General features: G+C 35.6%; 2 protein-coding genes across 2 annotated transcripts; one reads left to right on the top strand and one right to left on the bottom strand.

Annotated features, from left to right (window-relative positions):
• Positions 1–43,470: 43,470 nt before the first annotated feature.
• On the bottom strand, positions 43,471–48,193 carry LOC140004701 (uncharacterized). Its single transcript, XM_072044841.1, has 9 exons — positions 47,920–48,193; positions 47,260–47,834; positions 46,108–47,112; positions 45,796–45,895; positions 45,401–45,708; positions 45,105–45,194; positions 44,897–44,993; positions 44,556–44,752; positions 43,471–44,073 (listed from the first exon to the last, which is right to left on the bottom strand). The coding sequence occupies exons 1-9, from the start codon at positions 48,191–48,193 to the stop codon at positions 43,471–43,473; spliced, it is 3,249 nt and encodes a 1,082-aa protein (XP_071900942.1).
• Positions 48,194–51,912: 3,719 nt separating this feature from the next.
• LOC113739425 (cysteine proteinase inhibitor 8-like) lies at positions 51,913–52,970 on the top strand. The gene is made up of 3 exons (XM_027266635.2): positions 51,913–52,028; positions 52,144–52,211; positions 52,503–52,970. The coding sequence occupies exons 1-3, from the start codon at positions 51,977–51,979 to the stop codon at positions 52,785–52,787; spliced, it is 405 nt and encodes a 134-aa protein (XP_027122436.1). The 5' UTR covers positions 51,913–51,976; the 3' UTR covers positions 52,788–52,970.
• Positions 52,971–72,089: the final 19,119 nt, after the last annotated feature.

Below are 72,089 nucleotides of genomic sequence, written 5' to 3'. Positions count from 1 at the left end.
TTATGGTTTAGAAAAGATGTATTTATTGATTTTAGAAATAGAAAAAAATGAGTTTTTTTATTTTTAGACAATAAATGAAGAAAAAGGAAGGGCCTAAAATGGGATTTAAAAAGTTTGTTGGTTTAGATCCAAAATAATAGTTTTAAAGGGGTTTTAAAGAAAAAATAGAAGTCTACTTGGTATTGAGTTAAGGTGTACTAAGTCACCCAAAATATGTTTTTAAATGAAAAACAAATAGGACCCTTTTTAGACAACTCCAGATTTCGAAAAACAAGAGATAAGAATTCCAAAGTCATGATTGAAAAAAGGGAAGGTAAAAATCTGATCTAAGGCACCCTTTCAATCTAACCAAAACTAGTTGCGTGATTTAGTCGAACATTTTCTTAGTGTAACTTACAAAACTTATCACATTTGGATGTTTCTACATGGATGCAAATCTAGACCTAAAGAATATCAAAGAGTGCAAATTTAATTGGTACAAATTACATTAATTGTGATACGCAAAATGATTCTTAAAAGAGATCACGAATATGAAAAATGGGAGACTCAAAGAAAAAAAGAATTATAATATAAATATACATGACTTAAAGGAGAGGAATGCAACATAACGGATACGGGGACTAAGATTCGTGACTTCAATTTTCCTTTTAATAAAGAGAATAAGAGCGTGCTAAGATTAAGAAGCCACACTCGTTTGTTTCCCATATTTGAAGGGTGACTCTCCTAACTTAATCAAACAAATGAATTAGCCCATTTCTTTTTTTCTAAGGGTGTGTTTGGTTCCCACAGAATTGGAGGCTTAGAATTAGAATTGGAGCACCAATTCCAAATCTTCGGTTTGGACGCTACCAGTGCGAGAGAATTAGAATTCAATTCGAATTCTATGGGCCATCAATTCCACAAATTCAATTCTTTGGCAAGACCTAAGAATTACAATTCCAATTCCATACTTTCACCTCCTATTCGGGTTAGTACGCGGCCTAGATGGATTAAATCAGTAAATTTACGGGTCTCCATATAATGAACAAAAGCAAAACTGAAATGAAAGTCTCTCTCTCTCGTCACAGACCAACCACCGTTTCTTGTGCAGCTCTTTCTCCTCCGCATCTTCCTTCTCCGCCTCCTCCCATACTTCCTCCTCTGCCTCCACCTATACTTCCATCGCACCGTTCCTGTTTTCGTGCGCTGATGCGTTGGAAATTGACGGGCGTGACTTCAAGATGGCGGAAGTTTGTGGGGCCACGACTGCTAGCCGGGCCGTGGGGCTGAGGTCAACGGATGGGAGAAAGAAGATGGGGGGCATTGGTGGTGGGGTGGCCATGAGCAATCCAACGGCTGCAGCTATCACTCACGTGCTGAATAACAAGCAAGAATTCTGCAAGGGAGTGGAGGATTTAATAATGGTGTCTTTGGGCAATGGTGAAATGGATTGCGCTGTCGGAAATCACTGGAATTCTTCCCCGGCGGAGTATTCTTAGGAATGCTTTAGCACCAGCAATGTTTATTGACTATCAAATTAGACAAGACCATCATGAAGTTGAAATTTGATAGGAACCTATTCGGATTTAATTTAATATTAGAATGGCCATTTATTAAAAAATAGTAGTAATGTAAAATTGTGCTTTTCTTTCTCTTTTTTCTTTTGGCTAAAATCACTTTGTTTGCATATTCATCTATTAAAATTCCTTGTAAGATACAAAGTTCAAACATTTATAATAGGTACAAGTTATGACTTTCCTTCCTTATTCATATCATAGAGTAGTCATTTGATTTTCTAAAATTTAAAGTTCTTAACTTTAAAAAAAGTATCAAGGTTTTAACTTGATAAATATTAACTACATTTTAAGTTAGAATATACAATTATTTTTTATTTAATATAATTTAATTAAGAAAAAAACAAGAATAATTTTTTTTTGCAGAGAAGGAACTAATTTGTTTTTTTTCTTTAAAGCTTTAGTAACAATTAGTTAAATGCAAGAAAAAATAAATTATTAAAGGCACTAATTGGCTTTTTCCTTAAAGCTTTAGTAACAATTAGCTAAATGTTAAAAAATTATTATATAGTAAAAAAAAAGAATTTTTTTATGTAAGAAAATGTTAGTTGGAAACAATTCTAATTTTTAATGAATTCTTCTCCCATCCAAACAAAGAATTTGGAATTCCAAATGAATTATGTATCAATTCTATGCATTACCCAAACAAAAGAATTCCAATGTTTTGGAATTCCAATTCATAGAATTCTAATTCTATAGAATTCCAATTCCAATTCAATTCCAATTCTGTAGAACCAAACGCACCCTAAATGGAATGCAAGTCTAAATGTCATGTTTTGTACACAAAGAGATAAGGGAGCTAATATATAACGGAAAAATCTTGCAAGATGATAAAAGATCCTAAAAATGAAAAGTATGCGTGAAATGCAATGAATGTCAAGCAAAGTATGAATTCTAGCGCGAAAACGGGTTAAAAGGCCTGGTGTTGGACTAGTCCATTTCTATAAGTCTTCACTAGTGTTAAACTAGTGAGAAATCAGGGAGAAATGCCACAACTAGCGTGATGACGTCATGCATTTATTATAACTAAATAATTCCTATAAAGCATAATTAAAGTAAGTAAACACATAATGCAAATAGAACACATAATACATGGGCATAATTTATAGATGCAAAACCCTAGTGAAATAAGCATGCAAGCACACAAGCAAATAAGTGCAAATAAGAGCCTAAATATTACATTCGGGGTCCTAACTACAATCTTAAGGGAAATGTTCAAAAAGAACAATAACCTAACTATTACATTAATCTAACTAATTACATTTTTGACAAAATTAAAATCTATCTATTACATAGTCTAACTAAATACATGTCTTGAACATCTATCTATTACAACTTGGCATTTAAATGCCTCTCGAATAATCATCAAATAAAATAAAATAAATAAAACTTAAGATGAATAAAGTGAATAAATACAAGGAAAAACACACAAAGCATGCACTTACACATAAAAAACACATAGGAGCATAGAAAAGGATTTAAAATAATAAAAGAAGATGCCTCCCTCGAAGTAGTGACTAAATGAGGTTGGATTTGTCATATTTATACTCCAAAATCAACAAAATGGTCAACACACCAATTTAATTATGAAGAAATACAAATAATCATTAAATCTACCAATTAAAGCGCTTAAATAAAGTACAATTAACAATTAAAGAAGGAAAGCAACTTATATTTAAGAAATTAAAACTATTAGAGACCTAATTGCAAAAATTAAGAAAGTTATTGGAGCCAAATGATAATTATTACAAGAAAGTCCAAGAAAAACAAGTAGGCCAGCCTATCTTTTGTTCCAATCAAGCCCAAGCAATAATATATGGGCTTAAATTCCCAAGCCTAGGTCAGAAACACAAAAGAGATAAACCAAAACCCAGTTGCCAAACCCAACCAAACTAACTTTAAACCAAAAAACTCACTTTCTAACAAAATCATTAAGCTTTATTTATGCCTTGAAACCTAGAAATATTCTGACAAAAAAAAAAACTTCTTAAAACATTAAAAAAGAGGAATAAAACTTAATAGGGGCAAAATTGGTTCAAATTTCAGATTTTAGGCCTTAGTGCAATTAGGCAAAAGTTTGGGGGTCAAAATGAAAAATCCAAAATTATCGTGCAAAGCTTCGAAGGTTTCTGCAACTGGAAGCTCTCTGCAACTCCTGGGTTCATCAAATGCACTCATCTTTTCATCAAAATGCAACTAATATCTCAAGCAATCAAAATTTGGACCAACGTAGCAAAATCATAAAAGCCTTCTTTTTCACTTTTTAACATAAAAACTTTGACTTCTAAACACAAAGATTCAGAATAAGAGCATCTCGAGCAGGACCCGAAACAGCAGAGAAGAGAATAATCTTGCATTGCCGAGGGAAGAACGACTCTAGTCAAGACATTCTCAGGTTATATCCTCCTCTTTATGACAAAGGTAACAACACAGCCACAATGCAAAAATCATGGCACCAATCCACACCCCCCTCCCCAAGATTCACGAATAGAAGAGAGCAAAAAGGAAGAAAACCACCAACTAATTCAGCAACAAATTTTCAACAATTTTGATGCAACAATCAATGACATATGAACGGAAAAAGATGAAGAAAGACTATCTTTGGCCTTTTAAAAGGCAAAACATAGCATGAGATGGTCAAAGAAATAGATCCTTGCGCAAACAATTGTGGGTAAAGTTCAATTCTTTGTTACAAAATTCCTTCACGGGCTGATGATTTCGCGACTTCAGGCTCAAATTTGACGAACTTGGAGCTGTTTTTTCTAAATTATTTCTGAACAAAAGATGCTATATTTCACCTCGAGAAAGTGCAGAAAACAAGAAATAGTCCTAAACGCTCGAGGTTCAGTCGAAATTTGTTAAGAAAATGGGCTGGTCGCTCCACCTATTCATCAGGATTTTTTCCCAAAATTTCTTTTCTCTGTTTCTTCCTTTTTTTTCCTCTTTTTTTTTCTCTCTTTTCTCTTGTTCCGCCGCCTCTCCCTTTGTTCTTTCTTACCCTAAGGCTGCGTTTTTGGAGCCTTTTTATAGGAACCAAAAAATCCCCAAAACCCTCACCTCAAAGGTGAGGATGAAGGTTGGGTTTTTTCCAAAATTTTGACCCATTGGATGGCTTGATTCCAGAAGATTCTTGATGTTTTCAACTAAGATAAGTTGGCATTATACCGAGGGGCTTGAAGCGAAAGAAAAATTGCAAAAAAAAAGGGTGGAAATTGGATGAAAAATAAAGCTACAATTTCTGTACTGTGGCCTCATCCATGGCCATGTACTGCTAGAGAGCACGCACACGTGACTAATGATTTTTCCTTTTTTTTTTGCAAAGTTACATTTGATTTTTGTTTCCGTTTCTTTTCTTTTTTCGATTTTTCTACAATGATTTGCCTCAAGAAATAGAAATGAGACAAAATAAATTTAAATAAATAAAATTTAAATAAAATGAACAAAAATAGGAATAAAATGAAGAAAAATAAAATGATAAAATTTTGGTATCAACAACTTGCCCTTTTTTGTTTGGATTTCGAAGAAACTCGAGAAAAAAAACGTAGACACCAAATTAGTCACCTATCTGACTCAACTATAATCGAAATAGCTCGCAAAACTTAATGAATTAAAAAACTTAAATCTAGAAAATAAAAGGAATGGTGGAACAAAACTCAAATCCAATCAAAGTGAATTGTTGGTAGAATAAAATTCAAACCCAACAAAATAAACGATCTGAGGGAATAAAATCCAAACTCGATATGGTTGGTAGGATAAAATTCAAATCCAACAAAATAAAGGTTGGTGGGATAAAATTTAAATTCAACAAAAAAAACAATTGGTGGGATAAAATTCAAACCCGACACGGTTGGTGGGAAAAAATTCAAACCCAACAAAACAAACAATCGGTGGGATAAAATCTAATTTCGACACGATTGATAGGATAAAATCCAAACCCAACACGATCGGTGGAACAAAATCTAAATCCAACAAAATAAAAGTTGATAGGATAAAATTAAAACCTAACAAAATGAAATTTGGTGGGATAAAATCCAAATCCAACAAAACAAATGATGGATGGGATAAAATCCAAATCTAACAAAATAAATTATCGGTGGGATAAAATCCAAACCCGATACGACTGACGGGATAAAGCTAAAACTCAACAAAATAAAGGTTGGTGGGATAAAATGTAAACCCAACAAAATAAACGATCGACGTTATAAACCTAAACCTGACACGGTTGGTAGAATAAAATCAAAACTCAATAAAATAAAGGTTGGTGGGATAAAATTTAAACCCAACAAAATAAACGATTGGTGTTATAAACCCAAATCCGACATGGTTGGTGGCATAAAATCTAAACCCAACAAAATAAAGATTTGTGGAATAAAATCTAAACCCAACAAAATAAATGATCGGTGAAATAAAATTCAAACCCGACACGGTCAGTGGAATAAAATTCAAACCTAATAAAATAAAGGTTGGTAGGACAAAACCCAAATCCAATAAAATAAACGATCGGTGGGATAAAATCCAATCTCGAGGTCGATGGAATAAAATCTAAAGCCAACAAAATAAAAGTTTGTAAGATAAAATTCAAATCCAACAAAATAAATAATCGGTGGGATAAAATTTAAACCCGATATAGTTGGTGGGATAAAATTCAAACCCAACAAAATAAAGGTTGATGGGATAAAATCCAAATCTAACAAAATAAATGATCGGTGGGATAATATTCAATCCCAATACAATTGATGGGATAAAATTCAAATCCAACAAAATAAAGGTTGGTGGGATAAAATCCAAATCCAACAAAATAAACGATCGGTGGGACAAAATTCAAACCCAAAGCGGTTAGTGAGATAAAATTCAAATTTAATAAAATAAAGGTTGGTGAGATAAAATTCAAACCCAACAAAATAAATGATCGGTGGGATAAAATTCAAACCCTACACGGTTGGTGGGATAAAATCCAAACCTAATAAAATAAAAGATCAGTATGATAAAACCCAAATCCGACACTGTTGGTGAAATAAAACCCAAATCCAACAAAATAAAGGTTAGTGGGATAAAATTCGAACCTAACAAAATAAACAATCGGTAGGATAAAATCCAAATCCGAAACAGTTGGTGGAATAAAACTCAAACCCAACAAAATAAATGTTGGTAAGATAAAATCCAAATCTAACAAAATAAAAGTTGGTGGAATAAAATCGAAACCTAGCGCGGTTTGAAATAGCTTCTATTTTTTTTAAATTGGCCCAGTGTAGGTTTTTTTTTGCCGTGATTGACCTTCAAATTCGCAAGATTCTGACTTGCGCTTTTTCATCGACTTCAATCATAAACACCTGCACAGAAGGGAATTTACCAAAGTACAACATGCACTTGAATTTTGATAAAAAAATTCTCGCTTTATTCTAAAAAATAATGCAGTTACTATGCTTGAAAGGAACGGTCTTATCAAAGTCAAATTTTGACTAATAGATTCGAAAGTATATTACTTAAATCTTGGGCGAAATCCCAAAAACTCACCCCAATTTTGAACCTATTTGGCGAAATCTTACAAATGTATTATAAAAATTTACTCCAATTTGAGCCTATTTAGCGAAATCTCACAAATATATTATAAAAATTTACCCCAATGTGGACCTATTTAGTTGCCAAAAATTTTGTTCGGATGGCTCTCATTTATTTGAACAAAATAAGAAACTATGTTTTCTAAAATTTAGAAAATAATCACATACTAACATGCAATGTGAATAGAAATTGCATTTTTAAATGAATAAGTTTAAATGTCGTGTAGAAGATTTCATGATAAATCTCTCATAACAAAATCAAATTGCAAAAGATCTCTTCCTCATTTTAGGATCAACGTTTAGGGAAAATGAACACTTTTCTCGTTAGTTCATTCTTTAGGACCAAACAAGCGGGTATTATTCTGATTTTGAAGTGGTTAAGAAAAATGACATGTCAAGATCTATTTTGCTTTTGTGCCCATATTGTATCTAACCCATTCAATATCACATTTTAGTGAAAATAAATAGTTTATCACTCCTATTTCTTAAGAGAACTTAGTCAACATATAAGTTCTATAGGTTTGTAATATATAGGTAGAAATAGCTAAACATATAAAATAGGTTATAATCCTGTGATCACAAGTGATTGGTAGATTCTTTAGAGGAATGATTCTTATTTCAAATTGTCATGAAAGATAAGTCAGCAATGGACTTTATGAGCTTGTAATGCGGTTTGAAAACGATAGTTAAAGAAATAAGATTTTCAAGAAAATTACACTTAAGATCGCATTTCTTCCCAAAATTGTCTCAGTTTTGAATTCAAAGACCCTGGACTCCATTTTGACTTTTATCATCAATCACTAAGGGATTCAGCATTGAATCTCTTTGCTTTCTTTTTGTGCATTTTTGTCATTTTCTTCTCTCTCTTTTACTTCACATTTTTCCCCTTTTCTTTTTCTTCTTCTTTTTTTTGCCAATACCAAAATACCATATATTAATGATAGAATTGAGAATTTCCTAACTTTTTAGAGTATAGATGCCCCCTTTTTTTTTCAAAATTGGAGTCCAAATATTAATGGTAGATTCAAATTCCCCCAACTTGTAGTTTCTTTCTCTTCTTTCCCCACTCTAAAATTTGTCAACCAATGTGACTAATTTTGAAGACTTGATAGAAGCGGGCAAAATATAGATAGTAAAAATAAAAGGGAAAAAGATATCGTAGTTGGTGTTTTGAAACAAACGAACCAGTTTGAGTGACCTCTTTTGATTTCGAGCGCTCTCATTCAATAGTCTGGACCACAAATCTAGTATATGCAAAGATTTTAGAAAATTAAACATACAATTGTGAATTTTCAGGCAAAAGGTTGAAAAATCTCAACTTAATCTTATTTCTTAAAGTCCATTATTACATCTCAGAATAAGCAAATAAAGAATGAAATGTACATGAATATACAAAATAATAATTGTCTAGATGAAAAACTTTATTATTACAAATGTTTGAAACGAAATTTTTTACTCAACTATAATACAATTCAGACAAGAAAAATCTCTAAAAAACATGCTTTCATATATATATATATATACACACTTTTCTTTTCTTTTTCTTTTGGGACAAAATGTGTTAACAAATCAAATTAAAAAAAAGGATTTTTTTTACAAACAATTATGAAATCTCTTAGATGCTTTAGACTAGCGCTTCCATATGGATTTTTTATATTTTTACATTGCACGGTCTGTCCAAAAATCAAGTAAAACTTGTTATTTTTTAAAAATTATCAAACCCAAATTTTTATCAGATATAGAAAAAAAATTTTACCTTATTAAAACATCTTTTATAAATGCAGGGGAGGGGAAAAATAAAAGAAAAATACCCAAAGTTAGTAAGTAAAACTGTAAAATCGGTATGCATGTCTTATGGGAATTCTTTTATGCCAATGGTTGGCCTAGCATGAAAAATGTAATCCTATAGGGTAGGCACCATACAATACCTAATGGATCCAGTCAATTTATTGATATTCGAGTGAAAAGTAATTTGACAAATTTGACAAATTGGAATAACATGAGGCGTTTGATCTAATAGGATGAGAACAAAGTCCGAAAGAATTGATTGTTTTGATCGACGCATAAAGTGATGGTAAAAGTCAATTTAGTATGAAGAATGCTACTTTTCAAAAGATTGCAATGTTTCGACTAGTTTTTATAGTGATCTATAGATCGAAACCCTAAAATAAAATAAACTGGTCAAATGGATCGAATGAAATTGTTGGTTTATTCAAAAATTGATTGGGTTGTCCTAAAAGTGAATAAAAGGGGCAAATGAATTGAATGAAATTGACAATTTATTCGAAAATTGACAGGACTATCCGCCCATTTGTAGCCTCAAATTTCACAAAATTCATTGCAATGCATTAGTCTATGAGTCTTCTAAAATCAAAATTTGATCTCGATGTATTTATTATCTCAATAATGAGGAATCATTTGTGAATTTCTTCAACGTAATATCCTTTATGCAAGGGAATTTTATCAACTCTGATAAAATGGCCAAATGACGATTATTAGATACTCATATTCTAACGTGCACAAATTTTTCTGTTATTTTCAATGCCAATGTCATCATGGAAGGGACCAGATCCTACCTTACCTTATGTACTACCCCTTTGAATGGTACAAAATACAAACGTGCAAGTCTCATTGGATTATATATCTGAGACGAAAGGTAGTTTATTCCTAACACGGGATCCCCTATGTGGCATTCCCTTTATGGTTGATGCATGATGACAGTTTATTAAAGCAAGTAAATATACAATGCGATAATTGGAATATGACCTAAAAGTGCCCCAATTAAATTTCGGGATAAACCTAAAATGATGTGTGATATACGTATTATTAATGCAATAACTAGAATTTAAACGTACTTTTTACAAAAAGCAATTTTTTCTCAAATGAGTACTATGCCAGGACTCTTACTTTCTAAGGTTTGTTGATGCAGAAGAAAACAAGGAAAGGTTAGTTTAAATAACACATAAAACGTTGGAACAATAAATAATATATAAAAGTGAAAAATAAAGAAAGTGGGATAGAACCCCTCCCCTCATGTCTAGTGTTTCTAGTTAGGTAAGATTGATTCTATCCTAGATAATTTCTAATATGGATGTATGAGGTTGGGTTCATTAATGTATCTAGATTTGATAAGGTTTCAGACTCCTAAACTTTCAGACCAAGAGGTGAAGGGTCATCAATCCCAAGACCTCTAGTCAGTGATTCGAATAATCCCTCGAATATTGCTACGCACACGTCGTGCCATGATCACACGACCACATAATCCTAATAGGGAGGAGTGGTGTGACAACCATTAAAAAGAAAATAAGATGAGAGGTTATAAGGAAATAATGTATACACGTATCAAGTGCTCCTTTGAGGGGAGAGATTAAATATCATCAAATGTGGGTGAAGACTCTAGGGTAGGTAGCTATACCCCCCTCCCCAAGATGCAAAGCACAATAAATATAAATAAATGAAAGTAAATAAATAAATTATTCATCAGATACACGGATATCGAGAGATGATTATGTGTGTGAAATGCAAAAGATTCTAAAAAAGGGAAAATAAAAAGAAAAAGAAATATGCAACTTAAAACATCCCAATGTGATATGTAGAAGGGTTAGATAAAGAAAAGAATTGATTAAACCAAATGTTTGGACTCTGTAAAAGTTCCCAGTGGAGTCGCTAGCTGTTGCGCCTTATTTTTGAAAATTATTTATGATTTAGAAAAGATGTATTTATTGATTTTTGAAATAGAAAAAATGATTTTTTGATTTTTAGAGAATAAATAATGAAAAAGGAAGGGCCTAAAATGGTACTTAAAAAGTGTGACGGTTTAGACCCAAAAGGAAGGGCCTAAGAATCGCCACTTGATATTCAGTTAAGGTGTACCAAGTCACCCAAATTATGTTTTTAAATGAAAAATAAATAGGATACTTTTTAGACGACTCCAGGTCTTCGAAAAACAAGAGATAAGAGTTCAGAAGTCACGATTGAAGAAAGAGAAGGCAAAGATCTGATGTAAGACACCTTTTCAACCTAATCAAAACTAGTTGCGTGATTTAGTCGAAAATTTTCTTAGTCTAACCTATAAACTTATCACATTTGGATGTTTCCATATAGATGCAAATCTAGACATAAAAGATATCGAGAGGGTCGAAATATCTCTTCAAAGTTTAATTGGTGTAAATCACATTAATTGTAATGTCCAAAATGATTTTTAGAAGAGGTCACGAATATGAAAAAGATGAGACTCGAAGAAAAGATAAATTATAATATATAAATATATGTGACCTAAAGAAGAGGAATGCAACATAACGGGTACAGGGAACTAAGATTCGTGATTTCAATTTTCCTTTTTATAGAAAGAACGAGAGTATGCTAAGGCTAAGAAGCCATACTCGTTCATTTTCCATATTTGAAAGGTGACTCTCCTAACCTAATCAAGCAAAATAAGAGAGATAAGAGAGATAATAAATAACGGGAAAATCATACAAGATAAGAAAATATCCTAAAAATGAAAAGTATGCATGAAATGCAATGAATGTTAAGCAAAGTATGAAATCTAATGCGAAAACGGCCTAAAGGATCTAGCATTAGACCAGTCCATTTTTACAAGTCTTCACTAGCATTGAACTAGTGAGAAATCGGGGAGAAAGGCCACAACTAGTATTGAACTAGTGTGGTGGCGTCATGCATTTATTATTCCTAAATAAATCCTATAAAGTATAATTAAAGCAAGTAAACACATAATACGCATAGAACACATAATACATAGGCATAATTTCTACATGCAAAATTCTAGTGAAAGCGAATAAACACTTAAGCACATAAGCATGCAAGCACACAAGCAAATAAATGCAAATAAAAGGCTAACTATTACATTCGGAGTCTTAACTACAATTTTAAGGGGAAATTTTAAAAAGAATAATAACCTAACTATTACATTAATCTAACTAATTACATTTTTTGCAAAATTAAAATCTATCTATTACATAGCCTAACTAAATACATGTCTTGAGCATCTATCTATTAGAATTTGGCATTTAAATGCCTCTCAAATAATCATCAAATTAAATAAAATAAATGAAACTTAAGATGAATAAAATGAATAAATACAAGGAAAAACACAAAAAACATGCAATTATACATAAAAAACACATAGGAACATATAAGAGGATTTAAAATAATAAAAGAAGGTACCTCCCTTGAAGTAGTGACTAAATGAGATTGGATTTGTCCTGTTTATACTCCAAAATCAACAAAATGATCAATGTACTAATTTAATTATGAAGAAATGCAAATAATCATGAAATCTCCTAATTAAAGCACTTAAATAAAGTACAATTAACAATTAAAGAAGTAAAGCAACTTATATTTAAGAAATCAAAACAGTTAGGGACCTAATTGCAGAATATAAGAAAGTTTTTGAGCTAATTATAATTATTACAAAATTAGGGGTCAAAATCCAAGAAAAAATAAAGTTTAGGAATCAAATTACAATTAAATTAGGGATCTAATTGAAATAAATAAAAATATTTAGGGCCAAAGTATAATTACTCAAAAAGCTAGGGGACAATCTACAATTTGCATTACCAGATTGCATGATAAAAAGGCCAATGGGCCATTTCTATTAATTTCTTTGGGCCAAGAATTTCTAAGCCCAACAGGAAGTCCAAGAAAAATAAGTAGGCTAGCCTATCTTTTGTAGCAATCAAACCCAAGCACTAATATATGGGCTCAAATTCCCAAGCCCAAGTCAGACACCCAAGAGAAATATACCAAGACCCATTTGTCAAATCTAACCAAACTAACTTTAAACCCAAAAACTCATTTTCTAACAAAACCCAACCAAAATATCAAATCAACAAAATCATTAAGCTTTATTTATGCCTTGAAACCTAGAAATATTCTGACAAAAAAAAAAACTTCTTAGAACATAAAAAAAAAGGGGGATTAAAACTTAATAGGGGCAAAATTGGTTCAATATTCAGATTTTGGGCCATAGTGTAATTAGGCAAAAATTGGGGGTCAAAATGAAAAATCTAAAAATTCTCATGCAAAGCTTCAAAGGCTTCTACAACTGGAAGCTCTTTGCAACTCCTGGGTTCATCAAATGCACTCATCTTTTCGTCCAAAAGCAACTAATATCTCAACCAATCAAAATTTGAACCAAAGTAGCAAAATCACAAAGCCTTCTTTTTCACTTTTCAATATAAAAACTTTGACATCTAAACACAAAGATTCAGAATAACAGCATGCGATTTCTCTTGTGCAAGACCCGAAACAACGAAGAAGAGCAAATCTTGCATTGCCGATAGAAGACCGACTCTAGTTAAGACATTCTCAGGTTTTATCCTCTTCTTTATGACAAAGGTAACAACACAGCCACAATGCGAAAACCATGGCACCAATCCACACACCCCCACCCCTAAAGATTCACGAATAGGCAAGAGCAAAAGGAAAAAAACGAACAATGAATTCAGCAACAAATTTTCAACAATTTTGACGCAACAACCAATGACATATGAACGGAAAAAAATGAAGAAAGACTACCTTCTGCCTTTTAAAAGGCAAAACACAACATGAGATGGTCGAATAAATAGATCCTTGCGTGAACAATTGCGGGTAAAGTTCAATTCTTTGCTGCAAAATTCCTTCACGGGCTGATGATCTCGCGAATTCGGGGTCAAATTTGGCAAACTTGGAGCTGTTTTTTCTAAATTATTTCTAACAAAAGTTGCTATATTTCACCCCAAGAAAGTGTAGAAAAAAAAGAAATAGTCCTAAACACTCGAGGTTCGAGCGAAATTTGTTGAGGAAATGGGCTGGTTGCTCAACCTGTTCATCAGGATTTTTTCCCAAAATTTCTTTTCTCTGTTTCTTCTTTCTTTTCCTCTATTTTTTTTCTCTCGTTTCTCTTGTTCTGCCACCTCTCCCTTTGTTCTTTCTTACCCTAAGGCTGTGTTTTTGAAGCCTTTTTATAGGAACCAAAAAACCCCAAAACCCTCACCTCAAAGGTGAGAATGAAAGCTGGGTTTCTTCCAAAATTTTGACCCATTGGATGGCTTGATTCCTGAAGATTCTTGATGTTTCTAGCTAAGATGAGTTGGGATTGTACTGAGGGGCTTGAAGGGAAAGAAAAATTGCAAAAAAAAAATATTCGGTGGATGAAAAATGAAGCTGAAATTTCTGTCCTATGGCCTCATCCATGGCCATATACTGCTGGAGAAGAAACCAGTGCGTGCCATGCACGCGCGCGCGGCTAATAATTTTTCCCTTTTTTTTGTAAAGTTACATTTGATTTTTGTTTTCTTTTCTTTGTTTTCTTTTTCCAATTTTTCTAAAATGATTTTCCTCAAGAAATAGAAATGAAACAAAATAAATTAAAATAACTAAAATTTAACTAAAATAAACAAAATAGGAATAGAATGATAAAATTTTGGTGTCTACAGTAATGCTGAAGATGAAGATGAAGCATGGCTTAGATAGTTCTTTGGTATAGAAATTGAACATGCTGCTTTATTTGAATTGATATTTATCAAGAATTGAATATGAACTTGTTGCTTTACTCGGATTGCTACTCATCAAGGATTGAATATGTTTGGGATTTCTATTTTGTAAATTTTGTGAGGTTGGATGAATTTGGTGAATTGGATATAAATTTGGATGATTGGGTTCTTTGATTATATTTTGTAAATTTGATTTGCAGGGAATATATATATATGACATATTTATGACGTCATCTGGTTCGACCACCCCGATTGAACCGGTTGACCTTTGACCTTTAATCTCGGTTGAGTCGATTCCTAGTTCGATGAAAACATAGCTTAGTACTGCAAGAAGGCATCAATTGATGATAAAGGCAGTTAAAAATGATCCATTTCATGTTTCTAATTAATGACAGGGAAGCTATCAAGTATCAAGAACACTTGGTTTAATAAAAATTGCCAATGAGATTCAAGAGAAGCCGTAAACAGAAGAAACTATTTAGAATTGGCAGAAGACAGCAATCCTGCACTTTGGCATATACCTCTTTATCTCCCCAGCATTTGTTTCTAAATGGATGTCTATTTCGCAAAAGCGCTCCACGCTTTCAAATTAAGCTAGCGAGAACCTGAAAACGTGGACGGTATCGATAGAGTACTTCATCCAAGTAAACCAGGCTGGCATTTTGTTCTGTAAACAGTACTTCCAAGTTCCTTTCGCAAGGAAATGAACCATGCCCTCTTTTAAGTCAATGGATAGGGCATCTTAGGACAAGCGACAAACAGGGCAAACTCAGACTGGGAACAGGATAAAGTTTCTTGCTTTGGCATACATCTCTCATCCCACAGAACTGGAAATTCCCCTGTTTTTGCTAAAATTGTGATATGATTACTAAGTGAATGTCCATTTCACAAGAGGGATGTGATTCCCAAGTGAATGCCTATTTCAAAAAAGGGTTTCATGCTTTCTATCTAAGCTACCGGGGAACCTCAAGACGTGGTCGATTAAAAATGTGCATACTCTGTTCATTGCTTTATCCAAGTCATTTTTGGCAAAAGAATGACACCAGTGATGCTGATATGCACAGGATCAGTAGACCAAAATTTGTGACTCAAACTTCAATTCATAAGCCCTAGTTTTGTGGGTTGGCCAATGATTAATTATTTCACTACCATATAACTACATGTTTATATAGACTTTCAAAAACTCATACACATAGACACACAGGCAGCTAACACTGCATTTTACATATACACGTAACATGCTTTAGAACATGCAAGTCGCCAGAAAAACCATCTCTACCATTGCAACAATATCCTTTTCCGCCGCTCCCTAAAATAGTAACATATATAGCACGGTTAAAAAAAAAAAAGACCTCATATCATTGTCTTAGTGAATAATGACAATAATATCATCAAATACATATATATTAATCACTTGAATGAACATAGAGGAAGTGACACAATTATACATCTAATGCATCTAAATATTGTTGTGCACGACAAATGATGATGTAATTTGTTTTTTGGCTTCTTAAACTTAAACTCAATCAAAGTTATAAATTTCCCTAAAGTTAAAAGTAGAAATAATGAATGATTCTGAAAGTATTAATTCTACGGTTAAAAGATAAATCAAATTACTGATACTAGAATCGAGATCGATTTGATAACAGTTCATTTGAGTTTGGTTTATCAACTTGTTAAGTCAAACTTAAACAGCATTTCATGCTCAATAAACTTTCAAGTTGGGTTTGAACTTGGTTTGATTAGTATAAAATTAGAATTTATATGTAAAAATTTCAAGCTATTCGAGTTTCACTTGAGTTCAATTTGATAAAAGTTCATTCAAATTCGGTTCGACAAGTAAATAAGACAAATGTACAAAAAAAAAAATTTAATTTGTTAACATAATTAAATAAATTTGAACACTAAAGTGTTTGATTTAATTAGATTTATTTACCTCTCTAATTTCAAATTTCTCACAAAGAACATAGAGGACAGTTTGGTCCACAACATCGCCTATAAATTCTGGGAGTTTGTTCCATTCTTTCTTACATTCATACTCAGCAAACGAGCTTCGCCTATCGCAACCAATTGCAATAATCTCTTCTCATTACTCTTTGCCTAAGTATGACTGAAGTCGCAACCAACTTCCAAATGGCTGATATTACAGCCAACCACCAAATAACTGAAGTGGCAAACAACTACAGTAGGTTTCCACAACGGATCTTCTGTCTCACATTCTGTGCCATTCTCTGTCCCACTTTTTATTATATTGCTATTTTTCCTTCATAAACATCATGTTTTAGTTCTTTTTTGTTTCCTTAAGATCCAATAACTATTAATTCAGTAATACACAAAATTTAATAAACTCAAAAAATCAAAATGCATAAAAAATGAAATCTTTTATGCATTTTTTGCTGTATTTTTTAATTTTCTATTATATATTATTTTTTTGAAGCTATTGTATTTATTTTTTACTGAATTAATATTTATTGGATCTTAAGGAAATTAAAAAAAAACTAAAACATGATATTTGTGAAGGAGAAATAGTAATATAATAAAAAATGGGACAGAGAATGGCACAGAGTGTGAGACAGAAGATCCGTTGCGGTAAGTTTCAGTTTCCGCGTTCTGCATGCATGCATTTATATCTATTTTCCTATAAAATGAATATTCAGCACTTATATTTTCTTCTTACTGAGATGTTCGTTCCTATCAGTGAAGGAATTCCAGTCTACCGAAGTCGATGCTATACTTAAGCAAGCTGGAGAGGTGAATTAATATAATACTCCTAGATCTAATTTACCTTGACTGTTTTGTCTATGGTTTTGACTAGATTTTTCTATAAATGTAACTCCTAAACTTTCAATCTCCACCTGCCGGTCATTTACATTTGTATGGGAGGGCAAGATTTGGATCTTAATTTTGCTTGATTTTGTTAGAAAATTGGCTTAATTTCTTTTAGGTAGGATTCTTATTTTGTGTGGAAGTAACTAGTTTCCTAATTGGTTTTAGTTACTTGAAGTAGTAGCCAAGAAATTCTATTTAGTTTAGGAAATAGTATTGGTTTCCAATTGTTATTTAGTTTTTTGGCAGTATTGTTCCCTATAAATAGTTGGGTTAGCATACTATACAAATGTACACGGGAACACACAAGGAGACACAAGGGGCATCATGTAGCCTTATACATGGGGTGTGAGAGAGGGTTCTTGGGAGATGAGAGATGGTATACAAGGGTTGGGTTTGGGTTCAAGTTGTATTCTTGTATAGGGTTTTCCTCTCATAATAAAGAACAGTTTTCTCTCCGTGGACGTAGGCTCAATGGTGGAGCCGAACCACGTTAAATATTGTGTGTGTGTGTCTATCTTTCATGCTTGTGACTTATTTCCTCATTAAATTGTTGTGCACTTGATGTCTCAATAGTGCTTGTTCCGCGCCTAGATCCTAACAGATTTTTCTCTAGTAAGGGAGGGATAGGATTTAAGAAGTAGAGAAAGGAAAGGGGGATAAAAATCCATATGTCTTGACCCATGATTTTCAAGATTTCCAAGGGGGGTCACAATCTTAACTGCTAGACTAAAAGATTTTCTCAGCTCTTAATTATTTTTGATTGAGTTTCTGCCATGTGTTCGAACTTTCGGGATCTAAAATTATTCAAAAGTTTTATGGTTTACACCTTTGCAGACCAATTGTGCCTGGTGGTTGGACTCCAGTGAACCCTCTAGACCCTCAAATTCAAGAGCTCGGAAGATTTGCAGTGGATGAGCACAACAAGACGACAAAGAACAAACTGGTGTTTGTGGCTGTGGTTGCTGGCTTGCAGAAACCACTTGGATTTGCCACTCTGTACTCGCTCCTTATTGCAGCTAAGGATAGCAAGGGCAAGTTAGGTCTCTAGAAGGCACTGGTCATGGAATACCTAACTGGGGTGAAGAAACTCTTATACTTTGGGGCTGTGCCCTTTGTTATTGAGAACAAGGACTGAAGATTAACATTTATTGTACTAAGTACTAGTGTGTGCCCAAGTATGGTTGTTTCAGATGCACTTTTGACATGTTGGAGGTGCATTTGTGCCAGCAAAATGCACCGATATATCAGATAAATAAACCTTGGACCGTGTTTGAGTTTGTATATTTTGCTTCGCCATTAATTCTCAATTTGGTTTTTGTTGGTTGTGTTGTTGGGGGGGGGGGGGGGGGGTGGTAGAGCGATGAGGTGGAATAGAATTCAACCATTTTTTGTAGAAACGGGTTTACTGAACCTCTTGTTGTCCAATCACCATTTTCTTTTATGCTTTCCATCATGGCAGTGGAGATTATACTCAGAGCTCCAAATTTTCAATCGGCCCCATTTTAATTCATGACAACAAATGAAGATATATTACACTGGCAAAATTTAGCAGATCAATTTTAGTGGTGGTTACCAATCTGAGCTAGCAGTGTGAAAAGAAGTGATAAGTCTTTTATGTTACTTTCCCCTCCATAGATCAAACAATATTTGAGGATGATTTTCTGGGTGGGAAAAAAAAAGTACCGCTTTGGTGAACTTTGCAAATTCTTGACATCGACCAAACTTTGATTTCCCAAAATTTCCCTTATAGTTTGGCTGCTCATTACGGTATCTGGAGAAGCTTCTAAAATCATACAAAAACATTAAGGGTCTGTCTAATGGTGCCCGTTAATTGGAAACTCGTTAAACTATATTTCAAAAGTCATATTTTTTAAAATGTATAAGATTAATTAGAAAAAATAAATAAATATATGGGAGGAAAGGTAAGATTAAATGGAGAACGTATATAAATGCAAAGGAAAATAATAATTGTTAGTGTACGTATACTATACATATATAAAAAGTACTTTGTAGCTGTCTTTTGGGAAAATTTCATCTAACATCTAGGGGAATAAATATGGAAGAGAAAAAGTATAATATAAATGGTTAAGCGCTGTGTACTTGGTCATGCATTCGTTGGTATATTATGTCGATAATACCTTTTTAAATGTGGGTGGGGAAGACCATTTAGGACTTGGCAGAAGAGCTATAATTAATACAATACAAATAGGAAAAAAGACATTAAGACGGAGGGAAATGCTATCAAGATAAAAGAATGGAGAAAATGTCTTTTGAGAACTTGCCAAAAGAGTTGGACGGAAAGAATGGGAATTGTCTTTCAATGAAGAATGTGAAGAACTCAAATTAGCAAGGAAACTGTGTTTTAGAGGGTTTTCATTCCATTTAAAAGAGTAATAGAGTTTTGATTAGTGGTTTCAATAAATGGCGCTGCAATAAATGGCACTCTGATGAGGATTGCAATGATTGTAAAGAGTGTGTTTTATTGAAACACTAAATAATAGATCTTCAACCAGTTGTAAATGGGTAATGGATGAGTAATTATTGTCATTGTGTTACAAGAAGCACTGCAATATTCTTGACCTCCCTAACAATCATGGGGCACTTGGATATTAAATAATTTTGGCTCAAGGGGTTGGGGTTCATGCTTTTTTAAGGCATTGGGTCAGATATTTCTATTTCCTCTATCCGTTTATGTACTTTTTTGCCTTCAGTTGGGTCATTAAGCAAGGTTAATTCTTTTCTGCAGTTGCTCTTATTAGCTAGGCTATAAATTTGACTATTTTGTGATGCAATAGATTATCTCTGTGCCTTTTTACATATTCTAATTGTGTTCCTAAACTTTGATTCCCATGGTTGTAGGTGGCTGAAGGGTGAGAAAAAGTTATTTGCTTACAAAACTTGGTACTCAAGGTAAAGTCTCAATTTTCATTCTCAATTAGTACATGTTTATTGTGGAGAGTTAATTGGACGTGAATTAATGTTTGATAAAATTTCTGAATGTTTTTAACATGGTACAAATAGTTTCTATTCTGTTGGGATTAAACCTTTGTTGCTTAGCTTATTAGCACCTTTTCTTGAATTTGCTGGAATGGTTGTCCGTCTATTAGTTTAGTACAACCTTTGCTTTGATTAGTATGACATATGGAACCCTGCAAATCACTGTAGTAAATAAGAGATGTGTATTGAAACATGTTTTAACAGTGATAAGTAGGGGTGGCAATCGGTTTCAAATCGGATTGGCGGGTCGAGTTTAGATCGGGTATAACAGAAAATCTGTTGATCTGAACTTGACCCGCTATCTTGAAATGGGTCAAGATACCTGACTCGAACCCGAAAATTTCGGGTTATTAGGTCGACTCGAAATGATCCAAAACTTAATTTTAATTTATTAATTTACCACTGTAATTTCTAATAAAATTAATTTCGCACAAAACTAATTACATAATCAAGTAATAAAAATTTAAATAAATAATCCTAAGCCAAATCTAAAATAAATTAAACACCATATAAAAGTAAAAAATAATATAATACATTATTTATCCAAATATAATAATTTCAACTTCACACAGGTTAAATAAATTCATTTAGGATTAAGTGATTAATGTCTTTGGAAAAAATGAATAACTTAGTTTAGTTAGATAAAATAATTTTTATGTTTATTAAATTATTTTTAATTCATAAATGAGTTATATCGGGTCACCCACGGGTTGACCCAAATTTGACCTGTTTTCTTTTCGGGTTCATCGGATTCGACCAGATTCTAATCCAAACCTACGAAATCTCAACCCAAACCCATTAAATTTCGTGTTAGGTTCGTATCGTATTTTCAGATCGTGTCGGAAATTGCAACCCCTAGTGATAAGGGGAAACGTAAACAGGCACTAATTAACAATAGCACATCAAAGATACCTAAATATCTAAACATATGAGATATGATAGTTGTATGGCTAAGGGCTCATGTTTGTTCATTACTTCGGGAGAAACAATTTATAATTTGAAATAATTCAATCTTAGAATAAAGGATTTACAATCAGTCAGTTTGATTTTATTTCTAATCATTACAATTGTAAGGACAAAAGCGATTCAATTTTTTTTATCAATGTTTTCTCAGTAAATTTTGTAAAAATTCCTACTGAATTATGATTATGTGATTAAATGACCAATTGGTTACTTTTACATTTCTCCACTTAAACACATTAATTTATTTGATTCTATTTGTGCATTTAAAAATCACTATACTTTCTCATTTTCTTACTGATATTGATAGTATTTTTTACTCTAGTAATCTCATAATGTTTAACAAATTATAACACAAGTACTCGCTCCTATGCAATGGGCAGACTTCTTCCCTAGTATACAGGATAGATTAAATGAATTTTAAATGCATCAAGGTGTGCCCAATGAGCATCCGTTAAAAAATTCAAGCATTAATGTATTTTATTGTACACTAACCATACAGATTGGGACTACGACTTAGCCCCCAAGTCCTTAATTGTTGTCGTCCACCTTAATAATATTGGAAAGATAGCCAATACCGACCATTTTTAAGGTTATATTCCGTTCGTATCCTCATTTGTAGAACTGGTTACTTGAAAGCTGCTAATTTTGCGTTATCGTGGAAAATTTCTCTACAGCAGCAAATCAATTACTGCATTCAAGAAATCTTAAGGAATAAGATACAATTTCGATGTCATTCTCAAGTAAACGTGTTAATGGAGATTGTTGCATTATTGAATCTAATGATGTTAATTATATTTACTGATGATTATCCATCGAACGTCCTGAAGCTATAAACGATGAGGATTTCGCAATCAAAGATTCAAGCACAATTAAGGCAATCAATGTAATCAATAATTCATGGTAAGAATAATAAAAAAACATAATTAATTAAGGCTTAAGAAATATGAAAGGGAAGTTTTCTATGCTAGCACAACAAAGCAAGGATGGAACAGGAGGAGGGAGGGAAGGGCCACCACCCCAAGTTCCAGAAATTTATGCTTTTTCCTCCTCAAGATTTTGAGAAATTTGATGACAAAGGCAGTTAAAGATGATCCATTTTTTGTTTCAAATTAATGACAGGGTAGCTATCAAGTGTCAAGAACACTTGCCTTAATCAAAAATTGCCAATGAGATTCAAGAGAAGCCGTAAACAGAAGAAACTATTTAGAATTGGCAGAGGACAGCAATCCTGCACTTTGGCATATACCTCTTTATCTCCCCAGCATTTGTTTCTAAATGGATGTCTATTTCACAAAAGCGCTCCACGCTTTCAAATTAAGCTAGCGAGGAACCTGAAAACGTGGACGGTATCGATAGAGTACTTCATCCAAGTAAACCATACCAGCATTTTGTTCTATAAACTGTACTAATTCCAAGTTCCTTTCACAAGGAAATTGTAATGGAGCTAGAAAGAAAAGAGAAGAAGGAAGAAGACTTGAGAAAGAAGAGACTGAGATTATATTCAAATGCCAAAAGTCCCTTTCTCCTCCGGATCCTCTTGCTTATATACAGCTCAGATAATATCTAGCTGCATGCACGTGTCTTGGCTGCATGCTGACTAGGCAATAACAGACTAACAAACTAGCTACAAGAATATTCCCTCTAACTAACTCAACGGACTGCATGGATTGCATGGACTGCACTTCAATCTTTTCTAATGGCTGAGCTAGTCATTACATTACTCCCCCCTTAACCAAATCCTAGTCTCTAGGATTGAAGGGGAAAATCTGGAAACGAAGACCTGATGACCGCTACATCTTCCCAAGTAGCATCATCCTGGTTTAGGTTTTCCCACAAGATCAACACCTGCTCCATAGCCTGACCTCCCCTCCTTTTGGTCCTCTTCTCCAGCACAGCTTGGGGTGCTACTCGTACCTCTCCTTGTTCATCCAGTGTGGGTAGAGAATACTGGACTAGTTCCCCCTTAGTAGAGGGCTTCAGCTGAGAGACATGGAACACAGGATGGATGGCTGAACCCGTTGGCAGCTCTAGTTTGTAGGCCACTGGTCCTATCTTCTGCAGCACCTTGAAGGGTCCATAGTACTTAGCAGACAGCTTCAGGTTCCTCCTCAGGGCCACAGTAGTTTGTCTCTATGGTTGTAACTTGAGCTAGACTAAATCTCCCACCTCAAAGCTTCTATCAGACCTGAGCCTATCAGCATCCTGTTTCATCCTATTCTGTGCCTTCAGCAAATTATCCCTGAGCATCAAATTCCAGTTTACTCTTTCTGCCATCCAATCATCCACTGCTGCTACCATCGATGCTCCAGTGGTGATGTTGAGTTGTGTAGGAGTGTAGCCATGCAGAGCTTGAAATGGAGACATCTTCAGTGCAGTGTGGAAGTTGGTGTTGTATCACCACTCTGCTGCTGCTAGTAATCTTTTCCATTTGCGAGGTTGTTCAGAGCACATGCACCTTAAGTATGTCTCTACACACCTGTTTACTCTCTCTGTCTAACCATCAGATTGGGGGTGATAGGCAGTAGAGAAATTTAACTGAGTCCCTAGCCGTGAGAATAGCTCCTGCCAAAATATGCTAGTAAATGTCCTGTCTCTATCTGACACAATGCTAGAGGGTAAGCCATGCAGTCTAAATATCTGATCAAAGAACACTTGTGATACACTCTTAGCAGTATAGTGGCTTGTTAAAGGGATGAAATGTACAAATTTTGTGAACCTATCAACCACTACAAGCAGTGTATCACACCCCTCGGATTTAGGGAACCCTTCAATGAAGTCCATAGATATGTGCTGCCATGCTTGTTCTGGTACAGGTAGGGGCTGTAACAGCCCAGGGGGCTTACAATTCTCTCCCTTATTCCTCTTACATATGTCACAGCTCTGTACAAAGTCCTCTACCTCTCTTTTCATGTCAGGCCAGAAGAAATATGCCTTAGCTCTCTTGTAGGTACCCAGATTTCCTGAGTGTCCTCCAACTGCTGACATGTGCATGCAGGCAATGAGTTGTTGCCTGAGTGAAGTAGAGGCCCCTACATATATCCTTCCCTTGTACCTGATGACCCCTCCATTGTAGGAATATTCAGGCATTTCTATGCCATTGATGGCTAATGCAGTGAGCAACTCCTTAGCTTTAGGATCCTGCTCATAGCTTCCAGCTAAGTCAGTGATCCATGTAGGCTTCACCATGGATATGGCACTGAGCTCGTGAGAGTCCTTCCCCCTCCTGGAGAGTGCATCTACCACTACATTCTCCCTTCCCCTCTTGAACTGAATCTCATAATCATACCCCATCAGTTTAGTTAACCATTTCTACTGTAATGGAGTCCAGATCTTCTACTCTAGCAAGTATTTTAGGCTATGATGATTAGTCCTAATGATGAAGTGAGACCCCAGTAAGTAATGCCTTCACCTGTTAACAGCAGCAATTAAGGCTAGTAACTCCTTTTCATAGATAGATAAAGCCTGATTTCTTGCACCAAATGCCTGACTCATATAAGCAATGGGCTGTCCTTGCTGCATAATGACAGCTCCAATAGCTTGATTGCTGGCATCTGTCTCCAACACAAAAGGCTTTAAGAAGTCTGGCAATGCCAGAACAGGCGTGTTACTCATAGCCTGTTTGAGTTCACGAAACGCAGCACTGGCTTCCTTCTTCCAGACAAAACCATCCTTCTTTAAAAGATCAGTGAGGGGCTTGACTATGGATCCATAGTTTTTGACAAATCTCTTGTAATATCCAGTCAAGCCCAAGATGCGACTCCCCCACTTCTCCCAAGGGCGAACCCAAGAGTATCGGCTGGACGCCTACCCAGCTCTCGCCAGGACTCGGTACAAACCATAATTCAAAAACTCGAAATACTTTAAATAATTTCAATACATAATTAAAGTACTCCAAAATATCTCACACTTACATTAAATTAACTTTCAAACTTAAATACAACCCAACGGAATATGTACTACAGCCATCCGCTATAGTACAACTTAAGATCTTTAAAAGAAAGCAATCTAGTACTATTCTCGGGCACTCTTGGTCTCGAACCCTGTAAAAGAAATCCACAATGTGGAATGAGCTACACAACCCAGTGAGGTTCCAAGACACTCTAGCAGTTCTATTAAATCAAGTAAAGGGAGCATACCACATGTATGGTTCATGGTTGCACGTTGACATAAGAACATGAGACAGTTATCATTCTACGAGTAATTTGAGCACATCACAGGTATAGCACATTTGTATGAAACGGTTATCATTATGTAAAATAAACACACATTGAAGGATACGGTGTTCCATTGGAACTATTTCGGTCAACTGCACCTTATAACTTCCGGTCCCCACGGTACTGTCTGGCCATCGCCTTATCCCTCCAGTGGTAATACTCGAGTATACCGAAACGGTGGCCCAGAATTCCAACCTACCCGACCGAGTCCAGTCCTGGCTCGAGTAGGTCAGTAACTAAGGGTAGGACCCAAGTTCAGTTTAGAGCTTACAACATGCACAAGTAATCAAATAACTTGGCGAACGGTAAAAATTTATTCTTTTGGTAAGTCGAGTGAAATAAAGTACACACTCGCCTTAAGATGGTGGATAATTTCATATGAGCAATTACTAGCAACAATTAACACATAAACACATAAGCAATATTTGATAATTTCATGTGAACATGTAATTTACGGTAATCAAGTAAGCAGGTAGTCAAATAGATTAGAAAACGGTAAGTAAACACGGTTAACGGTTAACGGTAATAATTACGGTTAATTGGTAGACATATGTCATTTTAATAGGCCGCCTTTGGCCGTATTCCACTATTACCATGTAAGAGTCGAGGAGATTCACTCCAATCGACTTGTGCTGCCATAGCATAATTAATCATTTAAACACATCACGTAAATATGTTCTTTAAGCATTTTTTTATCGAGTAATTCAAATAGTCATGTAAATCTGCTCTTCAAGCATTTCATTTCGAGTAATTGAAATATATTCACTTCAAGTATTTCATGTTGAGTAATTCAAGTATACCTTACTTAAATATGCATAAGTGTGGTAAATACTTAACATGTAGCACTTAACACTTAATGATAATGGAATAAGCATGTCATGGACTTTTCAAATTACGTACTCCTATATGGAACACCCACCTATTCCAAACAAGTGAGTACGTGCTCGAATAAGTGTTTAGGCGTCTATTTCGAGTTCCTCTTGAAAGTCCCCTTGAGCGCCTGAGCAAATAACCATTAACTATTATACACTATCACTTAGAATTCCCTACTTATCGAGAAGATTGTACTAATGTTCACTCTAAAAAGAATTTATAAATTGAGCCTTAGTCATTCATAATCGAGGCTCGGAAGTGGCGTTCAAACACACAGAGAAATCTGATTTTCGCCTTTGAAATCAAGTGTAAAACGGTCTAGCAATATCGGAGGAAAATGGAGAGTTCGAAACCCTCAATTTCCTTTAAGTTCGGAAATTTCATATTCGACAAGCAAACTTTGAAAAATCAGATCTCACTCTCTACGAGTCCAAAATTGGAAAACTTGGTACCGTTGGGAACTACATCCAAAGTACTAAAAGTTTCTAGAAGACGCTTTTCCAGGATTCCAAATGGATGACATTCAAAAGTTGGTTCAAATTTACTGCTTTAGAATACCAAGACAGTTTCAAGGTTGGTTTTTGGGCAACTTTGAAAATTCGGTAAAATTCACACGTTACAAACCAGCCTCCGAAATTTGTAACTCAATTAGAGTTACAATCAAATTTTAAAACAAAACAAGCGGAGCAAGAATCGGAGTTTTGAACACCAAGATATGGTAGCTCAAAGTTAGTGAAAATGTAAAACTGTTAAGTAAATTCCAGATTTAATTCACAACTTTAGGACTTTGATTGAATATCGACATGGACTCAGAATGGCACCAAATTTAGCAGTATTATCCTACCATATAAGGGCTATTCCTCTACCGAATTTCGTAGGAAAATTGATTCGGAAAGTTGGTTAACGAAATCACTAAAATCCCAAGAAATTCCTCTGCAAATCTGCCTTGGACTTTCGTTTTTCCGTTTTCAAAACGTTTGGCCAATAAAACACCTCAAACACGGTTCATTTCAGTAGATAATGTCTAAGATATGTCCAAGGTACATTTGATAGGTGATTAACACCAAACATTTCGGATAACAAACTCCAAACTAAGATTAGTTAAGGATCAGTCCAAAATGAAGAATTCCATAACTGAGTTAGTTTTAAACTTTAGCCACAACTCACTCAATTCAACTCATTCGGTGGCGTTAGAAAACACATTCATAAAGTTACAATTTCTTAGAAGAAACCATTTTCGAAATCTGTCTACAACTAGCCCCAATTTGAGCATCAAGTTATAGTTCCCGTTCTGCCTTCCAGTGAACCCGAGAAACAGAACAGTCAAGTTCAAATGAGTGGTACGATTTTCTCGGGTGGAATCAGGATGCATATTTTATACCGTTAGAATTCTGGGGATGTCTAGTTTCTAGTGCCACAAACGGCACTTGATTCTGATATCGGAGTAAAAAGATATAGCCGAAACAACATGACTACCTGGGCAATCCGGGAAAATTTTCCAGATTTGGTGAACTTTGGAATTCAACACATTTGACCAACCAAATCATGTTATTGTTCAATGAAACTTTTTACACACTCACTATAATGTATAAACAACATAAAAAAGCCATTAGAACCTCAAAAATTTGCACCAAAGTGCTCGAATATAGCAGGGGCAAAATGGTAACTTTCGGTCATTGCACCATCCTTAAGTTTCTATCAACAACCCAACATTATTTCACTAATTTAAGCACCAAAATAACATTAATAACATCATCATTCACCAAATCAGTCCATCCATCAAATGTGGGAGTTCATAGAGGCCACACAACCATTTTTCCAACATAAACAAGCTACCCACATGCATACATAAGCTTAGATGTGCAATAGAACTTTCATAATTCAAGATTATCGAGGTTGATCATGACTTACTTCGCTAGATGACCAAGACAGAAATTTTCGGCCCTTCCTTTGTCCAAGAAAACCGTGGAAAGCAGCCCCCTTTTGTAGCTTAATGTGGCCTCTAAGTGATTAACTAAGTGTAGTTAAAATTTGGAGTGAAATGGTGAAGGATTTGTGCAAGAAATGAAGAAGAAATGGATGAAGCAAGTTTGGTTCTTGGCTCTTGGTGTTGCACGGCTGATAAGAGCTGGAGAGAGAGGGATTTTGGTCTGAAATGAGGCTTCCAAAGGAAGCTTTAATGTGTGGTTACAATTCACTCGAAAGTCAACTCTCTCTTCCGCGCGCACGCGCGCGTTTCGTGTTTGATTTCTCTCGCGTTTGTTTCACTAGTGCACTAAACCTTTAATGCACTTGTTTTCATGTTAATATTATTCACTCTTAATAGTCTAGAATAATTTCTCACATCTCCAATTTACCGCTCCGCCTCGGTATACGTGATCTTTCAATTTTCATGCGGTACGGTGAAATTTCCAAGAATTCTTATAACGATGACTTCACCAACTAATAATTGAATACTTAAATATAAAAATATCTATTTTAAGACTAATGTACGTATTTCTAATTTTTTTTCCAAGGTCAGTGTATCTTCAAATCGGTTATCGTTCCAAACGCACGTGCACTATTTGCACTTAACGGCTTCCAAAATTTAATTTTTGAAACGAGACATTTTAAAAATATAACAAAGCTATAGATTCATGAAATTTGGTCTAAAGAGATTAGAAAATAATATTCGAAGAAAACGAGAGGGCAAATAATTAACTAAGCCATAAAAATAGAATTATAAGTGAGAAAAATTTGGGTCCTCACAACCTCCCCTACTTAAAAGAATTTCGTCCTCGAAATTCACACTTACGATAATATCGTACCCCTTATTTGCCAGGTCCACTAGATCTACCAAAATTCACAACTTCTATAATTTGCACTAACAATTAAGCACTGATTTCTCCATAGGACTCCTACCCTCCAAACTATAGGGCGGCAATCACACTTTACTTGTACCACTTATTAAAATAGGATTTTCACACGAATAATCAACGCCAGGATCAATTAAAGGTCTAGTTAAATGATTCCATCTGATGGTTCGAAACTCGAATAAGAAGATATATTTTCGATAGAAAACTAACTTTACCAAAATTTTCGACTCAATTTGTCTAAAAATCATTTATTGGCATTCGATCTCCAAAATTAACAATTTTAGAAATAATCAGATTTCTTTGGTCCTAAATGACCACTCAATTTTTTTGTTCAAATCAAGTCAATCATAATATGCGAGACAAAAACAAGGGTTTTTTTTTTAAGTACAGCAGATAAGTAATGAGTTCAAGTCACTTCACAAATAACCAATGAAATATTTCGAAAGTTCAAACATTCATAAAAGGTTGAAACATGTCCACAGGACCAACCACAAGATACGGTAGAACAATTATTAAAATTGCACAGGGGAGAACCTCTCCAGGTACCCAACTAGATCAATCTTTTATATCACTGGTAGGTCTAATCTTCTCGTTCATTTCCGATTCATATCTATCACTAAAATTCCATTGGATTATATAAGACCGGCCATCATTCTTTCTCAAGAGTGCGGGTTGCCTAAACCCACACCACAACCCATTCATTGTCCTTACTGAGCCATACTTAATATAAGTCTATAAGCATAAGAAAAGGAATAATTAAACATAGAAGAACTTAAAGCATATATAAGTTACAAATACATTTAGAATTAGAAGCGTGATTCTTTACATATATCAAAAGTCATAATACGAATCAAGAGGTCACAAACAAGCCAAGTAAATTACATTTCAAGTCAAAGTCAATAAATAAAAATGAACAAGTGATTATCAAAAGTGCATCCATCTCTAAGGCACAAATTCTTAAGTTCTACTCCTATCGGCTATCGTCCCACTACGAAAGATTACAAGTAGAGCTTCACTAGATTAACTAGAATTAGATGATTCCCGTTCCCTAACACGTTCAACTTTAATCCCAACACAAGAATCTTTTGGCTACGATCATTTACGCCTCCCGCTCTTAATTATCGTGTCATTTTAGCCAAACGATTATTGGTTTCCTCTAACCATTCATGTGAAACATCGATTCATTCTTATTCCCCACAAATGAAGATCTCAAGTCCTTAGGATTGCCTTCAACTCCCAAGTACTCGGGTACAAGAATCCGAAATAAGATAATTCACAACTCGAGCCGGCCGGTCCCATGAGTAAATCACCACATTCGAAATTCCTACCCAACATACATATCAAATTTCCTTTAAGGATCAAGATAAAGATTTTACAACCTATCACATTCATGATTCACAACTTATACTCTAGAAGAGTACTTAACCCTTTATTCATTCACATAATAAGGACCATAACACCACTTGGTCCAAACTCACCCCGCGCACAGACTACGTGAAGCAGCTCTGATTTTCATCCCTACAAGCGGTCACTTAACTTTCAAACCAGTCCCACAGTCCGGAATCCTAAACTTTTAAACCTAGGATACACTACAAAAATCTGAAACCTAACCTCTGATACCAACTGCGACGCCCCCACTTCTCCCAAGGGCGAATCCAAGAGTACCGGCGGGACGCTTGCCCAACTCTCGCCAGGATTCGGTACAAACCATAATTCAAAAACTCGAAATACTTTAAATAACTTCAATACATAATTAAAGTACTCCAAAATATCTCACACTTACATTAAGTTAACTTTCAAACTTAAACACAACCCAACGGAATATGTACTACAGCCATCCGCTATAGTACAACTTAAAATCTTCGAAAGAAAGCAATCTAGTACTATTCTCGGGCACTCTTGGTCTCGAACCCTATAAAAGAAATTCACAAGGTGGAATGAGCTACACAGCCCAGTGAGGTTCCAAGAAACTCTAGCAGTTCTATTAAATCAAGTAAAGGGAGCATACCACATGTATGGTTCAGAGTTGCACGTTGACATAAGAACATGAGACAATTAACATTCTACGAGTAATTTGAGCACAAAACAGGTATAGCACATTTGTATGAAACGGTTATCATTATGTAAAATAAACACACATTGAAGGATACGGTGTTCCATTGGAACTATTTCGGTCAACTGCACCTTATAACTTCCGGTCCCTACGGTACTGTCTGGCCATCGCCTCATCTCTCCAGTGGTAATACTCGAGTATACCGAAATGGTGGCCCAGAGTTCCAACCTACCCGACCGAACCCAGTCCTGGCTCGAGTAGGTCAGTAACCAAGGGCAGTGCCCAAGTTCAGCTTAGAGCTTACAACATTCACAAGTAATCAAATAATTTGGCGAACGGTAAAAATTTATTCTTTTGGTAGGTCGAGTGAGATAAAGCACACACTCGCTTTAAAATGGTGAACAATTTTATATGAGCAATTACTAGTAACAATTAACACATAAACACATAAGCAATATTTGATAATTTCATGTGAACATGTAATTTACGGTAATCAAATAATCAAGTAAGCAGGTAGTCAAATAGATTAGAAAACGGTAAGTAAACATGGTTAACGATAAACGGTTAACGGTAGTAATTACGGTTAATTGGTAGACATATGTCATTTTAATAGGCCGCCTTTGGCCGTGTCCCACTATTACCATGTAAGAGTCGTGGAGATTCACTCCAATCGACTTGTGCTGTCATAGCATAATTAATCATTTAAACACATCACGTAAATATGCTCTTTAAGCATTTTTTTATCGAGTAATTCAAATAGTCATGTAAATATGCTCTTCAAGCATTTCATGTCGAGTAATTGAAATATATGCACTTGAAGTATTTCATGTTAAGTAATTCAAGTATACCTTACTTAAATGTGCATAAGTGTGGTAAATACTTAACCTGTAGCACTTAACACTTAATGATCATGGAATAAGCATGTCATGGACTTTTCAAATTACGTACTCCTATATGGAACACCCACCTATTCCAAACAAGTGAGTACGTGCTCGAATAAGTGTTTAGACGTCTGTTTCGAGTTCCTCTTGAAGGTCCCCTTGAGTGCCTGAGCAAATAACCATTAACTATTATACACTATCACTTAGAATTCCCTACTTATCGAGAAGATTGTACTAGTGTTCACTTTAAAAAGAATTCATAAATTGAGCCTTAGTCAGTCATAATCGAGGCTCGGAAGTGGCGTTCAAAAATACAAGAGAAATCTGATTTTCGCCTTTGAAATCAAGTGTAAAACGGTCTAGCAATATTGGAGGAAAATGGAGAGTTTGAAACCCTCAATTTCCTTTAAGTTCGAAAATTTCAGATTCGACAAGCAAACTTTGAAAAATCAGATCTCACTCTCTACGAGTCCAAAATTGGAAAGCTTGGTACCGTTGAGAACTACATCCAAAGTACTAAAAGTTTCTAGAAGACACTGTTTCAGGATTCCAAATGGATGACATTCAAAAGTTGGATCAAAGTTACTGTTTTAGAATACCAAGACAGTTTCAAGGTTGGTTTTTGGGCAACTTTGAAAATTCGGTAAAATTCACACGTTACAAACCAGCCTCCGAAATTTGTAACTCAATTAGAGTTACAATCAAAATTTAAAACAAAACAAGCGGAGCAAGAATCGGAGTTTTGAACACCAAGATATGGTAGCTCAAAGTTAGTGAAAATGTAAAACTGTTAAGTAAATTCCAGATTTAATTCACAACTTTAGGACTTTGATTGAATATCGACATGGACTCAGAATAGCACCAAATTTAGCAGTATTATCCTACCATATAAGGGCTATTCCTCTACCAAATTTCGTAGGAAAATTGATTCGGAAAGTTGGTTAACGAAATCACTAAAATCCTAAGAAGTTCCTCGGCAAATCTGCCTTGGACTTCCGTTTTTCCGTTTTCAAAACTTTTGGCCAATAAAACACCTCAAACACGGTTCATTTCAGTAGATAATGTCTAAGATATGTCCAAGGTACATTTGATAGGTGATTAACACCAAAAATTTCGGATAACAAACTCCAATCTAAGATTAGTTAAGGATCAGTCCAAAATGAAGAATTCCATAACTGAGTCAGTTTCAAACTTCAACTCACTCAATTCAACTCAGAATTGATCGTGGTTTGTGGTGTTAGAAAACACATTCATAAAGCTACAATTTCTTAGAAGAAACCATTTTCGAAATCTGTCCACAATTAGCCCCAATTTGAGCATCAAGTTGTAGTTCTTGTTCTGCCTTCCAGTGAACCCGAGAAACAGAACAGTCAAGTTCAAATGAGTGGTATGATTTGCTCGGGTGGAATCAGTACTCGTATTTTATACTGTTGCAAATCTGGAGATGTCTAGTTTCCAGTGCCACAAACGGCACTCGATTCCGACATCGGAGTAAAAAGATATAGCCGAAACAACATGACTGCCTGGGCAATCCGGGAAAATTTTCCAGATTTGGTGAACTTTGGAATTCAACACATTTGACCAACCAAATCATGTTATTTTTCAGTGAAACTTTTTACACACTCACTATAACGTATAAACAACATAAACAAGCCATTACAACCTCAAAAATTTGCACCAAAGTGCTCGAATATAGCAGGGGTAAAATGGTAACTTTCGGTCATTGCACCATCCTTAAGTTTGTATCAACAACCCAACATTATTTCACTAATTTAAGCACCAAAATAACATTAATAACATCATCATTCACCAAATCAGTCCATCCATCAAATGTGGGAGTTCATAAAGCCCACACAACCATTTTTCTAACATAAACAAGCTACCCACATGCATACATAAGCTTAGATGTGCAATAGAACTTCCATAATTCAAGATTATCGAGGTTGATCATGACTTACTTCGCTAGATGAACAAGACAGAAATTTTCGGCCCTTCCTTTGTCCAAGAAAATCGTGGAAAACAGCCCCCTTTTGTAGCTTAATGTGGTCTCTACGTGATTAACTAAGTGTAGTTAAAATTTGGAGTGAAATGGTGAAGGTTTGTGCAAGAAATGAAGAAGAAATGGATGAAGCAAGTTTAGTTCTTGGCTTTTGGTGTTTCACGGCTGATAAGAGCTGGAGAGAGAGGGATTTTGGTTTGAAATGAGGCTTCCAAAGGAAGCTTTAATGTGTGGCTACAATTCACTCGAAAGTCAACTCTCTTTTCCTCGCGCACGCGCGCGTTTTGTGCTCGATTTCTCTCGCGTTTGTTTCACTAGTGCACTAAACCTCTAATGCACTTGTTTTCATGTTAATATTATTCACTCTTAATAGTCTAGAATAATTTCTCAAATCTCCAATTTAGCGCTCCGCCTCGGTATACGTGATCTTTCAATTTTCGTGCCGTACGGCAAAATTTCCAAGAATTCTTATAACAATGACTTCACTAACTAATACTTGAATACTTAAATATAAAAATATCTATTTTAAGACTAATGTACGTATCTCTAATTTTTTTTCCAAGCTCAATGTATCCTCAAATCGGTTATCGTTCCAAACACACGTGCACTATTTTCACTTAACGGCTTCCAAAATTTAATTTTTGAAACGAGATACTTTAAAAATATAACAAAGCTATAGATTCATGAAATTAGATCTAAAGAGGTTAAAAAATAATATTCGAAAAAAATGAGAGGGCAAATAATTAATTAAGCCATAAAAATAGAATTATAAGTGAGAAAAATTCGGGTCATCACACAAGAACCCCCTTAAGGCCTTGATATCGGTAGGTTTTGGCCAGTTCACCATGCACTCTATCTTGGAAGGATCAGCACTCACCCCTTCACCAGTAACCACATGCTCCAAATATTCTATTTGATTTTGTCCAAAAGAGCACTTAGTGAGCTTGGCAAAAAAGGTATGAGATCTTAAGGTCTCTAAGACCTGTCTAAGGTGGCGGGGATGAGAGTCCATGTCTGGACTATATATAAGAATATCGTCAAAGAAGACCAAGACAAATTTTTTGAGGAAAGGTTCAAACTGACAGGTTGTCGAAACCTGTGCAATAATAAAACCTGCTCAAACTAAAAGTAATTTCTGTAGATAGCGGTAAGTAGGGTCGAATCCACAGGGACTGGGAGTAATTGTTTCTTTTCGAATTCTCAGTGACAAGGGGGTGTTTTTATCTCAGGGGTGACAATTTAAACAATTCAACTAAAAGTAAAATAATAAAAATAAAATAGCTAACTAGAAATTAAATAACAAATTACTAAAATCTAATGAGTGATAATTAAGGATCTAGCCAAGGAATAACTTCAGCAATGGTTCACCTAATTGATCATCGATAAACAAAAGCAATTCCAATTATTTACTAATAAATAGGTTATAACTACCAAACAAGCGATGACAGTCAACCCCTCCTTACTGTGTCGGTGATCAAGGTACGCCCGTTAATCACTGCTCTAATTGAGAAATAATCCTAGGTACGCCCGTAGAATTTAATTCCCCAATTGCCTTACGTATTAGAGGAGCACTATTCTAACCAAGTAACGCACTACCAGGGTTATTTTAGATTAGCCCGCGTATCCCCCTGACACGAATCTAATCGTGCCAGTTGTCACTATTTTGAGGTAATTAAACAATTACGGATTTAACACCTCAATTGACAATAGATTATTAAATTAACTAATTATCCGGATCCAAGACAATCAATTAATTAAACAACCATAAGCACTACAATCAGAGAATATGCAAATACCAATAAATAAGAGAAAAAGATAAAATTAAATCGATCTCACAGTTTTAGGCGACCCAAAGCATCCGTTGTCCCTTGACTAGACAAAGGGAATTAGTTCATTTTCCGTGAACAAATCCCATGCAAAATTGAAGAGGAAACCGCAGCCATCAATAGGGAAATGTACAAATTCAATTCGGTCAAAGTTGTAAAGCAAAGCAAAGTTGCAGAGTGTGATACAATAATGTCTTCCTAATTGCTCCTGCCATCCGCAGGAGAACTCCACTTGCAAGAAACTAAGGAAAAGTCAACAATTCAAAAAGCTAAGCTGGTGCTCCTCTCCATGCGTAAGAGAAGCTATTCCTAAACTAACAAAAGAAAAGGCAGAGAGCAAAAGCTCTCCCCCGATAGTCCTCCTCTCCAATTCTTCTTCTATTTAAATACTAACCAAGATCCCTGTGCGGCGGCTCCTATCAGCAAGAAGAAGCCCTCCAGCCGTCCTAGCCTTTGCGGTAATTACCAAAATGGGCTCAGGTGTTCCTTTGCCAATAATGCCCCTGGGATAAGCTCTGTCATTTGGGCTTTTTTCCTGTTAAATTGGCACTTATTATCATATTTTCATTCTACTCCCTGAAATGAATGTAAAATATCAAAAGTGAGTAGAATCTAGCGATTAATCCACATTAGGTCAGATAATATGGGAAATTAATAATAAAATAAATGGTAAAATTGCAACCTATCAATTCCCCCCACACCTAAACCATGCTTGTCCTCAAGCATGTGAAAAGCGATCAAACACCAATATTTGACAATGGCTATTGCTCTATCCAACAAATTGCCAAGATACCAAGAAAAATAATAATCAAGCATCAATGGTCAAGTCCAAGAAACATCACTCCGGTTAGCTTCTAAACCACAAACTTCTCTAATTTCAAGTTAACTAATCTAAGAAAAAGGAATGACACACAACATTTATCAGCAAATGGTCCAACTATTAACCAAAATCTCAACATTAAATCCATAAATCGGCAAGCTGACTTTTATTGTACATTAACAACATTCACTTTTTTTTCACATTTTTCTTCTCCTTTTCTCTCTCTTTTTTTTTTATAGTAACAAGAGACTTAGTCGCTAGCCATTTGAGCCTTTTGACGCGAACTCCAACATTGGCCAGATGAAGGAGCCCGGTTACTCAGCTTCTATCGCCACGTGACCACGTACTCATAGGAATTACTAACTTTTGACGCGAGAATCAACACTTTTAGGTGCAGATCCCCGGTTACTCAGTAGTAACTAATAGCGGAGTACATTCAAGTTTATGCATAGCTAAAAATCACAAAAACTTAATATAACACAAGAACCAAAAGAAAACTTGCATCAGCTAGCCTCATTTTCAAACATGGAGAACTAAAGTTAATAATCGGACCAATTCACATGAAAATGCCAATAATCATTTCCTATGCCTAGGAAAGTTAACCAAAAATTATAAGAGTAAAACAATTATCGATATTCACCAAAGAGATGTTTTTGGATTCAACCACATTAACTTGATACCCTTTTATTATTAAAACTTGGCAAAAGTAGAAATAGAGGCAATAATCCAACATCAAACTTGGTAGAGCTAGACAGATAAATGACAAAAAGTAGGCGAAAACTAGACAAATAACAAACTAAAAATAAAAGAAAAATATCTGAAAACTAAAAACTAGAAAAAGAAACTAGCACAGTTGCCCCCCCACACCTAGACCCTACATTGTCCTCAATGGAGGAATTAAAGCAATTAAAGTGAAGAGGACAACGAAACTTCCCTCTCAAGTGGCTACGGGGTAGGCGGGGACGATGGAGGGAAACCGATGTGGTGGAAGTACGCGCCCAAGTTCTGAGACATCATAACTCAATTCAACCAGCAAATGCCAAACTCTGTCCACCCAAAATCTCAACAAAGGCTCCAATTGGTCAGTGAGTATCTCAACTCAAAATCGACAATTCTAGCAATAGTAGATCCAAATTTTGACAAGAACAAAACAGGCCAGCTACCACAATTGAAACCACAGCCCACCAATTCAAATGTACTCTACCAATTGCTATCAAGCAATTCAAGGAAAATCCACCCAACCACTAGTTGCGAACATTCCCATAAAGCATAACCGCTCACAGTAATAAGCATATGACCTTCGAAACCAACATAATCCAGCAAAGTAGCGCACAACTTTGACATCAGTATCTCAATTACAAACTCGTAGCTATTAGGCAGGCAACCAACCAAATAAAAGTAACAAATCCAGGTCCAATTACTCCAACCAGTACCACTGGTGGAGGCACAGGGACAAATTAAAGCAAATGACCAACCCAAAGTATTGATAATTCCAAGCAACGCCAAGCAGTACCAGAAATCGAAAAGACCAAAATGGTAGTCTATTGGGCAAATAACTCCCAAGGCAAATAGAGGCAACCTACTTCAATAAACAACGGAAATGGCACAGGAGCCGTCCAATGCATCAATTAAATGCAATAAATCCCAACCAAAGGCAGCTCAATAGACTCTAGGCAGAAAGTACCAAATGATACTCAATTGACACCAAAAACGATCCCAACAAAGCAGCAAGATCGAAGGATACTCAGTCACAGATGCTCAATCATATCGAAATAAGAAATTGTAAGCAAATTAGTACAACCAGTACCACTGGTGTATACACAGGAAATGATTTAAATCAAACAGCAGCAACTCAATAAATATCAGGAAATATCCCCACATATGGCAGCAATTAAACCTAATTTCGTCCACAATTTTACCCTAGAAATTTCCCAAGACAACACCTTCTTCTAATCATCAGAAACCCAAACACAAATTCCAGAAATTTATGCTAATCAGGGAAGAAATTACAATACCTCCACCTGTCAATTTTGACAGGTGATGACGTGCGGCAATGGAGGAGAACGTGAGATGCGCGCGGCTGCTTGTGGCTTTGGTGGAACGTGAGCTGAGGTGGCCGAGAGGGTGGTGAACTGGAGGAGGTTGCGTGGTGGTGCGCTGCTGGGCAGGAGGAGAAGTGGTGGTTGTGGTCGTAGAGCCTGGGCAGAGTGGAGGAGAGCTAGGGGAGATTGGTGCGCGTCTTGGCTGCGAGGGTGACCGCTAGTATGGGCGATGGCAGCGTGGACGGCGAGTGAGGGAGGAGATGGGCGGCACTCTGTCGGGCTCGCGGCAGCTCCTGGCCGCGAAGGGAAGCTGCCCGTGGTGGAAGTAGAAGCTGCGAGGAGCTGGTGGCGGAGCTCGCGGAGAGAGAGAGATGAGCGCGGGCAGCGGCTTGGGCCTGGCGAGCTGGTAGTGGGCGACGAAGCTTCTTGGCCGCGTGCGGCGTGGTGGGCAGCGGCATGAAAGAAAAAGAAGAAGAAAAAAAAAAAAAAAGGAAACACAGGGGAGCGGGAGAGAAGAAGAAGAAAAGGAAGAAAGAAAGAAAAAAGAGGGAAAAGAAAGAAAAGAAAAGAAGAAAAAGAAAAGAAAAGAAAAGAAATTGTTTTTGTTCTTTTTTTTTTTTTAGGCTTCATTTGAGCTACGGTGAGAAATATTTTTTTCTTTTTTTTGGTTTTTTTTTCCTTTTTTTTTTTTACGAAAATTAAAAATTTTCTTTTTTTTTTGAATTTTAGGAACTAAAGCTACGGTGATAAGAAAAAATTTTTTTTTTTTTTGGTAATTCTTACCTTTCCCGCGAACGTGACGCGGGCACGTCATGAGGGCAAGAGAGCTCCCAGAAGTTTCTGATCGTGAGTTTCATGCACGTCACCATGCGGGCGCGTCATAAGGGCAAGAGATGAGTGAAGGGCACCTATAAATCAGCAAAAACGAAAATTGAAACCCAAAATTAGTCGAATTCAAGGAAAACATATTTAAACTGTCACACGAAATCAAACAAATAATTAAAAGAAACAATTGGGTTGCCTCCCAATGAGCGCCTCTCTTTAATGTCTTTGGCTAGACATTATCATGTTTTGCTCATGGCGGATAAAATCTTGTAGCTCGTCTTAATGCTTCATCCTCTATATAGTCCTGATAACCCTCGTAAATAGAATAATCCTTGAGCACACGAGTTACGGGCTTCCATGGACTAGTGAATGGCGCCAAACGAGTCGATGATAATTTGCATTCTCCATTCACTCCTCCCCCACTTGCATTTATTGGTTCAAGATATCTCGCCATCGCTACTCTTAATTTATTCCTGTCATGAAATTCAAAATTGTCTGGTATAATAAAGTCAATTTCATTAACAGGAATTGAAGAATAAGAGTCAGGAGAATATTGATGAAAGAATGGAGAAAATGTCACCGTATTTGGAGATTGTTCACTGGATTCATTCACTTGAATGAGTTGATCCTGGAGTCTCATTTTTTGCACTTCAACTTCCTTTTCAACTACATCTTTAAATCTGTTTCCTTGAAACTCTTGCAGTTCCATGTCATTTGGCCGGATAATTGCACTCTCATCTCCTTCAAGATTGATATTAGTTTGTGAGGGCAATTCTTCAAGGTGAGAAGCTAATCGCTCTATCCTGGATGTCAATTGACGCATTTGATCCGCCAGGTGGCGACAGCTCGCTTGTGTCTTCTGATGAAATCGATTTAGGCTCGCTTGTGTCTCCTGATGAAATCGATTTGAATTAGCAATTAGTAATCCCATCATTTCTTCAAGAGACATACCTGACACGGAGGATGATTGCTGAGACTCTTGCTGTTGAAAATTCATTGGCCCGGTCGCATAATCAAAATTGGAATTATCCCACCATCCTTGATCATACCCGTTTGAATAAGGGTCATACCACGTTTGAGACCAGGGTGAAAAATCTCCATAATTATTGAGTGGGACACTCAGATTATCTTGATATTCGGGGCACATACTGGTTGAATGATCCCGGGCATAACAAATTTTACATGTTGCAGCAGCCATTCTTTTTCTAATAGAATTTACTGCCTCTGCATAAGACAACTCAGGAAAAAAACAAATCTCATCGCCTTGCCCGGAAATAAAATCCAATACATCACCAAAATACGGAGTGTTAGAAGCCATAAACTATATCAAAAAAAATAAGAGAAAAAATAAATAAAAAATGAAAACAAAATGAACTCAAAAGGAAACAAATTAATCTGACACCAGTCCCCGGCAGCGGCGCCAAAAATTGACAGGTTGTCGAAACCTGTGCAATAATAAAACCTGCTCAAACTAAAAATAATTTCTGTAGATAGCGGTAAGTAGGGTCGAATCAACAGGGACTGGGAGTAATTGTTTCTTTTCGAATTCTCAGTGACAAGGGGGTGTTTTTATCTCAGGGGTGACAATTTAAACAATTCAACTAAAAGTAAAATAATAAAAATAAAATAGCTAACTAGAAATTAAATAACAAATTACTAAAATCTAATGAGTGATAATTAAGGATCTAGCCAAGGAATAACTTCAGCAATGGTTCACCTAATTGATCATCGATAAACAAAGGCAATTCCAATTATTTACTAATAAATAGGTTATAACTACCAAACAAGCGATGACAGTCAACCCCTCCTTACTGTGTCGGTGATCAAGGTACGCCCGTTAATCACTGCTCTAATTGAGAAATAATCCTAGGTACGCCCGTAGAATTTAATTCCCCAATTGCCTTACGTATTAGAGGAGCCCTATTCTAACCAAGTAACGCACTACCAGGGTTATTTTAGATTAGCCCGCGTATCCCCCTGACACGAATCTAATCATGCCAGTTGTCACTATTTTGAGGTAATTAAACAATTACGGATTTAACACCTCAATTGACAATAGATTATTAAATTAACTAATTATCCGGATCCAAGACAATCAATTAATTAAACAACCATAAGCACTACAATCAGAGAATATGCAAATACCAATAAATAAGAGAAAAAGATAAAATTAAATCGATCTCACAGTTTTAGGCGACCCAAAGCATCCGTTGTCCCTTGACTAGACAAAGGGAATTAGTTCATTTTCCGTGAACAAATCCCATGCAAAATTGAAGAGGAAACCGCAGCCATCAATAGGGAAATGCACAAATTCAATTCGGTCAAAGTTGTAAAGCAAAGCAAAGTTGCAGAGTGTGATACAATAATGTCTTCCTAATTGCTCCTGCCATCCGCAGGAGAACTCCACTTGCAAGAAACTAAGGAAAAGTCAACAATTCAAAAAGCTAAGCTGGTGCTCCTCTCCATGCGTAAGAGAAGCTATTCCTAAACTAACAAAAGAAAAGGCAGAGAGCAAAAGCTCTCCCCCGATAGTCCTCCTCTCCAATTCTTCTTCTATCTAAATACTAACCAAGATCCCTGTGCGGCGGCTCCTATCAACAAGAAGAAGCCCTCCAGCCGTCCTAGCCTTTGCGGTAATTACCAAAATGGGCTCAGGTGTTCCTTTGCCAATAATGCCCCTGGGATAAGCTCTGTCATTTGGGCTCTTTTCCTGTTAAATTGGCACTTATTATCATATTTTCATTCTACTCCCTGAAATGAATGTAAAATATCAAAAGTGAGTAGAATCTAGCGATTAATCCACATTAGGTCAGATAATATGGGAAATTAATAATAAAATAAATGGTAAAATTGCAACCTATCACAAACACTGAGTTCATGAGGGCCTGGAATGTAGCTGGAGCATTGGTAAGCCCAAATGGCATAACTAGAAATTCGTAGAGCCCACAGTGAGTTTTGAAAGCTGTCTTTGGAATGTCCGAGGGGTTCATGCAAATCTGGTGGTAACCAGATCTTAGATCAATCTTGGAGAAGACTTTAGCTCCATGAAGTTCATCTAAAATATCATCTATAATGGGAATTGGGAATTTATCTTTAATGGTTAGGGAATTAAGTTGCCTGTAGTCTATACAAAATCTCCAACTTCCATCTTTCTTTTTGACCAATAGGACAGGTGAAGCAAAGGGACTGTGACTAGGTTGGATGATGCCACTGTGCAGCATCTCCTTGACTTGTTTTTCTATCTCAGTTTTCTGGACATGGGGATATCTATAAGGAGCTAATTTGAATGGTTTTGCATCAGCTTTCAAGGGGATTTGATGGTCAAATGATCTTTTAGGGGGTAATTGTTTAGGCTTACTAAACACATCCTGGAACTCAATCAACATAGGTTCTAGAATATTTGGAGTGGTGTTTACCTGTGACTGAGCTATACTGATCGTGCAGGCCTGCACAGCTTGCTTGAGTTTCTTCCTCATGTATCTTTTGGCCACCTCTCCCTGAGTCATCCTGGTGTTTGCAGTACCTTCATCCCCCCGCAGTGTCACCATGTCACCATCCTTACTTTAAAAGACCTGCAGTTGCTTAAAATCAAATATTAGTGGGCTGTAGGCTTTCATCCAGTCCACCCCTATGATTAGATCATAGGGCTCCAAATCTAATAGGTACACACTGTGGCAAAATTTTTGTCCCTACATGCTCCATTGGAAATTGGGTATCCACTGATTGCAAAAAAGTTCCTGACCATCAACAATTTTGACTTTGAAAGGTTTGTGTTGCCGGATAAGCTCCTGCCACCTTCGTGCAACTGTCTTCTTAAGGAAACAATTCGAACTACCTCCATCCAATAGAATAGAAATTTCAGAGTCTCTAACCTTCCCTAACAACCTAATGGTGCTAAAGAGCAGATTCCCTGTGAGTGAATGTAAGGATAGTTCGACCTCCTGTTTGTTCCCACTACCCATGTATTCTATCACCTCCTCCTCATCTACCCCGTCCTCTAAATTTGTAGCAATAATCATGTGTACCCCCTGGTCCTTACACATATGACCTGGTCCAAACTTTGCTCCACATTTAAAGCACAAATGGTTGTCCTTCTTGTATTGGAATTCAGTGGGGGTGATTCTCTTGTATGGTTGAGACACAGTACCTTGCTTCGTGGAATCTCCCTTACTGACTGTTACTGCCTTGGCCACATGTGGTTGTAATGGTTGGGAATTGGTTGATTCAGCTAACGAACAGAAATATAGAAAGAGATGAAGAGAAAGGTTGAAAGGAAAAGTGGGGGAAGCAGACTGAATAGAAAGTAGCGGGAAAGTTGTATTCTCAATGATCAAAATATCGCATGCATCTTTACATTAGCATTGGCCTATTAATAGAAAGCTTCCTCACTAACTAATCAATAACCAACTTCTGCAAGTGGTAGCCGTTATAACAATTCCAGCAAGGTAGTATTTGGCTAACAGAATTTGGTTAACTATTTTTGTCTTATTTCCTGCGGAATCATTACATTTGCCTCCCCTAAAAACAATCCTAGTCTCTAGGATTGAAATCAGGAAATTGACTCCTGATGACTGACAGGTCTTCCCACGTTGCATCATCCTTCTGTAAGTCCTTCCATTGTACCAAAATCTGTTCTACTTTGTGTCTACCCCTATCAATCCATCTGCGATCCAGTATAGAGGAAGGGATGATAGCAAAAGAGCCTTCCTCACTTGGCTGGGGTGCTAGCTGGAGCACCTTTTGTGGAGGGTTTTCAAAGCGAAACATGAAATACAGGGTGAATTGCAGCTCCCGGAGGCAGCTTGAGTTTATAGGCTAGTGCTCCAACCCTTTTTTCAATCTGATAGGGTCCATAATACTTAGCTGCCAGCTTCAAATTTTTTCGAATAGCCACAGTGATTTGTCCATAAGGCTGTAGCTTCAGGTAAACCCAATCCCCTTCGACAAATGCCCTGTCGGTCCTGTGCCTGTCTGCAAATTGTTTCATATGGTTCTGAGCATGCAGCAGATTTTCCTTCAATAGGGTATTCCAATTGACTCTCTCAGATAACCAGTCTTTCACAGCAGCTACTTGGGTGTTGTCTGGTTGTAGGCAGAGCTGTGTTGGTTTTTAACCATAGAGTGCTTGGAAGGGTGTCATCTGTAAACTTGAATGGAAATTAGTGTTGTACCACCACTCAGCTGCAGGCAAACATCTCTTCCAGTGGCCAGACTGTTGTAAACACATAGCCCTCAAGTAAGTTTCCAGACATCGATTTACTCTCTCAGTCTATCCATCAGATTGGGGATGATATGAGGATGAGAAACTAAGGGTAGTTCCCACCTGATGGAAAAGCTCCTGCCAAAACAAACTGGTGAAAATCTTGTCCCTATCAGAAACAATATCCACTGGCAATCCATGCAGTTTATAGATCTGTTCGAAGACACTAGTGCAACACTCTTTGCTGTGAAATGAGACCCCATGGATATGAAATGTGCATATTTAGTAAACCTATCCACCACCACCATGATGACCTCATGTCCCAAGGATTTTGGCAAGCCTTCGATGAAATTCATTGAGATATGTTGCCAAGCTTGTTCTGGTATTGTGAGAGGTTATAGTAAGCCTGGGTAACTAACTTGCTCATTTTTGCTTCTCTTGCAGATGTCACAAGCCTGAACATATGCTTCTACTTCCTTTTTCATTCCTGGCCAAAAGAAATAACTCTTCAACCTTTGGTATGTTCCCTGATTGCCCGAGTGGCCTCCAACTGCAGAATCATGCATACAACTAACAAGTTGCTTCCTAAGATCACTGGTAACTCCAATGTATACCCTCCCCTTGTATCTGATAATCCCTTGAAGGTAGGAGTAATCAGGTGTACTAGAGCCTTCGATTGCTAGAGCTATTAATATTTCTTTGATCTTGTCATCTCCCAAGTAGCTCTCTGATACCTTTGACAGCCATAGAGGTTTGATTGCATATATAGAGTGAATTTCCTTGTCACCTTCCTACTTGCTTCTTCCTGTAGTACCTCCTTGCCTTCTAGAAAGAGCATCTGCAACTATATTATCCTTGCCTCTCTTGTATTGGATTTCATAGTCCAATCCCATCAATTTAGCAAGCCATTTCTGCTGTAGGGAAGTAGTGATCTTTTGTTCCAGCAAATATTTCAGACTCTCATGGTCGGTTCTGATGATGAAATGAGATCCCAATGAGTAATGCCTCCATTTTCCCACAGCAGTGATTAGAGATAGCAATTCTTTTTCATAAATGGACAGTGACTGATTTTTTTTCCTAAAGCTTGGCTCATAAATGCTAGTGGTCTCCCTTGCTGCATCAGTACTGCCCCCATGGCTGTTTGGCTTGCATCCGTTTCTAATACAAAGGGCAAGGAGAAGTTGGGCAAAGCCAGTACAGGAGCCTGTGTCATAGCCACCTTGAGCTGCTCAAAAGCTGATGTAGCTGCCTCATTCCAGATGAAACTATCTTTTTTAAGCAACTCAATTAGGGGCTTTGCTATTTTTCCATAGTCCTTAACAAACCTCCTGTAGTAACCAGTCAATCCAAGGAACTCTCTAAGAGCCTTAATGTTACCAGGAACTAACCAGGACAACATTGCCTCTACTTTAGTAGGATCAGCAGAAACACCCTCAGCCGTAACTACATGTCCCAAATACTCAATTTTATCTTGACCAAAAGAACATTTAGACATCTTAGCATGTAAGGAATGAGTTCTCAAGGTTTTAAGGACAAGGGATAGGTGTTTAAGATGGCTATTCAGGTCTGAACTATAAACAAGAATATCATCAAAAAATACAAGCACAAATTTTCTGATGAAAGGTTCAAATATGGAATTCATTAAGGCCTGAAATGTTGCAGGAGCATTTGTGAGGCCAAAAGGCATCACTAGGTATCCATAAAGGCCAGAGTGAGTTCTAAAGGCTGTTTTAGGAACATTAGAGGGATTCATACGAATTTGATGGTAACCTGACCGTAAATCTAGTTTAGAAAATATCCTTGCATTGTGTAGTTCATCAAACAGGTCATCGATGATAGGAATGGGAAATTTATATTTGATGGTAAGGTTGTTGAGCTGCCTATAATCAATGCACAACCTCCAGCTTCCATCCTTTTTTTTGACTAGGAGAGCTGGAGATGCAAAGGGGCTGTGGCTGGGCTGTATGATACCAGATTGCAGCAGGTCTTTGATCTGCCTTTCTATTTCTGATTTCTGCATGTGAGGATATCTGTAGGGGTTAATTTTGAAGGGTTTAGCATCAGGCATGAGGGGTATTTGGTGGTCTAGTTCTCTGACAGGGGGTAAAGACGTAGGTTCCTTAAAGATGTCCTGGTATTGGCCAAGCAATTGAGTAATAGATTTTGGTACAGGAGTTACCTGATTGTGCTGTACTCTGATCATGCAAGAGTGCTACAAAGAAGTCCTGATTTTGTTCCTGATATACTTTTGTGCTGCTGTCCCCTGCCTCATCCTCACCTTGGCCGTGTGTGCATCCCCTTGCAGCAACACAGTTTCACCTTCCTTATCAAAGGATAATGTTAGCTCCTTAAAATCAAAAGTCATTGGACCGTAATGTTTCATCCAATCTACCCCGAGAATTAAATCATATGGCTCTAAGTCTAACACATATACATTCTGAGTGAAGTTGTGTCCCTGCATATCCCATTTCATATTTGGAATCCACTGATTGCATGTTAACTCCTTTCCATCCGTTATCCTCACCTTGAAAGGCTTATGATTCTGCAGACAATCAGGATGTAGTTGAGCAATGGCTGATCTAATAAAACAGTTGGTACTCCCCCCATCTAGCAGAATGGATAAATTGTGCCCCTTAAAGTGTCCTAGCATCTTAATGGTATTGGAAAACATGTGTCCTGAGACTGAGTGTAGTGAGAAGGCTATGTCTCTGCCAGACTTGTTCCCTTGATACTCAATAATTTCTCCTTCTTCTTCGTCTACTTCAGTGTCCAGCAATCCTTCTTCATCTGCTAGCACTAAATGTATACCTCTATTCTTACAGATATGTCCAGGGGAAAACCTTTCCCCCACATCTGAAGCACAGGTTGTGATCCTTCCTATACTGAAATTCTGTAGGAGAGATTCTCTTATAGCCTTGAGGAGAATCCTTCTTAATACTGTTCTCGAACACCTGAGCTGCAGGTTTCTTGTGGCTCAGATCATTAAGGTGAGTATGTCTGCTACCAGAAGAAATTGGTGGAGATACCTTCACTGGTGTTTTATTCTGCTTTAAGATGATACTCAAATACTGCTCTTGCCACCTAGCCTTTTCGAATGCTGATTGCAAAGTCTGGGGCATGTGCATCTTCACAGCAGCCTTGATCTCCTCCTTTAGTCCACTCAAAAAACTAGAAACATAATATGACTCAGAAAGGAGAGGGAGCTTCACCATGACGGCAGCTCTTAATTCCTCAAACTTTTCCTGATATGCCAATAATTATGAATCCCGGTACAACTTGTTGAACTCCTCAACCACGTCTTCTCCTCCTATATCCCCGAATCGTCTACAAAGTTCTGAGGCAAACTCTTCCCACTGCACTACTCCTCGATCCTTCTTAAAGCTTTGGTACCATAGGTCAGCCTTGCCTTCTAGATGCAGTTCAGCTACATCCAATTGCTGACCTTCTGGAATCTGGTATAGTTGAAAAAACTTCTCACATTTCCGGGTCCATTCGCGAGGATTGGAGCCTCCAAAGCTGGGGAATTCCAATTTGGGAACTCCGATTGCGAAACGACTCTTCTCTCCCAACAAAGGATTGCTTCCTTCTGGACCTTTCCTAAGTGTTTGATGAAGATGGCGCTCAGATGAATTAGCAGATTGGCCTAGAATTCCTTTTTCCCCCTGCAAGCTCCTCATGAAGCTATTGAATTGAGCACTCATCGTGACCATGAAATTCTTCATTTCTTCCTTTAGTTCAACATTGTTTGCTTCCACCAGAGCCTTCATATCCATGTAGTTAGATTCCATCTTTTCTTCCAAGGCTTGGCATTCGATTGTACTGGATTCGAGGATAGCTTGGATTTTCGCATCTTGCTTCTTCAGCGATTCTTCAAATCCCTTCATTCTGGTGCCTTCCGCCATTGTTGTTTAAATTGGAGCTTGCAATTCCGAGGAACGCAAGCTCTGATACCAAATGTAATGGTTGGGAATTGGTTGATTCAGCTAAGGAACAGAAATATAGAAAGAGATGAAGAGAAAAGTTGAGAGGAAAAGTGGGGGAAGCAGACTGAATAGAAAGTAGCGGGAAAGTTGTATTCACAATGATCAAAATATCGCATGCATCTTTACATTAGCATTGGCCTATTAATAGAAAGCTTCCTCACTAACTAATCAATAACCAACTTCTGCAAGTGGTAGCCGTTATAACAATTCCAGCAAGGTAGTATTTGGCTAACAGAATTTGGTTAACTATTTTTGTCTTATTTCCTGCGGAATCATTACAGTGGTCTGTGTGTAGACATTCCTCCACTGGAACTCATCTGTGAAGGAGGAAAAAGCCTGTTAGATGCCTTGGTTTTCTTGAAAATTACCTCCAATGCCTTTTCCTGCCATCTTGCGACCTCGAAGGCTTCTTGTAGGGTCTGAGGTTTGTGCATTTTGACCAGTGCCTTGAGCTCCTCCTGTAATCCACTCAAATAGCTGGAAACAAAATAACTCTCACTCAACCCCGGATTCCTGAGCAGCACTATGGCTCTCAATTCCTCAAACTTCTCCTGATAAGCCATTACTGTGGGGAATTGCTGCAGTTTGTTGAATTCCTCGACTCCATCCTCATCCCCTAGGTCTCCAAATCTGCAACTCACTCCTTCCTTGAACGCTTCCCATCCAAATGTCCTCTTATCCTGTTTGAAACTTTGGAACCAGACATTCGCCCTCCCTTCCAAGTGCATTCCTACAATCAGCATCTTCTGCGAATCCAATATGCCATACAGATGGAAGAAAGTCTCGCATTTCTGAATCCAATCCCTTACCTGCTCTCCTGTGAATCTGGGGAACTCTAGCTTGGGCACCCCAAGGATGAAGGCATTGCGTTCTCCTCTTTCCTGATGCACCTGCCCTGGCCTGGAATTGCCTTGCAAGGAACTTGTAGGGGTGGCTAGGAGTCCTCTTTCTTGTTGTGGATTCCTGTTAATCCCTCCAATCTACGCCGAAATGCTGGCTACTAGAGCCTTAAACTCTGTGGAGTTAGCCAGCATCTTCTCCTCCATGGATTTTAGAGCCTCGCTGGTAGACTCCATGAATGTCTGCAACTTAGCTTCTTGCTTTCAGACCTGCTCCTCAATTGTTTTAAGATGTGTACCTTCTGCCATGGCTGTGAATCAGGCTCCCAAATCCAAGGATCGGAAGCTCTGATACCACTATAATGGAGTTAGAAAGAAAAGAGAAGAAGGAAGAAGACTTGAGAAAGAAGAGACTGAGATTATATTCAAATGCCAAAAGTCCCTTTCTCCTTCGGATCCTCTTGCTTATATACAGCTCAGATAATATCTAGCTGCATGCAAATGATGCCTTGGCTGCATGCTGACTAGGCAATAACAGACTAACAAACTAACTACAAGAATATTCCCTCTAACTAACTCAACGGACTGCATGGACTGCACTTCAATCTTTTCTAATGGCTGAGCTAGTCATTACAGAAATGAACCAACTTGGCATGTACCTCTTTTAAGTCAATGGATAGGGCATCTTAGGACAAGCGGCAAACAGGGATGAAGAGTCTTGCTTTGGCATATACCTCTCATCCCACAGAACTGGATATTCCCTGATTTTTGCTAAAATTGTGATATGATTCCTAAGTGAATGCCCATTTCACAAGCGGGATATGATTCCCAAGTGAATTCCCGTTTTGGCAAAAGAATGACACCTATAATGATGACATGCACTGGAACAGTGGACCTAAATTTATAACTCAAACTTCAATATTTTGAGTTTAAATTTAACAGGTGGATGAGGTTTAAATGAAGTTAGAAAAAAAAATGCTATTATTTCATATTGTTTCATATCTCTCAAAAAAAAAAAAAGCACATTGGTAGGATAACTAAGTTCTTACTTTTTCTTCAGTAAACATGGCTTACTTTTTCCTCCATTGAGTTAGCCGAGATAGTAAAATTGGTATCATGCCTTCTTATCAATCCAAATTCGAACCTCTCTTGAGATATTTGTCTATTCCACACGTCTTGCCTAGTATGTATTATCCCTCCGTGTGGTTAGCGGGCTATTGCACGTGGCGGAATCCAGTATGCACTCTCGGATAGTTACTGCAGTGCCCTTGTCAATAAAAAAAACATGCCTTATGCACATATCTTAGAAAAAAAAAAAACCAGTAGTCAAGGGGTGGGATTTAATGGTGCAGGAAAGAGAAAGAGGAATTTAACAAATGGAAATTTCAAGGCTGGAAAATCAAGAAAAATAAATATGGGAACTACTTAAGGATTGAGAAATACGGAAGGGAAGAGTTATTTACTATAAAAAAGAATCAGTTCATACTAAAGACATTTCGCAAGGAAATGTACCATGCCCCCTTTTAAGTCGATGGATAAGGCATCTTAAGACAAGCGGCAAACCTTGACTGGGAACGGGATAAAGAGTCTTGCTTTGGCATATACCTCTCATCCCACAGAACGGGAAATTCCCTGGTTTTTACTAAAATTGTGATATGATTCCGAAGTGAATGTCCATTTCACAAGAGGGATATGATTCCCAAGTGAATGCCTACTTTAAAAAAGGACTTCATGCTTTCCATCTAACCTCAAGACGTGGACGATTAAAAAGAACCCATATCATTGTCTTAGTGACTAATGACAATAATATAATCATATACATATATATATATATATATATATATTAATCACTTGAATGAAAATAGAGAAAGTGAGACAATTATACACTCAATGCTGTGCGCGGTAAATGATGAAATAATTTATTTTTTGGCTTCATAAACTCAGACTCAATCAAAGTTCTAAATTTTCCTAAAGTTAAAAGCAGAAATAACGAATGATTCTGGAAGTATTGATTCCCAATTTCCGAAGGGCATAGAGGACATTTAGGTCCACAACATCGCCTATAAATTCTTGGAGTTGGTTCAATTCTTTCATACATTCATACTCAGCAATCGAGCTTCGCCAATCCCAACCAAGTGCAATAATCTGTTCTCCTTACTCTTTGCGTAAAAATATGGCAGCAGTGGCAGCCAACTTCCCAGTGGCTGGCGTGGCAAAAAACCCGAGTATGTTTTATTCTCTGCGTTTTGCATGCATGCATTTATATATTTCCCCATAAAATGAATGTGCAGCATTTATATTTTCTTCGTACTGAAATGTCTGTTTCTTAATGGAAATCAGTGCAGGGATTGAAGCCTGCCCTCGTCGTTGGTGCACTGAATCAATTAGCAGGACAGAAGCAAGGACAGGTGAATTAATAATACTCCTAGACCCAATTTATCTGGACTGGTTTTGTCTATGGGTTTGACTAGATTCTAGTATATTGCTATAAAATTCCTTCAACCTTGTTACAAGGTTCGATAAATGTAACTCCTCAGCTTTCGATCTCCTCGTATCAAACTTTCACTTTTTTTTTTTTTTTTTTAACGGGAGGGGAAGATTTGATTCTTAATTTTGTTAGATTGAGTTTCTGCCGAGTGCTCCAATATTTGGGATCTAGAATTATATATTCTCAAGTTTTTTGGTTGACACTTTTGCAGGGCAATGCTGCTGTGCCTGATGATTGGACTCCAGTGAATCCTCTCGACCGTCACATTCAAGAGCTCGGAGCGTTTGCAGTGGATGAGCACAACAAGCAGACCAAGGACCAGCTGGTGTTTGTGGCTGTGCTTTCTGGCATACAGAAAACCGAGGACGATCGTTCCACCTACTGCCTCCTTATTTCAGCTAAGGATAGCACAGGCAAGTTGGGCCGCTACTACGCAGTGATTATCGAATACAACACTGGGTGCCAGCAGCTCTTACAATTTGAACCGTCGCCATGAGTTACTGAGAACAAGGGCTGAAGATTACGTATGCTATATTAAGTATCTACCGTTGTGCTAAATTAAGTATGGAAGTATGGATGTTTCAGATGTAATGCTGAGATGTTGAAAAAGGTGCATTTGTACCGGCAAAATGCACCCCATGTATTAAATAAATAAAACGCTGTGCCCTGTTAGAGTTTATATATATACTCTGTTTATTTTTTTGTTGTTGGGCGGGTTGGAAATCCAACCATTTTCATAGAAATGGTTTTGCTGAACTTCTTGTTCTCCGATCACCATTTGTCTCATGTTTTCCATCATGGCAGTGGAAATCAAAATACAGACCTCCAAATTCTTAATCGGCCTCGTTTAAAATCATGGCAATAAATCAAGATGTGTTATAATACAGCAAAATTAGTACTGGTCTGGTGGTTACTAATCTGAGCTAGCAGTCTGAGAAAATGGCATTCAGTCTCCCCTTAATCAATCAAATACCATTTGAGCATGAATTTTGTGGTGAAGAAGGCCCAAAAACAAAAACAAAAACAAAACCAAAACAGAATTCCAATTTAACCTTGGGAGAACTTTACAAATTTCGGTGACCAAATTTTAGTTTCCCAAAATTTCCCTTATAGCTAGGCTTCTTAATATAGAATAACATGCAGAAGCTTCTAAAATCATATAAAAACAATAATGTTGTATTCCCGCACACTAGCCATGCAGAATGGGACTATGACTTACCCCTGAACACACATGCCCAAGTCCTTAGTCGTCGTCTTCCACTACAATATCAATCATTTTTACCGATATTTGTAGAATTAGTGTTGGGTTTGCAAATATAAAAATTCCCGGTCCAAAAAATTTAAATTCAAATATAGTTGTGAGTAGGGTCTTATTCTCAGGATTGGATGATTTATTTTTTTTATAAAAATAACAATAAATAAGATGGGGGATTTTGGAAAAAATTAACCTAAGTAATTTAATCAACGAAAAATAACAAAATTAAGTAAAAATAAACCAATATGAAACAAGCCTCTAGTCATAGGTTTAATCGTCAGTTTGTTTCATTTACTCATCATCAATGCAAAGATATAAATCAATTATTTATAAACAAATTAGTTATGGTTGTCAACAAATTCTAATAACCTATCCCTACTTACTTCTTCGATAACTACAATAAGTTCTGTGATTATTTCTCTTGCCAATTAAATAATCCTAAACAATTCTTAGGATTTAATTTATTAACAACATTAATTATTAAAAAAGCTACTAGTTCTAACTAACAAATGTATCTGCTCACTTCATTTAAGCTAGATTGTATATTCCTATGGTAATAATCCGAAAGTTTCAACTACAATGAAATTATATCACTTGCCATAGATACTAAACTACCAAATAATTACGGATTTGATATTTTAATTTAGATGATATCAGATTATTCTAAAAATTAAATAGTGATCAAGTATTTAATAGTAAAAAATAATCATGTCAATAACGAATAGAGAATATGCAAATATTTATACAAAAATGAAACAATAAGAACAAATTAAATCTCCCAGTATTCGTTGAACAAAAGTTTTGATATTCTGTTGACTAGATTAGAGATTTAGCCATGCCTCATGGTTGAATCGCAGCTAAAGATATGTTAGGATTTGTTATTGTAGAGAAAACAAAGAAAAGATAGTATCGGCTATTTTGTTCTACTGAAGGAAAAGCTAAAGCCAGAGAGTCGTCAATCATTTCTGGCTTGTCGTTTCTAATCTCCTCAAAGAAAACCAATTAATCCCCACTAAAAAGGATAAGACACTTACTTATAATAAACAATCCACATAATATATCAATTGATTTCCAAATAAATCCTATGGAGTCCTGGCCACTTGGAAACTCCTATTCCGTGACTAATATGATAACCATGTGACAGCAGATATAATTCCAAAGACTTCCGTGGACTTGAGCTCCCACTTGTTCCTCTAAGACGTGTCCAGGCCTTACAAGATAAAGTCTTCTGCAAATTTCACCTTTTAGTTCTAATTACTCTCAAAATTTCCCAGAGACAGCAACAAACACAAAGTATAGAATCTAGCACTTAACACTATATTTTGCCACAATAAAAGGGAAATATTCGCAAATAAAATGCAAAATTAACCATCTAACAATTGGTTACTTGAATGCTGCTATCGTGGAGAATTTTTCTACATCAGCAAATCAATTACTGCATTCAAGAAATCTCAGGAGAAAGAATAGCATGTCGATGCCATTCCCAAGTAAAAGCGTTAATGGAGATGTTCAACCACTCCTTTTAATTTGGCATTATCGAATCCAGTGATGTTATATTTATTTATGATCATCCATGAGAAGCGCTGGAGCTGTTAATGACAAAACTTCCACAATCAAAGTATTCAAGCACAATTAAGGCTTGAGTTCTTTGCCAGTGCAATGAGGCCAGGGTGGAACCGGGGGAGATGAGGAGGCAAGAGCCACCAATCCCAAGTTCTAGAAATTCATATTTTTTCCTTTAAAAGTTTGGGAATAAAAAAAAATCCTAGGTATATTAAGCTATTCCCCCCTTCCCCAGTTTTTCAAGAAATTTATAGTGATTGCAGAGTTGTAGAAGTATTTTGCTCCCTCAAATTAAATTTCCTAGTTCTGTCACTGTATTAAGGCATCGACTGATGAAAAAGCATTTGAAAATGACCCATTTCCTCTTTCAAATCAATGAGAGGGAAGGTATCAGGTATCAAGAATCCTTGCCCTGATCAAAAAATTGCCAAGGAGTATCAAGATAAGCCGGGGAAAAGAAAAGAAACTATTTAGATTTGCAGAGGACAGCAATCTTGCACTTAGGCATGCGCCTCTTGAGCTCCCAAGCAATTGTTTCTCTGTGGATGTCTGTTTCACAGAAGTGCTCCACGCTTTCAAATTAAGCCAGCAAGGAACCCCGAAAAGTGGACTATTTCGATTTACTTCTTCAACGTCAACCAGGCCAACATTTTTTTCCGGTAACAGTGTACTTCCAAGTTCCTTTTCCGAGTTTCTTAACAACTTAAAATTTCACTGTTCCCAAAAAAATTGTACTTGGTCACCAAAGGAGGAGAATGGAGCAGAATAATTGATGTCTACATGTAAATCTAGCGAAAATCATGAACTTTCAAGTTTCAATTAACAAATTTAATGTAATTGATCAGTTTTCTTTTAATTTCTTTGACAATTTTATTGCTGCATTAACATAATATTCACCAGATACTGATTGTTTTTTCCCTCCATCTTGCAATTTCTTGGCATTCCACAGTTATTTACCTATTTACACTTATTTGATTATGTTGGGAAAGGGGTACCGGTGCAAGTACCCAATATTAAAGTTAGTTCAGGACAAATTACTCATTCTCCAAGTACTAGTTAAAATAGGAATAAATCAAATCACCAAATAATAATGTCAACAGTAATAACAAAATGTAAGAAAAATAAAAGACACAGGACACCAAGATTTTTATGTGAAAAATTCAAATTGGAAAAAATCACGAGACCTAGTTTAATAAAAAAAATCTCCACTGTCACAATAATGGGAATACATAGGTCTATATATAATATCCAGATGACAATACCATCACGAATATTAACCAAGTTAAATCGCTATAAAATCACCACAAAAAACTACAACTATCAACGAAGTGAGTTTGGAAGGGTGTTACCAAACAAAGAGAAAATCCAAAATCTAAACTAGTAGATGAGTAGAATTTAATGAGAGGATCGTGTGGATAAATTTCGTCTCAATCGGGTTTCAAATCATCCTCCAATCCTGACCTTGAATGTCACGTCCCGAGTTCGCACGTGCCCGTCACAGGACATCCACCATATTCCCAAGTTCCATTCAAGAATACAATGCTACATCATACTATACTAAACTTTAAAAGTACTAAATAATGTAGTTAGATAAAGTGCGGTGCAAATCTCATATGAAGGATAGTCTACGAATATCCAATAAGTTCGTACATTTATTCTCTGGTTGAAACAGCGGAAAAAATAAATAAATAAAACTAACAACTAGAAGTAGCTAGCTTGCTAACTTCTATTCGCTTAAAAACTAATAAAAGTCGTTCTCAGGGTCTTCTACGTAAATTAATTTATATTCCTCAGAACCTACAAAAATAGTAAAAAGTGGGTTGAGTGACAAATCGCTCAGTAGGTAATATCTATCCCTCTGTTGGACTATGCACTCATAACTTTATAGTTACATATATAGATATAAATCAAATCATTTGCATATCGTTCATATCCATAATCACGAAAGTAACGTTGTTTATAAAACAATCAGTAGTAACGAGTAGCAAGCAATTTAAAAGCATCTTATTGATAACTATACATGAAAAATCGTAAAGTCATAAATCATTTCATCTCAATCCATAAGTCCCTTCACATCAGTTCATAAATCATTTCATATCAGTTCATAAGTCTTTTCATATCAGCTCATAACAAGTACATGTAATGACCAACTACTGAATACTCAGCCTAGAGATTTGCTTACTTCCATTTTTGCGCATGTTTAGGTGTTATTATTATTTATATCTATATGTATATATATATATATATATTGATTTATTATTATCATTTTAGTTTATTTTACTTGTATTTATATTTTTATTTATTTTCATTTATATCTTTAATTTACTTCATCTATATCTATATTGTTATTATTATTGTTATTCTTTTATGCATTTAAAAAAAATCTAAAACCTATCTTATATTATATAGCTTAATCTACTAACAGTAGAATAAAATGTTTTAGGCTTCTATTTAAATATTTTATATCTAATTAAACAAGTGTAAGGCTGGATGACTAAGCCTTTTAAAACCCACACTCATTTTATGTTGAAACTTGAAATTTAATTCTCATGTTAGTCCATAAAAAATGTGGGCTAGTAATACCTACAATTTAACTATTGGGCAATCACTAAACTACTACTATTTTTTTTTTGGTTTGGTTGGCCAAAACTTTTCGGCCAACCTTTCTAATTGGGCCTCTGTCGCTAGCAGTTCTTTTTTTTTTTTTTTTTTTTCAGCCAACCTTCCAATCAAGTCAAATGTCACCAGCACTTGCTGGCGACTTTTCTTCTTCCTTTTTTTTTCTTGCATTGCTGAAGCTTGGCTTCAGCAATGGCAGAGAACAACAACCGATGCTCACCCCCTTTCTTTTCTTCTTTTTTTTTTCTTAATAACTTTCCAATAGATTTGGGTAAACCCTATTCATCCCATAATAAAAATTTAATACCCCAATCCTACTAATTCAGATACAAATCCTCCTAAATCTCATATACAAGCATATATCTCCATATATATAACACACTACATATCCGTAAAATCTTTAGAATAATTAATCCAATTAATAGGATTTAAAAAGAAGTTTCACATAAATTTGGGACTTACAAGTTTAGGGCCTAGTCGTCTAATTGATTTGACGGCGACGCATGCTTCTCCTTCTCTACTCTTAGTTGATTCTTGCTCTAGGGGAGGCAGACGAAAGAAAAGTAGGAATGGTGTTATTTTCTCTCTATGGTTTCGATAAAATCCTAAACCCTAGCACTACCTACTAGTAGGTGGTTTAGATAAAAGTTTTAGTTTATTATGAGCTCTTATTCCATCCTATAGTTATTTTATTTTTTTTTCTTTTACCTATAGTAATTTTTAGCTTTTTAATTAATTGGGAAAAGCAAAATAATAAAAACAGGTGCCAAAAAAACATGGGTTTTACATTCTACCCCCTTTACAAAAAGTTTCGCCCTTGAAACTTACGCACCTTGATCAAAAAAATATGGGTATTTATTCCGCATGTCCTCCTCTAACTCTCACGTTGCCTTTCATGGTGTATGGTTTGTCCATTGCACATTCACGTAGGGTATGGTTCTTTTCCTTAGAACTTGGTCCTTCCGATCCACAATTCTTAAAGGAACTTTCTCCACTGATAAATTCTCCCTCACCTCAATGGGCTGATCCTCCAAAATATGGCTCGAGTCTGATACATACTTTGTCAGTTGGGAGACATGAAAAACATTATGTATCCTTGACAAAGCAGGTGGGAGAGCCAGTCGATACGCTAGAGGTCCAACTCTATTCAGTATTTTGTAAGGTCCTACATACCTCGGACTTAACTTGTTACTTCTTCCAAATCTCATTACTCCCTTGGTAGGGGATACTTTCCAATATATTTTTTCTTCCGGTTGAAATTCTAAAGGTCTCCTTTTTGAATCCACCCAACTCTTATTTTGATCCTGAGCTACTTTTAATCTTTCCCGAATAATCTTAATTTTCTCCAAAGTTCGTTCCACCAAATTGGGGCCAGTAATAAGTTTCTCGTCTACTTCATTCCAATATAAGAGAGATCTATACTTTCGCTCATACAACGCTTCAAATGGTGCCATACCTATCCCGCTATGATAGCTGTTATTGTACAAAAACCACCATTAGTTTTACCAATCTATCCCAATTATCCGAGAAATCTAGAGCACAAGTTCTGAGCGCATGTCCTCCAATGTTTATAAGGTCTTTTCCGACTATCTATCCGTTTGGGGGTAGAAGGCAATAATTAATCTTAGGTCAGTCCCTATAGTATCTTGGTAGGTCGACCAAAATCGAGACGTGAATTTAGAATCCTAATTCGACACTACTTTCACAATTTATTTTTAGGCTAGATATCACATTCTCTCTTGTAATGATCGAAGACAACCTAAGAGTCGGTAAATTAAGTTGATTAAAAACCTAATTAATTTATGGGCACTTTTTGTTCAATATGAAATATACCCTCTTTTCTAAGTGATCATACGATGAATCAATTAATGAATGAACAAAATCACTTGAGAGAAGCAGAAGAGATAAGCAATGTAAAGATCACAAACATAACAATAAGTAAATAAAAAGAAAAGAATTGCAAATCAATTAACTATTCAGCTCCTCTTGAGCTTGTAGATTAATTCAAATAAACTTCTTGAAGTTGATGAATTACAATCACTCTTGTGTACAAAGGAAGGTTCACCTCCTCCTTACCCCGAACTCCACTCGGTCAAGTTAGGAAGTTTTACTATCCTTCAGGACAACACTCGCAGAGTTACACTCTGAAATATTCACTCACAAATGAAAAGTTTACAATAAATTTCACACCACTAAAATTACAAATCTTGCTTGAAAAGTATTTTCTCACTAAAATCACTTTAGATCTTTTGTATCTTCAGTGTGCAAAAATTGTTTGAAGATTCTGACCATACTCTATTTATATGAGACCAAAAACGTACTTCATTAATGCTTCCAACGGATAGAAAGTAGCTGAACAGTCAACTAACCGTTGGAGTATCGGACATCCGGTACTACCCAAGCATGCGTCCGACAGCAGACAGTGAGTTTGCAAAATATTCTTCAATTCTATCGGACGTCCAGTATTGTCTTTGTGAGCGTCCAACAGGTTTTGTCGAGTTTGAACGATCCTATCGGACGTCCGATGCTTGCGTCCGATCGAGGTCAGTGAGTTAGGGGAAATGTCTTATTTCCTTCGGACGTCCGGTGGTGGAGTTTTTCATGCGTCCGAAGTTGCGCAATGATTATCGGGCGTCCGACAGCTTTCAACAGCCTTTGTCCCTTTTAATTGCACTTGATTTTTGAATCTGATTTACTTCACAATTAAAAATATTTCTTGAAGAGATATTAGTATTATCCATTATTTTGTAAACATCAAAAGTTAGGGATCAAGGTCAACATTCTCCCCCTTTTTTATGATGACAAAACAATGGATGGAAGAAGGAAAAAGATTGAGCATATGAACATAAACTCCCTCTCACTCATTGCATCCAAACTTATAATTTCAGAATAACTCCCCCTTACACATAGCATCCATTTCTCCCCCTCTTTGTCATCATAAGATGAGCGTAAAAATCTCATACCGTAATACAACAATAATAACAAAGAATCCAATATTCCAAACAAAAATAAATAAATGATATCAAAATTCAGTAATCACCAACATACCAACATATCACAGAGACTTGATACCAAAAGAAATACCAACATATCACAGAGAGTTTAACAAAGCAAATCATCATTAGATCAGATTGTTCTTTCTCCCTTTTTGACATCATACAAATTCAGTAATATTCAAAAACATCAAGAAAAACTCAGTTCAAAGTATCAGAAACATCGAAAGAGAATTTTAAAAAAAATATTATGAACAAGAATCTCATCAATCTTACCAATATTTTCTAGTTGTTAGAGTTAGTATCATATCTAACTATCCACATGCATTTCGTGTCTTTTCTCATGTTCTTTCTCATGTAATAATCACATTTCATGTGACTTTTTTAACAACAAAAATTACACATAACCAAAGGATTATTTACATGAACAGGTTTAACAAATCTAACTTGCCTTCTTTTGTAAATTGTAAATTCATTTGCACTAGAATTCAATCTTTTTTCATGTATGTTAAAATGAGATTTTGTATCAATCCTATGAAAGCAGTTTTGTTTTTTCTGTTGAAGCAATTGATTAAGATCATCCATTCTTCTTTTCAAACTCCCTTGTTCATTTTAGAACATTTCACAAAGTCTTATTTTTCTATCAAGTTCAAAGTGTGAAACTGTCTCACTCTTTTTTAAGAAATTACTTTTAGTTTTCAGTTTTTTATTTTCTTGAAAAAGACGTGCATTGTCCTAAAGAAGAAAGTCAATTTTATGTTTTAATTCCTTGTTTCTAACATAAGATTTTTTCACACTATCATGCAATTTTATAATGAAATATTCAAGATCATCATCAGTTTCATCATTACTTTCAAATTTAGAATTAGAAGATGTTACCTCATCATCTCTACTGCCCATAAAAGCCAATTGAACAGATTTTTCTTCCTCTTCAATTTTATCATTGGAATTACACTCATTCCATGTGAATTGGAAGTTGTTGAATCTTGGTTTTCTTTCAACTTTTCTCTTTTTCATTGGACACTCACTCATGTAGTGTCCAAGTTAGTCACATTCATAGCATTTGTCATCTTGCTTTTTGTTGGCTTCATATCTTCCTTTGTTTCTTGCATTGTTGAACTGATTAGAATCTGATTTGCTAGATTCTCCTCTTTTAAATCTCTTTTTGTTGAGGATCCTCTTGAAACTTTTTGTGATAGAGCAAGATCACTGTCATCAACTTCCGCATCTTCTTCATCTAGGGAGGCAGAATCATCTTCATCTTGAGATGCCTTTAGAGTAATGCTGCTTCTTATTTTCACATCCTCTTCCTCTTGCACTTTGGACTTAAGTTTCAGCTCATAAGCGATTAGAGAATTAATAAAAGATTCAATGGGCAAGAAATTTAGATCTCTAGCTTCTTCAATGGCAGTAACTTTACTCTCCCAATCCTTGGATAAAGCATTCAGAATTTGTCTATTTTTCTCACCTAGAGAGTATTCCTTTAAATCCTTAATAAGGTCATTGAATTTACAGTACATCTCATCAATGTTTTCATGATATTCCATCTTGAACGATTCATATTTGGTAACCAGAATAGATTTCCTTTGTTCTCTCACATTCTCACTTTTTTCATGGATTTCTCTAAGTTTGTTCCAGATTTCTTTAGCAGACTTACAACCCTTAACTCTAATAGATTCATTTGAGTCTAAAACATATTATAACACATTCATGATTTTTGCATTTAAGGTGAGATGAGTTCTATCTACAGCAGTCAATTCACTTCTTATTTTTTGTTTAGATCTATGAGTATTTTTATCTATAAAAGAGACGTCATATGGACCTTCACTAATAATAAATCATAATTCAATATTAATCGATTGCAAAAAGATACTCATTCTTTCTTTCCAACTCATATAATTTGACCCATTAAACATAGATGGTCTAATGACAGAATCTCCTTCAAAAAATATGACATTATTGGCTGTCATTTTTACTCCTAAGCCGATTGAGCTTAATCTCAAGGTGACCAAGTTCTGATACCAATTGTAAGGATCGAGAATAAGTTAAGAGGGGGTAAATTAGGTTGATTAAAAACCTAATAAAGTTATGGACATTTTTTGCTCAATATGAAATTTACTATCTTTTCTAAGTGATAATACAATGAATCAATTAATGAATGAACAAAATCGCTTGAGAGAAGTAGAAGAGATAAGCAATGTAAAGATCACAAACGTAACAATAAGTAAATAAAAAGGAAAGAATTGCAAACCAATTAACTACCCAACTCCTCTTGAGCTTGTAGATTAATTCAAACAAGTTTCTTCAAGTTGATGAATTACAATCACTCTTGTGTACAAAGGAAGGTTCACCTCCTCCTTGCCCCGAACTCCACTCGGTCAAATTAGGAAGTTTTACTATCCCTCAGGACAATTCTCGCAGAGCTACACTCATGAAGTATTCACTCACAAATGAAAAACTTACAATGAGCCTCACACCATTAAAATAATAAATCTTGTTTGAAGAGTATTTTTTCACTAAAATCACTCTAGATCTTTTATATTTTCAGTGTGCAAAAGTTGTTTGAAGATTCTGACCATACTCTATTTATAGGAAACCAAGAAAGTGCTTCATTAATGCTTCCAACGGACAGAAAGTAGCTGAACAGTCAACTAACCGTTGGAGTATCGGACATTTGGTATTGCCCAAGCATGCGTCCAACAGCAGGCAGTGAGTTTGCAAAATATTTTTCAATTCTATCGGACGTCCAGTATTGTCTTTGTGAGCGTCCGACAGGTTTGGTCGAATTTGAACGATCCTATTGGACGTCCGATACTTGCGCCCGATCGAGGTCAGTGAGCCAAGGGGAATGTCTTATTTCCTTCGGACGTCCGGTGGTGGAGTTTTTCATGCGTCCGAAGTTGCGCAATGATTATCGGACGTCTGATCCAAACGTCCGACAGCTTTTAACAGCCTTTGTCCCTTTCAATTGCACTTGATCTTTGAATCTGATTCGCTTCACAACTAAAAATATTTCTTAAAGAAATATTAGTATTATCCATTGTTTTGTAAACATCAAAAGTTAGGGACTAAGGTCAATATTCTCCCCCTTTTTTATGATAATGAAACAATGGATGGAAGAAGGAAAAAGATTGAGCATATGAGCATAAGCTCCCCTCACTCATTACATCCAAACTTATACTCTCAGAATAACTCCCCCTTACACATAGCATCCATTTTCCCTCTTTTTGTCATAATAAGATGAGAGTAAAAATCTCATACCGTAATGCAACAATAATAATAGAGAATCCAATATTCCAAACAAAAATAGAGAAAAGATACTAGAATTCAGCAATTACCAACATACAAATATATCACAGAGACTTGATACCAAAAGAAGTATCAATATCACAGAGAGTTTAACAAAGCAAATCATCATTGGATCATATTGTTCTTTTCTCTCCCTTTTTAACATCATACAAATTCGGTAATATTCAAAAACATTAAGAAAAACTCAGTTCAAAGTATCAAAAACATCAAAAGAGAATTACAAAAAAATATTATGAACAAGAATCTCACCAATCTTATCAATATCTCCTACTTGTTAGAGTTAGCATCATATCTAACTATCCACATGCATTCTTGCCTCTTCTCATGTTCTTTCTCACATAATAATCACTTTTCATGTAACATTTTTAACAAAAAAAATTACACATAATCAAAGGATTATTTACATGAATATGTTTAACAAATCTAACTTGTCTTCTTTTGTAAATTGTAAATTCATTTGCACTAGAATTCAACCTTTTTCCATATATGTTAAAATGAGGTTTTGTATCAATCCTTTGAAAGCAGTTTTGTTTCTTATGTTAAAGCAACTTATTAAGATCATTCATTCTTCTTTTCAAACTCCCTTGTTCATTTTAGAACATTTCATAAAATCTTATTTTTCTATCAAACTCAAAGTGTAAAACAGTCTCACTCTTTTTTAAGAAATCACTTTCAATTTTCAGTTTTTTGTTTTCTTGAAAAAGACGTGCATTGTCCTGAAGAAAAAAACCAATTTTATGTTTTAATTCCTTGTTTCTAGTTGATGAATTACAATCACTCTTGTGTACAAAGGAAGGTTTACCTCCTCCTTGCCCCGAACTCCACTCGATCAAATTAGGAAGTTTTACTATCCCTCAGGACAACCCTCGCAAAGCTACACTCATGAAGTATTCACTCACAAATGAAAAACTTACAATAAATCTCACACCACTAAAACTACAAATCTTGCTTGAAGAGTATTTTCTCACTAAAATCACTCTAGATCTTTTGTATTTTCTGTGTGTAAAAGTTGTTTGAAGATTCTGACCATACTCTATTTATATGAGACCAAGAAAATACTTCATTAATGCTTCCAACGAATAGAAAGTAGCTGAACAGTCAACTAGCCGTTAGAGTATCGAACGTTCGATACTACCCAAGCATGCGTCCGACAGCAGGCAGTGAGTTTGCAAAATATTCTTCAATTCTATTGGACGTCTGGTATTGTCTTTGTGAGCGTCCGACAGGTTTCATCGAGTTTGAACGATCCTATCGAACGTCCGATGCTTGCGTCCGATCGAGGTCAGTGAGCCAGGGAGAATGTCTTATTTCCTTCGGACGTCCGGTGGTGGATTTTTTCATGTGTCCGAAATTGCACAATGATTATCGAACGTCTGTTCCGAGCGTCCGACAGCTTTCAATAGCTTTTGTCATTTTCAATTGCACTTGATTTTTGAATCTGATTTGCTTTACAACTGAAAATATTTCTTGAAGAGATATTAGTATTATCTATTGTTTTGTAAACATCAAAAGTTCGGCACTAAGGTCAACATCTCCCCCTATAAAGGTTTCGCCCTCGAAACCTAAAAGACATAAATATCAAAATAAGTTAACAAAATTCCCAACGTTCTTGCAATACATCTTGGGAATTATTCCTACAATGTCTAAATTGGATTTCCTTATTTAATTTCATCAAATTTCTGCTGCGCACTCTTATTTTTCTCCATACCTCCCATCTTCAAATTTATATAGCTTAGATGAACATAATATCTCTCACAAATCCAGCATTCTAGATATCGGTTTATAATGCTATATAGAGATCAATCTATAGGAAGGATGCTTAGACACCAACAGTATCATTTCTTCTTTTGTCACACATTTTATCACAACTTATTTATCTACTATCATAAAAAATAATCATTATCTAAATATTTGGGTTCCTGCCTACTGTGTTTGTAATTGGTAATGAAAGTTCCTTATTTCCCTCAATTCTCATCAATTCTCATATCTATCTCATTTCAAATTCCAAAAAAGATGCTATTTCCAAATCCTATAACTTGAGTTGTTATACCACTAAATGCCATGAAAATCTTATTTCCTTTGATCATTGTTTTCCTCAATTCAATTTCCAAAACACATATTCATATTACAGTAAAATGTACCAAAACACACAAAATTTTATACAAAAATTATCGCCAAATTCTCATATTTGAATATAATAACTTTATCATAACTTTGGTAAAATATTTATTTATGTGTAGAATTTCGAACTCATACAAGTTTAGAAACCTAGAAGTGTTTGAAACACATAAGTTAGTTAGTTGTGCTTCTTACACCGTTAGAACTTAGAGTACGAAGAGAATTTATCAAAAATTATTGTTAGATTCTTTCCATGTGATATAATTTTTTTTTGTAGGACAATTTATCTACAACTCTTGTTGAAATTGGATGAGTATCATAAAAATGTTTTGTACAGGGTTATAGGATATAATTATTTATAGTGTTTATTCATTTTTTATTGTTAATTTATGTATCTTGATGTATACATATTTATAGAAATTATACTTATTTGATAAAGATACTTATTCAAAAAGTTTGATTAACATTTGTTCACAAAATAAAATTTTTAAATTCGAGTTGCACCATTAATTTTTTTTAACAAGAACTATGTAAGATTATGTATTCTAAGAAATTTTTAACATACTTATTGACTAAGCACGACGTAATAATGCCAATAAGCTAATTCAATAATTGCCCGGGGCATTAGATCTAATCGTTGTAAACCTCAAAAAGAGACAAGTCTATTTACTCTTGGCCACATCTCCTACCGAAGGAATACTACTGTTAGACTATATCAATTTATATGGGATAAAGTCATACACCTATTAGTGGTAATAGTTCAACTAGAATAAAATAGTAGCAGCATCAGTAGTACTTCTATTTAGGTAAGAGCACTATTTATAGAGCTCTATTACAAAAAGAAAAGGTCCGCAACATCTCACTTTTCATCCTTTGAAATGGTTTTATCCGTGAAGCCTGATCCCACATCAAGATAAGTCGATATAACATCTAATATCATTGTCACCCATCGTGCAATTAATCCGACACTACTTAAATTGGATCTCTTTATTTAATTCATCACTCTTGCTGCGTACTTTGATTCCTTGATACTTTTAATTTTCTGCAGACAATACTTCAAATATATATAATATTTCCTACACATCTAAAATCTTAAACTTAAAATGTGCAATCAAAATCATATCCAATAAAAGGACATCATAAACATCAATAGTACCATTTCAACTTAAGTCACACATGCAAATTTTCAATCTTATTTATTTAGTCACAATTGATCATTTCCTAGTGTGTATTTCCTCTAAAGTGTAAATCGTACCCCAGGCTTTATTATCATTAAATATTATGAAAATTTCTTATTTCACAATCTTCTATCCAACTTCATTCTAATTTCTAAAATCATTAATATTACAAACATCATTCAACATACATCCAAATCGCAAAACCTAAACTTTGATAACATTAAAATCACGAGATTCTCTTATTTTCTTTAATCCTTTTTTTTCATCTTATTTCAATTCCCAAAATCCCTAATATCTTAAATACTATTTCACATACTTTCAGATCATATAACCTGAGCTCTGGTACTACTAAAAAGTCATAGCAATCTCTTATTTCTTTTGATTTTTTTTCATCTCCTTTCAATTTCTAAAATCATTAATATCCAAACATAATTTCTCACGCTCCCAGACCATGTAATCTAGGCTCTGATATCACTAAAAATGTCACGCCCCGAGCCTGCACACGCCCGTCACATGACATCCGCCATATTTCCAAGTCCCACTCAAGAATACAAGGCTACATCATACTATACTAAAAACATTAAAAGTACTAAATAATGTAACTAGATAAAGTGCGGTGCAAATCTAATATGAAGGATAATCTACGAATATCCAATAAATTCGTACATTTATTCTCTGGTTGAAACAACGGAAAAAAATAAATAAAACTAACAACTAAAAATAACTAACTTGCTAACTTCTATTCGCTTAAAAACTAATAAAAGTCGTCATCAGGGTCTTCTACGTAAATCAACTCGTACTCCTCAGAATCTGCAAAAATAGTAAAAAGTGGATTGAGCGACAAATCGCTCAGTAGGTAATATCTATCCCTCTGTTGGACCATGCACTCATAATTTTATAGTTACATATATAGATATAAATCAAATCATTTGCACATCGTTCATATTCATAATCACGAAAGTAACGTTGTTTATAAAACAATCAGTAGTAACGAGTAGCAAGTAATTTAAAAGCATCTTATTGATAATTGTACATGAAAAATCGTAAAATCAAAAATCATTTCACCAAAAAAACTTTACATCAGTTCATAAATCATTTCATATTAGTTCATAAGTCTCTTCATATCAACTCATAACAAGTACATGTAATGACCGGCTATTGAGTACGCAGTCTAGAGATTAAATTCCTTCTAGGTGGGCTACCAATAAATTTCGCGACTATCGATTGGTCTCATTTCATACATGGGTCAATCGACCGGATTTTATACCAGGCTACTATGACCTTGTCAATCGGTCGAACTTTATACTAGGCTACTATAACAATTAGACAGGACTATAGCCCCTACCGTCTATTTCATGACTGTTTTGAGATTTACTTGTCAAAAATTCATTGCCATGTCACATACATAGATCTTTGATTTCATAAAAGATTTAGCTCATTTGGTATATAATAATATATCAAAACATTTCAAATAAGTCACATGGTCCATTTTTGTACAGTAAAAATATAACTTTTGTAAATATCTAAGTAAAGCATTTAATTAAATACATTTCGAATCAACACAACAAAAATTTCATTTTGTACCTTTGAAAGCTCAGAAGGGTAAGTACCACCTACCTTTGTCTAGCTGCTCGAGTGGGGCTATCTTAGATCTTTTAAACATGTGTCGTACCTATCAAATGCATAGGTTTCCTAATTAGTTGATATTTCTTATAGATGCATAAATACACCAACTCTGAGTAAGTTTACGATTCATGTCTACACCTTTATATGAACCCTAGCAGAGCTTTCCTAAATTGAAAAGCTTCTACTTTTTTTTGAAAGTTTCTATTTTTAGAAAGTTTACATTTTTGGAAAGTTTTTTAATTTAAAGGAAAATAATTATGCATAATCATATTTATTATCTTGACTATTATCTTACTATGCACGTATATATATTTTTATTATTATTCATCATTATTGTTATTGTCCTTGTCATCACTATTTTATCTTTATTATCATTTATATATATTTGTTAATTAGTTACTAGTATCTTTTGTTTTACTTCCATTTTTGCGCATGTGTAGGTGTTATTATTATTTATATCTACATGTAAGTATATATATTGATTTATTATTATAATCTTAGTTTATTTTACTTGTATTTATATTTATATTTTATTTTCATTTATATCTTTAATTTAATTCGTCTATATCTATATAGTTATTATTATGGTTATTATTTTATGCATTTAAAAGAAATTAAAACCTATCTTATATTATATAGCTTAATCTACTAACAATAGAATAAAATGTTTTAGGCTTCTATTTAAATACTTTAGATCTAATTAAACAAGCGTAAGGCTGAATGACTAAGTCTTTTAAAATCCACACTCATTTTAGGTTGGAATTTGAAATTTAATTCTCATGTTAGTCCATAAAAAGGTGGGCTAGTAATACCTACAATTTAACTATTGGGCAATCACTAAACTACTACTATTTTTTTCTATTTTTTTTGGTTTTGGTTTCGGCCAACCTTTCTAATTGGGCCTCTGTCGCCAGCACTTGCTGGTGACAATTCTCTTTTTTTTTTTTTTTTGGTTCCTTTTCAGCCAACCTTCCAATCAAGTCAAATGTCGCCAGCACTTGCTAGTGACTTTTCTTCTTCCCCCTTTTTTTTTTGCATCACTAAAGCTTGGCTTTGGTAATGGCATAGAATAGCAGAAGCGACATTTTCTCCTCTTTTTTTTCTTAATAACTTTCCAATAGATTTGGGTAAACCCTATTCATCCCATAATAAAAATTTAATACCTTAATGCTACTAATTCAGATACGAATCCTCCTAAATCTCATATACAAGCATATATCTTCATATATATAACATACTACATATCTGTAAAATTTTTAGAATAATTAATCCGACTAATAGAACTTAAAAGAGAAGTTTCACATGAATTTGGGACTTACAGGTTTAGGGCCTAGTTGTCTGATTGATTTGACGGCAATGCCTGCTTCTCTTTCTCTACTCTTAGTTGATTTTTGCTCTAGGGGAGGCAAATGAAAGAAAAGTAGGAATGGTGTTATTTTCTCTCTATGGTTTCGATAAAATTCTAAACCCTAGCACTACCCACCAATAGGTGGTTTAGATAAGAGTTTTAGTTTATTATGAACTCATATCCTATCCTATAGTTATTTTATTTTTTTTCTTTTACCCATAGTAATTTTTAGCTTTTTAATTAATTAGGAAAAACAAAATAATAAAAATAGGTGCCAAAAAACCGTGGGTTTTACATTGAAGTTTCCCTCTCTCTAGCTTCTTTACTCTTTTCTCTCTTATCATTTTTTTTTCAAGAAAGAAAAGTGATGGCTGCCATATTTCGTCCTCAATTGATTTCTATCTCTCGGCTGAAGCTTTTGTCCTTTGTTCTCAAGAAAAAAGCCAAACTTTCCAAGTCAAACTTGACTTCAACCTAATTGGATTTATTTTGCAGTTTGATCCACAAATAGGCTGGCCCAAACCCAACGATCTCCCCTTCCAACTCATTTGTAGGGCATAGTCAAACCTATTTCCTGTCTGCAAAACAAGAGATTCTCCCTAGACAAGACCTTGGTCAATATGTCAATGCTAGTATCATTTGTATGCACCTTCTCAAGTATCAACAACTTAGAATTCAGGACTTCTCAAATCCAATGATACCGTATATCAATATGCTTGGATCGAGAGTGAAATATAAAATTTTTACACAAATGAATGGTACTCTGACTGTCACAGTGAAGATTATACTTCTCTTGCTTCATACCTAACTTTCGACGGAATTTCTGCAACCAAAGAGTCTTTTTGCGTGCTTCAGTGGCTACAATCTACTATGCCCCTACTTGTGAGGGTGATACATTTCAGACATTGCTCCCTCTATAAAAATCATCAAGTACCCAAATGTGGACTTCCAGCTATCGAGATCAGCTGCCATATCTGTATCGGTGTACCCATCTAGTATAGTTTTATCATTGCCAAAACACAAACGTAACTTGTAAGTTCCTTTGAGATACTTAAGGATCCACTTGACAGCATTCCAATGCTCCTTACCAGGATTGGAAAGATACCAACTAACTATCTCAACTGCATGAGCAATATTTGGCCTAATGCAAACCATAGCATGCATCAAACTATCAATAGCCGATGCATAAGAAGCCTTTCTCATGTTTTTTTTTTGTCTTCCTCACTTGTAGAACAATGCTTAATGCTTAGTTTGAAGTGACCTACAAGTAGAGAAGAAACTTCATTAGCTTTGCTCATGTTAAACCTATCAAGTACCTTGGCAATGTACTTTTTCTGAGACAACCAACGTTTTCCATTTTTTCTGTCCCTAGAGATTTTCATTCCTAGAATCTGCCTAGTCAGACTCTAATCCTTTATTGTAAAGGATTTACTTAGCTCCTTTTTTAGTCTATCAATCTTCATAGTATCACGACCAGCAATCAACATATCATCAACATATAGTCAAAGAATAATAAAATCACCATCTAAAAAATTTTTCACATAAACACAGTGATCAAATATAGTCCTGTGGTACTCACGATCTATAATGAAGTAGTCAAACTTCTTGTACCACGGTCTTGGTGCCTGTTTCAGCCATACAAGCTCCTCTTGAGATGGCATACAAGGTTTTCCTTGCTATTTTCTTTAAACCCCTTCCGTTGTTCCATGTAGATCTCCTCTTTCAAATCACCATGTAGGAAGGCTGTTTTCGTGTCAAGTTGTTCGATTTTCAAATTCAAACTGGCCAC

The sequence above is a fragment of the Coffea arabica genome, chromosome 4c (genome assembly GCF_036785885.1).
Source record: "Coffea arabica cultivar ET-39 chromosome 4c, Coffea Arabica ET-39 HiFi, whole genome shotgun sequence".
Classification (NCBI taxonomy): Eukaryota; Viridiplantae; Streptophyta; class Magnoliopsida; order Gentianales; family Rubiaceae; genus Coffea; species Coffea arabica.
This window is presented reverse-complemented; position numbering and strand designations above follow the sequence as displayed.

Excerpts from the sequence above, each read along its gene's own strand:
- LOC140004701 (XM_072044841.1), bottom strand. The coding sequence starts at position 48,193 with ATGGTGAAGCTCCCTCTCCTTTCTGAGTCATATTATGTTTCTAGTTTT. Across the intron at positions 47,835-47,919 it reads AGCTCAGGTGTTCGAGAACA|ATGTGGGGGAAAGGTTTTCC; the intron begins GTATTAAGAAGG and ends CCTGTGCTTCAG. Across the intron at positions 45,896-46,107 it reads GCCAAACAGCCATGGGGGCA|CAGAAATGGCTTGCTAAATT; the intron begins GTACTGATGCAG and ends ACTTCCCTACAG.
- LOC113739425 (XM_027266635.2), top strand. The coding sequence starts at position 51,977 with ATGGCAGCAGTGGCAGCCAACTTCCCAGTGGCTGGCGTGGCAAAAAAC. Across the intron at positions 52,029-52,143 it reads TGGCGTGGCAAAAAACCCGA|TGCAGGGATTGAAGCCTGCC; the intron begins GTATGTTTTATT and ends AATGGAAATCAG. Across the intron at positions 52,212-52,502 it reads CAGGACAGAAGCAAGGACAG|GGCAATGCTGCTGTGCCTGA; the intron begins GTGAATTAATAA and ends ACACTTTTGCAG.